Below are 72,089 nucleotides of genomic sequence, written 5' to 3' on the forward strand. Positions count from 1 at the left end.
AGCCCACTTAGCCTACCAATGCCCATGGAAATCTCACGTGGGCCCCACGAACCCTTGCTGACTGGGGTTTTTCTTATCTTTTTAAAAATGTGGCCAGTTTAAAAACGCTTAGAAAGAAAGCTTGGTAGCCTACAAAGTTTAAGTCGTCATCAGTCAAAATATATATGTTGTCCTTATTAAGTCGATCGTTTTACTGAAACTGCCACAAGAAAGTCTGTGTTAAGTTGGTAGATTTCACATTTATCTGTTGTACGGTATAATATCTGCATTTCTATGTTTCTTGTTCTGGTAGCCTATCTAGTGTGTTGTGCTCAATCTGTGCTGTGCAAGTGTGACGCTGCAAATTTAATACTAGCCTAAACTTGGTCTAATCAAATGCCATACTGTTGGGCTCATATCCGGCACATCTTCTTTAAGTTTAAGTATGTAGGTTGTGCATCCGTTACGCACCTGAATTAGCTTCGTTTGTTTATTGCAGTTATCGTCAATCTTCACCTTGGCAGTTCAGTGGTTACGTTAGGTCAGTGGCTTTGTCAGTCCGAGGATAAAGATTCAAAAACAAACCAAAACCAATTTATAATTCGAATAACAATTGTGTGGAAATTAGTTCATGGAGTCAGATAGATAAATTAGATAGATAGAACTTTCATCAGGCAGTTAGACAGCCTTAATATAAATGTGGTAACATTTATTTTATATTAAGTATAAGAATGTTTGTTTATATTTGAATTTATATTAAGGCTGTCTAACTGCCTGATGAAAGTTCTATCTATCTAATTTATCTATCTGACTCCATGAACTAATTTCCACACAATTGTTATTCGAATTATAATTTTAAGTTACCAGAAGATGTTCATATAATATTGTAGGTCTATAACACAAATTGAATTTAAACATTACAGAATCCAGAATAGTGAAATTGCAGAACAGGGAAACATTATTACGAATTATTACATTTTTAATTAAACAATCAATTTAATGCTTTTCTGAGAGCTGAACTGGTCTAACTGAGCTCTCGCCAAATGCAAACAAATCATTTTATTTTCTGTTCCCTTTTTCTTATTTCAACAGTTTAAATGGAAAAGTACAATTCTTTAGGAAATTACGCATGGGTTAAAATGGTTCAATTTAGTTAAAGAAAGGGAATTTATATGATGAAATAATGAATCGCTACACTACCAAGTAATCTATGGTTTTACTGTGCATCCAAAAAATCAAAATTTCGTTTGCATCCGAGATCCTAAGACCTAAACACCTTATATCGTTGATCAAGCCTAACCTGCCCAAAAATCTGATAACTGCGATTCACGTGCTTCAAAGGCATTATAGGTAAAATATAATAATGGCGTTAAAGATTCATTACGCTATTTATTTCCTTTCAAACGGGGACTTGCACAACTTGTCCCGCCTTCCCCTACTTGTTGTGCATCAAATAAGACGTTGCATTTGATGCTGTGATCCGTAACTTTGTGTTGCTGAAGGTTTGGACTGGATTGAATGTTTTGTTGAGCTATTTTCATTGCCTGTAGCCTATTGTGTGCTCACAATTTATTTCTCCATCTAAGTTATACTAAAATTACCAGCTACAACAATTTCTGTTTGCACCATGAGTAGAACCAATACTTGCCTGGCACGCAGACTTGTCAAAAGGAGGACCCGTTATCACAGACCAAGCAGCGGCTCTTCCAGAGCTCCACACAATCAACAGACAAGAATAGGTAACAGCTCACAGGATTATCAGCAAACACACCTGCACTGCCCAAACACTAGGCTACATAGATGGTGTACACTTGATTGGTTGACAGACATTTGGTCGACAGGACATTTGGTCGACAGGACATTTGGTCGACAGGACATTTGGGTTAGAGTTAGGGTTAGTTAACCCTGAAATGAATCGTTCTGTCGACCAAATGTCCTGTCGACCAAATGTCTTGTCGACCAAATGTCTTGTCGACCAAATGTCTGTCGACCAAACGTCCTGTCGACCAAATGTCTGTCGACCAAATGTCCTGTCGACCAAATGTCTTGTCGACCAAATGTCTGTCGACCAAACGTCCTGTCGACCAAATGACTGTCAACCAATTGACCGGGTACCACATAGATGAGGCTCTTTCAGAAGCCATGGATGCTCACATTACGAATCCAGCATTCAGGGCGTAAATCACTTGATGAAAGATTGCCCATCCACCAACATAAGTGGCGGATATGGAGCAGTAGCCTACACGCAGGGTCTGCTACTATTCGGTGAGTCCGATTCGGTTAGTCCGATTCGGTGAGTTCCTTACCCCTAACCCTTAACCTTAACTCCTAACCCCTAACCCTAAAACGCCAATGGTAATTAGGCTACGGTACCCAATAATTAAAAAAAAAATTCAAAAATTCACCGAATAGGGAATCGGACTCACCGAATTGGACTCACCGAATCGGACTCACCGAAACGGGCCATTCCGCTACACGCACGTGAATCCTCTTAATTTTCTACTTTGAACGGCATGTGTCATCCTCATTTTAACAGCACACCAATAAAAGTTTTTACACAACCTTTATATTCATAACATTGTCGATGAAGAGGGCTCAAAAATAAATTGGTGCCGGGGCCGAGAAATCCTGTCAACGGCCCTGATATATAGCAACAAGTCGATAGATAAAAGCTTTGTCATTCTTTGAAAAGGAAACGGCGTTTTGCAGTGATTCGAGTCAAAGATCAGTGAACATTCAAAGCCACATTATCCAAAGAAAGCGATTGGAGACACGCTTAAGATAATATAACTTAAAATCACTTCAACGATTCCAAGATCAATATCACAGAATACCCATCTGGTTGAAACAATGTGATGAACGATCCTTCTGGAGCTCCGGGATGTTGGTGAATCATTTACGGAACATCAAGATACAATTCTCTGCATCTTCAACGTTCCAGCTATCGATAGATTTCCAACGTTGCATAGCCGCAGGATTCGGATAGCGCAACTGAAATTGCCAAATATAGGCTACATCAAACCTAACTGCAATCTAAACACATCTGTTGACTCGAGTTGAAAGCCCAGTAAGCTACACGAACAACCTTGCTCTACCACCCAATTACGTAACCACGGAGAAGCTGAGACAGTCGTCTCCCATATTTTATCTAGCCAATGACCCAGCCAACTGTCAAATCATGTTCATTATTCAAAATAAAACCTTTCAAAGTAGCCTAATTATATTTAAGGGAGCGTTCAAATATTACGTAACGATGTTTTTCCGAATTTTTGACCCCCTCTCCCCCATGTGACGCCAACGTAACGTTTTTGTCAACCCACCCCTCTCCCACGTGACGCTTTTCCATTACGAAGCCCGTTTTGCCGGTTTATGTCAAAATTATGACGTGGAAACACGTGCTGATAAAATATCTTGGTTTGTATGCACCTAAAGCTTACGTTTGAGACATGAAATTTTAGCTATATTATTTTTTTAGATTAAAACGTTATGTAGCCTACCTACTGAAAACGTTTAGTAGCCCACCGTCCAAAATGTTTCGATCCAAACCTTTCATTGTTTGGTTATGTATTGAAAGAAACATCACAAAAGCACAAAAGAAACCGCAAGGAAAGCTAAACATCTTCGAATAGGGTCAGTAGCATAGCCAGGAATTTTGAAAGGGGGTGGTTGAGGACTCAGCGGCGGGGGTCTGGGGGGCCTCCACCAGAAAATTTTGAAAAATTACTTTGAATTTGGTGCATTCTGAGAGCATTTTCAACAAAAATGTGGGTATGAATATTCCTGTAAAATGGTGCTGTCCGGTGGCAAAGCAAAAGGATAAAATTATGTTTTCTTCGGCATTTTTTCAGAAATAAAGCTAAGTCTCTGTCTTCTTGTTGCTAATTCCTGGCTGAGATGTTTGGTATTGGCAAAACTCGCTCTTTTAATGCAATTTTGTTTAAAATTAGTCAATTTTCTTTTACTAAAAGCATCATTCTGAAGCATAAAGAGACTGAAAGCATCATTCTCAATATCGTGACGTCACACGCGTGCCAAAGGGGGGGGGGGGGGTTGTAACCCCCCAAAAAAACACCACTGAATGAGGTCATCAATGCTTCAAATTATATATTGGAGCAGTACTCTCGCTTGTGTGATTCGAACTTGATGCATAATTGTCTTCTTCAGACTTGCACGTATGAATGTCTTCTACCTGTTGGGAGGTTTGTGTCAAAGTCGTTTGGTTCTTAATGAACATGTGTAGGCCTAGGCTATGTAACAGTCATAGGTACACCTACATACCTGTTCATGTATCACCATGTGTCGCTTTTTTTCTGCTTGACTCGGAAAGTATGCACAAATAAACTACCGTACCGTAAGCGTTACGTACCGTTTTGCTTGAACCCTCTCCCCCCCGATGTGACGCTAACGTAACGCTTTTCATAACCCTCCCTTCCCCTCGATAGCGTTACGTAATATTTGAACGGTCCCTAAGCTCGAGGCTAGTTCGACTAGCATCCCACCAACAATAAAATTTCAATGCATTGCTGAATGCTAGGTAGCCTAAGGTAGGGACGGTACATTACGGGACGCGCAACTCCGTTGTTCCTTCAACATTAGAAGGGTCAATTGCCAATTTGACATTTTTTTTACGCTTTAATGCAGACTTGCTTTCAACTAAAAACCTTAAATTACTTTAAAACCAACTTAACTCTTCTTATATAACCCAAAAAAAGTAAAATATTTTGTAAATTAGAAAAAAACGTAACCCTTCTAGTGTTGCGGATAAGCCAAAAGCGGATGAAGTTTCGCATCCCTATGATCTACAATCCCTACCTAAGGTCTTGCTTCGTTCAAGTTACGTCACAGTAACCAAACGTCATTTAGAAAGGATACAGCCCATGTTTTTCATAGAAACAAGGCATTTTGCATAGTAGGCCTATGAAGTGGAAAACATGACAACCTTTATCGCCGTGGTAAAAACCATTGTTAGAGTAGCCCAAGCCAATTACTTTAGTGGTTTAGATAGAACAATAGGCTACTTTCTTAGGCTATAAGTTACAAACACAATTGAGAGGCTGTAGCTCCCTGGAGTTCTTATGGACGAGTCGTCATTGCTAATACACAAATTTGCTTCGCCCCCAAATTATAGTCCTTCGCTGGGTGACTACTTCTGCTTCATAGCCCTACTGAGGCAAACCTAGCGATTTCTACTGAAAATTTCAGAAAAATTTATGTGTCTGCATCCGGAAAGATGACTATGGTGAGAGCAGTGGACGAGCACAAACTTTCATCGAGTACTTCCGATTGCCGCCTACGCGCCAACTTTGTTTAACATTCCACCGCAGAAAGGCTAAATCAAGGAATTAAAAATACACGCTATAAGTATACTATGATATATGTCCGCCCCATTAGCTCAGTGGTTGTCCGCCCCGTTAGCTCAGTGGTTAAGCGCCCGGCTCAAGATCACGCGGCGCAAGTTCGACTCTCGGGGTGTGCGCTTGAGCAACGCATTTTCAGGACTGTTCTCCATTCAGCGACACCTAGTGAATGGAATAATTCCCCGGCAACAACACTTCAACAATTGGAAAACTTCACTCTGTCAATCTCGGTAACCGGCCCTGCGTCAAGAGCCTCAAGTATGCGAAACTACCAGGTATAACCAATCAAGGCTTTGTCAGTCCGAAGATAAAGATTCAAAACCAACCAACCATATAGCGAACATTGCATAGCTAGGCTACGATTTTGGTAGAGAGGTGATTTTCTTTAACCATAGATAGATACAACCACACGGCATTAAACATCATACATTAGGCTAGAGTGAACATAAAACTATGAACGTTTTCGGCCATACTCAAGTTAGCTCTTCTCAATTGACGAAAATAACTAGGCAATGGCTAACCAACGGATGCCCTGACATATAGCGACAACACGAGAGAAGAAAATAACTGATTTTACAATATCTAACTTACATTGAAAATAACTGATATACACAATGAATATTGAAAAACGAAAAGCACAAGAAAGAAACTGCAAAGCAGAGGAGAAAGGCACATCACATGGCGGTTAATTACGCGAGGCAAAAAAGCGCATGATACAACAAATTACGAAAAAACGTTTAGGAGATAGGAAGCACCTGAGGCAAACAACTGCGTATTGAGGCGAGGATTGCAAGATTTTATGAGCAGCTGAGTATGGCCGAAAACGTTCGTAGTTTATAGTTTATGTTCACTATAATTTATTATGTTAAATGCCGTCTGGTTGCTTGGTTTTATCTGTCTATTGCATAGGCTATCTAAGAAACGAAGCTGTCACTATCACTACAGGCGAGACCACTGAAGCGGATTCATTGTGAAACAAATGATATTGAAAAAAGATAGCACGCAAAAGCAGCAGTGGGAGGACATTCTACTGGCGACATAACTGTAACAACGCAATCACTGCTAGAACAAAACGGCGTGACCATTAAATGGTACACCATGAGCAGCCAGTTTACTGCATTCTCCAGTAGCCTAAAAGCTACAAATATAAATTTATAAAGCACATGCTAAATATACGCTTCGACAGGCCGGAAACAGATATGATATATGATGACGTGACGTACGCAAGACCCTTCCTTTTTAAATGAACATGAAATAGGTTGCTCCAAATCCACAGGTGAGGATCATTATTTGTTGTTAGAGTTTGACGTAACTCGGTCTGTGATGTATTTTGGTTTATGATGTCGAACTGCAAACCGGTCGAAGCCCTGGACGTCGGTTAAGCACGCATCTTTGCTCTACTTGGCAGTTATGACGTTGCGCCTGTGTTGGTAGTTGTGCTAGAAGTGACTTGATTTTAGTGATGTACTTTCTTTGCATCACATTCAGCAATCTGCAAGTACGATGCGAATTCGGACAAAGTTGTTGATCCCAGAAGTCACCTCTGTTCTTTTTGCTGCCATGTTATTCGTTTTCAATGCAACATATAGCACATCCGAAGCAGCCTGATTGTTTCAAATTCGAACACTGGCATTTCTAATAGACACTGAGTAGCCTACGCTATTTATAGATAGGCTTACGTTATTACCAAACAGGCGTTTTCTTTAAAAAAGGATATGAAGTGGCCACCCCTCAAGTAAATCTTGCGTACGCCACTGTATGGTGATTAGTGATTGCACTAGAAAGCAGAAAACAATCAGGCATGCAACATAATACGTTTGAATATCTTTCGTGCAAAGGATGACCGTCTAGAAGTCGTTGCGGGGTTTTGTGGGTTCGGTTCGATCTAATGGTTCATGCGGGGCGGGAATTTTCTGGTGAGGTTTGGGTTCAACTCCCCAGATTTCCCGCGCATATTGCGTAATCGTACGATCGCTAGAGAACTTTCCGGATGAGGCAATGTTTGCGATGCACATCCTGGTCCATTTGGTGGCATCCTATAACAGGAGGTTCAGCAATTCATTGAGGCAAAACACACGAAAACTGATGAATTGATTTTCCTTTTGCTGGAGCAAAGTGAAAGTAGGATGCGCGACCATCAGTTAGCCGAGCCAGACAGCCGCCTAAACTTATTTTATTTTGTATGCTATAGAATACCAATTGTATTTAATCCAACGTAATACGTTTGTTTTTAATATCTAAATGCGTTTCAAACGAACTGGTTTTTCCCTTACTACCACCAGTATTGCAGTGGCATACATATTTTCGAAATTTTGCATTGTTCCCTCATTGTCTTAAGTCACGAAACGCTACTGATGTGATAAAACAATTCATAATTCTGCTTTTACTTTGAGACGTAAATATAACCTTGATAAACATAAAAACTTTTCAGTATCTATCATCGCCTTTGTGACGACGCAACTGCACATTTAATGGTTTGTTATTTAACAAAAATCGGGGTAGCTTTTATGAAGAAAGCTGCACTAAGTTTATGTATTAAATAAAAGTCAAAATCATTCTCTAATCCTATATATACATTTTTATCACCACTTTCAGCGTTGAACTAAAGCTTTTCGAAATTAAAAGAACTAAGCAACTGGCATACCAACCAATCTACCAACAGTAGGATGTTTCATTTTCACAAGATTTTTGAAATCAGAAATGCTTGGGGTCCAATGAGATCGGATTTCGGTCACGTACATCCGATCTAAAACATTTCTTCGATCGGATGACTTTTGGAGGGTGCGCAGCCCCTCTAAAGTTTGAAAAATTGAAGCGAGGAAAATTTGCAGAAGTATGCGATATCTCGGTAAAGGAATGAGATACGAAGACGTGCAAGGTGTCAACTAGTGCGCAATGGCCAATTTTTTTTTGTTAATTATACTATGACCTAACAATGCAGGATTGCATATGGATGACTTGTAGATTATTATACTGTGCTTTTTAAGTTTTCAGAACTACATTCTTGTTCGAGTTTGTAGTAACAAGATTTGTCAGTTCTGTAGGGTTGTTTTGAGAAGCTCTCGTTGCAGAATTGATTCGACGTCACTCGCCATCTGCTGTTTTAAATTATATACTACGGATTGTTATTGCAGGTGTTAAGATTTAAGTATTGGCTATTTGTACCCATGAGTTCAATTGCTGTAATGCCAGAAACAAGACTTGATGCCAGTAAGACATTGCAGAAATATGAAAAGCTGCAAGGGAATATTTTACCCACAAACAGTGGCGTACGCAGGATTTTCTCAAGGGGGGGGCCATTGAGAGTAGCGTAGCCAAGAATTTTGAAAGGGGGGGTTTCGACGGCATTTTCTCTTAAGACGACACCCAGCGGCGGGGGGTCTGGGGGGCCTCCACCAGAAAATTTTGAAAAATTACTTTGAAGTTGGTGCATTCTGAGAGCATTTTCAACAAAAATGTGGGTATGAATATTCCTGTAAAATGGTGCTGTCAGGTGGCATGTCAAAAGGATAAGATCATGTTTTCTTCGGCATTTTTCGGAAATAAAGCTAAGTCTCTATGTTTTCTTGTTGTTAATTCCTGGCTGAGATGTTTGGTATTGGCAAAACTCGCTCTTTTAATGCAGTTTTGTTTAAAATTAGGCACGTTTTTTTTAGACTGAAACCATCATTCCCAAGCATAAAGAGACTGAAAGCATCATTCTCAATATCGTGACGTCACACGCGTGCCAAAGTGGGGTTGTAACCCCCAAGGCCCAACCCCCCCCTTGGCTATGCCACTGGCCATTGATATCCCTAGTTTAGACTTTATCCATTTCTCTCTCACTAATCACTATAATAGGCTTACAGAACACTATATGCTACATTGGCATACCTGGGGTGGGGTAGGTGGATTGGGCTATGTATTTCGTATTGGCTTAGTCTATAAAACAACATTGTTACAGTAATTGCTTTGACAGAGCAATGCAAAACATATTAAATGCCTTAATCTACGTCGTTAACTACTAAAACATTTTTAAGAGGGGGGGGGGCATGGCCCAATGGCCCCCCCCCTGCGTACGCCACTGCCCACAAACATAAGCATTCTTCAGCACTATAATTTTTTATGCAAGCAATGCAGTGAAACGAATCCCAAATTCTTTAAGAAGCCTCCATGTTGCAAGGAACAAACAGTTGATTAATGATAGTTTATGTTTGGGTTAGTGCCAGTCTTCTGGTGATAAGCATCATTCGAGTTAATACCAGGTTAAAACTACTCATAAACAAAGTTAAGGCAATCAAGAAAACAGCAGCAGACGGGAGCGACAGAAGATATATTCCATCAGTCGTTTGATATCTGCAAGTGCAAATGTGCCATTCCACCAAAGGTGAAGTTTTACAACTGTAGACTTTCTTGAATGAATGTGAATGGATACACCGTTTCCAAGAAGAAGTTGAGTTTTAGCAAGATCAAAGGTCTGCCAGAAAGATGTTTATTACTGCATCTCAGGACAGATCTTTTACTTTAAGGGTAAAACATAGATTGAGTCATCAGAGTTCTTACCAGCAAAAGTTACCAAGTGAAGATGAACCATCTTGCTCTTATTCAGCCAACTCAGAAACTTCCAGCCCGGAGTACAGGAGAGGCTAAGGCCAAGGGCTTCAGATGTTAGTACATTTGATATAGCCGTTTCCAGCAGTGAGTCTTCGAAAGATGAGACACGAGGTTTAATTCTTGATTCTGATTTTGTCAAGAAAGCAGTAACAGGTGGCAAGATGTATGCTAACAAACAAAACAAAAACGGAAACTCGCTGTAAGTTCTTCAAGCTGCATTTTAGCTGACAGACGAAACACTTCATCAACAATCTGACCAGTTGCTTGTATGTGCTGCTGACGATATTGCTGGCTTGTTGCCTTACCGATTACCGCGTATAGAGGTAGGGGAAAAACAAGAAAGCTGTCTTTAGAAAAATGTGATGACATCTCTGTTTCCGATTTTCTGCAGCTTCACTACGATGGCCGAAATGTGAATGGTATGAATCGTTATGTGTTTTTAGTTTAGACGCATGATCGAGCAAAGAACAAAACTATGGAGAGAGTTATCGGAGTAATTTTCTCAAGGAAATTTCTGTTAATAGTGAAGCTGTCTTTAATGCGATTATTGGTGCATGTGGTGAAAATCTATCCAAAGCATACTCAATCATGAGTGATACAGCGAGATTAAACACGAGTAAAAATAGTGGTGTTAATAAACGAGTGACTGATTACATCATCGAAAATATTGGACAAGAGATATAACGAGATATATTCTTTTGAATGTATGTGTGATGAAAATGAAATTTACTTGTCTCACGTAATTGCTGAGGCTGAAGGAAAAAGCAAGGGCCCGGGTGCAATGCAAGAAGGCGCACTATTCAACATAATTAAGCGTATACGACAAAATATGGCTTGGACAATTCCAGAGAAGTTTCAGAAAGATCTCCTGCAAACTTTTGAAGCAATTGATTCCACACTCGTGACTGTAGCACGGCGCTACTAACTGGATCACGCAAAAAGCTGGCTCTTTCCACAAAATGTTGCCATAAGCACATATTCAGACAATCCACCTTTCTCTAAAAATGTGCTGACAAACTTTACCTCACTTCCTCACTACCCAGACTTGATGACCAGTTTGGTCCTTCTGCCACTCCTATTATCATCAGCAAACAACTTAGCTCACTTTGTAATCTTGTATTGTTTTTTCGTTTGTTTTTTTTTTCGCATATGCTGGTGATGCAAAATGAAAGAACTTCTTCTTCAGTGAGGTAGGTAAGCATCGAAAATGTGCTGCAACAAAGACCAAACCTGAAGCATTTCTTCACTGTTCAAAGCAAACAAGCGCCATGTGTTTTGTTTGGAAACAGGCAGTTCTGGAAGAGCGTCAACAATTCAACAACCACAATAATATATCAAATGATAGGAAAATAGGGAAGCTCAAACAATTTCTACAACCAAAGAAGATTGTTGACAACTCTGACCAACGAATCAAAGTTGATATAGACTGAGGTCGTATTTGAGCAATGATGAAAAATAATAGTTAGTGTTACATGCCGGTACTTAATTTTTTTCTTTTCTTGGGTAACATGCCCGATTCCCTTTCTATATGATGCTGCTTAGTTGTTTTGTTTTCACCAGTTATGGCTGAATCCCTGTTTTTGTAGCTGCGTTTGTACTGTATACCTCTGGCATGCAAGCATTGTAGGCTATTGCTCAATTTAATGTATTGAATTTAATTTCTTGTTGAATGTACAGCATGTTTTTCTTCGCGCTCACACGGTGTATGACTCTTGATTGGCACAGACACAATGTTAACTGTTCTGTTTAATTGCTCTGTGTTAGTAGCTTATGCTGAAAAGTTTACATGTGAGACGGTATTCTAAGCCAAGCCCATCCTGAAAGGAAGTCCATTGTTGTGGAGAATTTAATGCACACTTGTACGTTGTATCCTATGTCACACTCATACGGGGGCCCGGGGGGCGGCGCCCCCCGTAAATTTATGGTTGAGGGGCAACAAAAATGGCTATTACAAGTGGTGTTTTAAAGATAAAATACTTCGCGAGAGATTTAGATCATTTATTTTAAACGGACTTAAAGAATGCCGAAAACGAAAAACAGCCTGCGTTGCTGTTGCCCGCAAACAGCAGCTGATCGCATGGCTTTCTCTGGAACGTGAAGTACTACTGAGATGCGCACGGCACGCACGCTCACAGTCACACACTGCTTACCTTCCCGCGCGTGAGACGCAACTTCAAAGTCAAAACGCGTGGTAGCGAAAAAGCGAATGCGAGGTTGAATAATTATTCTAATTTCACGAGTTATCCAAACGTCCGTTAGATTTTTTGTGACTTCAAACATGAAATCGATTTTAGCAAACTTTATCGAGTTGAAACTACGACACACCGAACAATTACGTGAATACAGCCTGGAAATCATACCGTATGGAAATTTAAAAGTAGATGATAGAGTAAGTTACGCTGCTAGAATAGTCACGTAACTATTCACTGCAATATTACGTAACCAGCTAAATTAGACGCGCTATTTTCAACAAGGTCTTCCCGCTGTGAGATCATGATTCAACAGAACGCCTTGTTTTGTTCGCAATGTGTGAGAATTAAATCGAAAACCGATTAAAGAAAAGGTGTTTAATGGTCTTGGTCGCAGATATTGCTTGCATTAACGACGTCTCTTACCGCTATTATCACCTAGCCAACCTGACATCATTGTTTTATGCGACCGCTAAGGTTTGACATCGACTTCAACGATCATGGAATGTTACGTACCGGTAATAAAAACGATTATATCTTACACGCAAAAATAAAAAAATTGATCTCTTAAAACAGCTCTTTCTGCTGCTTTGTCTAGTGAGCTTTGCATATTGCTCAACAAGTGCATAAAGTTTAGAATTGACAAGAAATCATTAAATTTGAAAATTAAGTTTGAATCACTGCAAATAAACGTATTCAAAACTTTTAATTCGACCGACGCTATTTCACACTCCGTAATCTACGTCGGCAATGATTTTGCCGCAGCAAAAATGCGTTAATTTTGAAAACTGCTGAGCTGGGGACAACAGCTTGTCCCGTGTGTAGGTTGAACCTGTCTTTTTGAGGTGAAAATTACTTGCGAAAATCTCGACCTATACTCGAGTATATACGGTATTCGATAAAAGACTATAAAGACTTTCGATAAAAAACAGAAGAGAAAACACTTCGCCGTTGGTAACGCTTTGAAGGTAAGTAATTAGCAAAACGAGCGAAACGAGGTTAATGAAACTGATAGCGGGTTTCCACTCTGCTTGAGATCATGATTTTTTGCGTTTTATTTCGATAACTTCACTGTCTTGATCGTTGTTATTCACTCGCACGAAAAGGAAATGAATACGACTAGGCGGACTGCATGTGTAAAACTAATCGTTTCAAACAGCGGTTCTAATAAGTTCGGTTTGCGACCTAGGTGTCAATGTAAACAAGACAGTAAGCTTAATCAAAGACTATTTCGATTGAGTAAAATAGCGTTATGGCTATGACGTCATCACCTTTCTCGCCCCCAAGGTTTTTTTGAAAAGTCGGCGCCTATGGCCACACTTGTACGTTGTACCCTCGTTAGCACATAAGGTTTGTTGCTCTCCATAACTTGTTATCCTTGTAGTTACTGGAAAGCGTTTCGCTTCTGCAAAACTGGGAACAAAACATCAAAAATATGAAAAAAAAAACAAATTTTTGCAATTAACTTTTTTCCGTTGCAGATAGGGTAGTAAAAAGTATTATGCGCAGATAGGATTTCCGCACAAGTTGAAACCTTACACGTCTTTGTATCTCCTTTCGCTACCGAAATATCACATACTTTCTGCAAAATTTTCCACACTTCAATTTTTACAACTTTGAAGGGGCTGCGCAGTGCGCATCCTTTAAAAGTCGTCCGATCGAAAAAATATTTTGGATCGGCTGTATGTAACCGACATCCGATCTGATTGTACCTCCAGCATTTCTGATTTCAAAAATTGTGAAAAAATGACACCCTAATACAGTCAATAAATGTCAATCTCAGAGACTGCGTCATTACGCCACAGTCATCGCTAACTTACTTTGTAGATTTCACTGACTCTGTCCTGACATTTGACGTAATCCTCAAAGTCAGCGCAGAGTTTGAACCGATCATGGTCGAGCAGATGGTCCACAAAACCGCTAAACTGGTCCGCATCGTTCGAGCAAAAGTAGCCGGATGCTATTTGGTCGAGAGCGGTGCGGAGTTCTGGCACACGATGATAGAAGTCGCGCGCGTTGTAACCTTTCCTGTAAAGAGATCGTAACTTTCGGTGAGTGGAAGATCAGCTTTTATCAATTTACGTTAGACTTACGTTTCGTGACCAATTCGTTCGATGTTCTTCGTATCTAGTGCTAGACAATGACTTTCAAGAGTATAACCATTACACCCTATCTCTGTCATAAAACAGAAGACTACTTAAAATGTAAAGGTTTAGACAACTGAACAACCCAGCTATGCTAAGTCAACAAGAAACCATTCTACAATAAAGGCAGGTGGTTCACGAGAGCACAAATCAAAGAACAACTGGAGGGTAAAACATGTCGGCGGAATAACTAATAAAAATCAGGGACGTAGGCAATGGAAAAAATATAATTATTTAATAAATTAACATCGCAAAACGTGAGAACAACGCAAAAACAAAGCAAAATATAATTACAGTCACATTAATGGCAGACAATACAGAGGTTGCTTACCTGTCCAGTTCTTCTACTTGACGAACGTTCATTCCGAAGATGAAGATGTTTTCGTTTCCCAGTTCCTCAGCCATCTCCACGTTGGCACCATCCAGCGTCCCGATGGTGAGCGCCCCATTCAGCTGAACACAGGGACATCTTAAGACAAGCATCCCACACAACAGTGGCTCAACATTATTTGATAACACACCATAAAATACGCAAAATAATAATACCTGCAATACGCTGACATAATTTGCTATAACCGGAGTTTCCTACAATGGCAGCTTTGCTGACTATGCTATATATAGTATATATGTTAAATAATACTATTAATACTACAAAAAGTGTTCAATGCCAAGCAGAAAAAACAAGCTGAGCAAATTACATCATCATCATCATTAAATTACAGATTCTACATATATGGATTTCCATTAAGGATAGGCTAGGGGATCTCCTGACTAAGAAGCAGCAGGCCAGCGATTCTCTATCAAGTATCAATTAATCATTCTTTATTACAAAAATACATGGAAAATCAGCAGAGCCCTATTGGCATATGCATTTCGCTCTAACTGTAGAGCATCATTAGTGCCTAAAAAACAAACACAAGAAAGTTTGATTTTTAAGAAAGTTATTGATTTGCACTTAACACTTAGGTCATGGACCCATTGTTTTGCCATGTTCTGTCAGTGTCACTCAGTTTTATTTTGACATGCTATCTTCACACAGTTTCATTTTGTACGTTTTGCTTTAGCCATTCGACTCTCATCAACCTTGGTTTGCTCTTGCGCATTGTCATCATTATTTTATCATAGTAGTTAGGTTCGTGTAGTTTAGTTTAAATTTGCCTATAAATATTTTACGCAGCCTGTAAATATTTACGCAGTATTCTACCAGTTAGTCTTGGCCAGTATCTTAGGCTACTGCAGATTCATTTATTTATTTAGTGACAGCTTTTAGGTAATGCTTTCTTATGTTTGTTTTTTAGGCACTAATGATGCTCTACAGTTAGAGCGAAATGCATATGCCAATAGGGCTCTGCTGATTTTCCATGTATTTTTGTAATAAAGAATGATTACAGATTCTATTAAATTACAATTACAGTATTTGAATAAGGACCTTATGATGATCCCCATTTTAGGGTGAAACAGGCTGTGAAGGTTTTGGAAAGTAATAACTATACTGTCTTTGATGTGGTATTATACCTTTTATACCTCATATCTTCGCTATATACCTACCATGAACTTCATATTCCCAGTACCGGAAGCTTCAGTGCCGGCAGTTGATATTTGTTCGGACAGATCAGCAGCAGGGATAATTTTTTCTGCTAAGGAAACACTGCAAAACAGCAATGAAATGCAGTTTCATTGATGACCCATGAACATACACATACACAGGTCTGGACGCCTCCAATTTTAGTATTTTTTTTCAAATCCAACTTTCGCCCTGGTTTTAGAATACAACAGGACATTCTAAGACCTCTGAAAATTTATTTTTGCCATTTTCGTCCAAAATTCCCCCCACCTACCCTGAAAATCACTTTTTGTTTATGGCATTTAAAATTCAAATATTATTCGCTACTGTACTAAAACACATTAACTATGTTGTAAAACCGCCGTAAACATTTTTCTGGTTTTGGTTTCAAACATAATGTTAATGCTATATCAGAATATAATGTTATATCTGTACGAAGTGTGGCAGTGCAAGCACCCCATTACCCCATAGCCAAACATCTCAGCAGATTATTTTGGATTGATAGTTTGAGATGGAGAGCTTCAACATGTTTTTGGTATATGAGTGATCGATCCAGTTTCCCTTCTATGTATGTGGGTGTTGTTTTGTGTGGATATGGGTGTCGTTGTTGGATGGATGGGTGGTCATTTTATTTTTGTTTGGATGCGAAACGTTCATAAAACAAAAACGTACAGTGTGCATCCAATGAGAGAGTGCCAAAGACCGTAGCCCTGAAGGCGTAGGAGGTCGTCGATGGATAAGCTCTTACCGTCTAAATTTTCTGTTGTTCAAGTGGAAAGGTGTTGACATAGTTTTGTCTAGGTTCTATCTGAGTTTCCACAGTCTCAGGTGCTCCGAAATTATGGCTGTAAGTAGTTTTTCCACACTATGCCATCGCGTGTTGGAGTGGTGCGAGATCGCCGGCATAAGCACACCAGTGTGACTTGGTTTTAGAGATGTCAATCATGTAAAGTCTAGAGAACTAAAGACTATAAAGTGATCATAACAATGCTGGCCTACCGATAGTTCTCGAGATAGACGACCTTGAGTTTGTCACCAACGATGGGATCGTTATTGACGACGGATGCGATGCTGTTGATGAGCTTGATGATCAGCTTGGCAGTGTGGTACCCAGGCGCAGCCTGTCACAAGAAAGTATAGTCTACATTTGAAGAGCTTGTTTCCAAAACCGCTTACATCCACTTTCGGTGATTTCGAGAAAACCACGAAAAACGTTTATGACAGTTTCGCTTGGTAAATGTAATGCGCTTTTGATTTCTAACGATGTATAACTACCTACTGAATTGAGCCATGACGTTTGTCCAGATCTAAGGAATATTAGAAGGCTTAGAATCGCCTTTTTATAAAATTACAAATGTGGATATAAGCGGTTTTGGAAATAAACTGGAGAATAAAAATTGCCAGAATGACAGAAACCAATTTTTGAAACCATTTTTCCCAGCTGACCACCACTAATTCATCACCACAATCCAAATTCACTTTAAACAAAGCAAAAAAACACAGTTATAAAGCTCAAGTAGGCTACTAAGCAGTCTGAGCACCGTTGGTAGCTGCAACAATAGGCTGCAAGCCTATAACAGTGCTTATCAGTGTTGCCAGATAGTAGATGCTTCAAACTACCAAACACATTTCAAATTTTGCCAAACTGACCAGAGACTGACTGTCAACTCACCAAAAATGTTTGCCAAAGTTCTGCCAACTCAAAATTTACTGCCAAACAACGTAAAATTCTGCCAAATCTCGAATTTGGTAGTGAAATTTGCCAAATGGTAACACTGCTGCTTATTACGAAACGATGACGAAAACGGTTTAACAATCAGCGATATGTCACGTCATACAATGGCTTAATATGATTGGTTAATTGTGGATACAAGTGGTTTTGGAAACAAAGTGTGATGGCGCGTAAGCGGTTTTGGAAGAAAACGCAATTTTTAGTGTCGAATTTGAAGCAGAAAGAGAAGGTTTTGGAAAAAAAGGAATGGATATGACACTCTAAACTCAATTTTGGTAAAAGTGGCGCCTAAGCGGTTTTGGAACTGGGCTCTTCATTGACGTCACGGAGATATTATATAAAAGACGATGTTTAAAGCGATCTTTCCGCAAAACTAGTGGCGTGCATCATAACGATTAGGTCACAAAAACAAAATCTCTCGTGCCCGTTTGGTTTGTTGGACAGATTTATTGTTCCACAATGAAACTAATAAGTTGAAAAATATGCTGCATTTAAATGGATATCCGTCGTATTTTTTCGATAAAGTATTGAAAACTTTTTTGGATAAAAAACAGAAAGATATACCCGAAGAAGACGATTTTAGCAACTTTTTTGATATACCATTCTTGGGAAAAGATTCGGTAAGATTTTCAAAAAATCTAGCTAAAATTGTTAAAAAGAAATACGATTGTGACATTTACCCTGTATATAGAACGTTCAAAGTAGGCAGATATTTCCAACTTAAGTCACCTACGCCCTTTGCTCTATGTTCTAATGTTGTGTATAAATTCAGTTGTTTGCGTGATGCAAGCCTGACATACATCGGTATGTCAACAAGACATTTATCGACTAGACCTGGGGAACACTTGAATTTGAGTTCCACACAGAAAAGTGCCATTAAAGATCACATTTTCTCGTGTACAGTATGCAAAAACAACGTTTGAATAAAACAATTTGAGATCATGTCCAGAGGAAGGTCTGAGTATCAAACTAAAATCTTAGAAGCCTTGTACATAAAATGTAACAATCCGCCTTTGAACAGACAATTGTATGCTTGCGGCTCATCTTTCTTGCTCTCTGTATTTTAAAATAAGTTTTTTCGCACCTTGCCTTTCTACCACATCATGTGATCTGTTCAACACCTTTTGATGCAGTTACCTTTGATTCTCGCAGAGCCTATATCGTTGAGTTTGAGCTAGTCAGAAGTACTGTGCAGTTTTTTGTTTTTTCCTGTTTACTGTATAGTTATAATAACCATTGTATTTTATTCAGATGTCGTAAAAATTGTATATATGTTATTCCTGAAGAGAACATCGTGTGATGTCGAAAACGTTCGATATTTAATTGTTGCGTAGTTTTGTGTTTTTTGTAAATATAATAATCTTTAATATGTTAAACTTGATAACGTTGCTCGGCTTCGTATGCCTATGGTACAACAAGACAAACTCTCTACCGAAGCTGTAAAAACAAAGTCATGCCACAAGATTTAGTTAATGCTAGACTGGGCTGTAGGTTAAAGACTCAGGGCAATATTTGGGATGTCGAATATGATTGGTTTGGTTGGGTTTCTGAATCTTTATCCTCGGACTAACAAAGCCTTGATAGGTTATTCCTGGTAGTTTCGCATACTTGTAGAGGCTCTTGACGCATGGCCGGTTACCGAGATTGGCGGAGTGAAGTTTTCCGATTGTTAAAGTGTTGTTGCCGGGAAATTATTCCATTCACTAGGCGCCGCTGAATGGAGAGCAGTCCTAAAATGCGTTGCTCAAGCGCACAACCCGAGAGTCGAACCAGCGCCGCGTCATGTTGAGCTAGGCGCGTAACCACTGAGCTAACGGGGCGGACGATCTTAAAGGTAAATTCCGGCTAACCTTTCCTCCAATCATGACAGTCCTCGGCACAAACTCCATGTTGGGGTTGGCCTTGATCCTGTTGTACATAACGACTATGTGCAGAGCGTTCATCAGCTGGCGCTTGTACTCGTGAATTCTTTTCACCTGCAAATCATTCATCAACAGTTAAGTGTGGTAACGGAAGCTAGACGCGGTCCTTTTGGATGAAAAAATTTTGAAACAAAATTGTCTTCCGAATATTTTTTGAAACACTTTTACTTTGTACAATCTCACTAGGGAGCTGACTCTCTGTAAGTTTGTCGTCGCAAAAATGTCGGTAGTTGTATCGACAATACGCTTGGTAAAAAGTAATATTCTTTTTCGACCGATTGTTGATGGTGCTTGATCAGCTGTGACCTGCCTCCATTTTGCTTTTAATAATAATTACAGTGAAAAGTAATACTGTAGTGAGATCGCTTTTAAAAAACTTAAATATTCTTTCATCTTTTTACTTTAAACCCTGAGAATACTATTAAATCATGGTCATCTACTTTTCACACATCAATCAAAGGTGTCAAATGTCGCTGGCAAAATATGCATCAAACATAAGTTTAATTTGAATACGGTTTGATAGATTATGATCAAAGAAACATGCACCAAGCAGAAAATTAAGCAAGCTCCACAGTAAGGGCGCGTTCACACTATACGAAAACATCGTGGCAGCAACGCGAAGCAAACGTTTGACGAGAAAAAAAAGTGTCTACACTACAGTTATTTCAACGCAGACAAAGCAAAGCGAATACCCATGCCTTTATGACGCAACAATGCTTTTTTCAGCTGCTGTAAAAATTGTTTGATCAGTGTCAATGGTGCCACTACTAGTGTTTTTCCACTAGAATTGTTTTTTGGATTGCATCCAGTGTTTTTTAGCGATATGTTGATGTGCATAACTTTGGACAGTGTTCAAAGTAGCCCTACCTATTGTTTTGTTTGTTTGGCTGTATCAATGTGTGTGTAGTACTTTTCAAAGTGGACTATGTTGCACCCAATGATGACCAAATTTGAGATATTTATCATAAATACTTTAAAAAATGCACGCAAGTGACGCAAATAATTATGAAAAGTGTCCAAAGTAGCCCCACCTTATGGTACGCTTAGTCGCTTACATTTCGGGTGTGGATTATAATGGTAAAAGACGAGGGGCCATTTTATTTTGCTCCTGTAACCCCCGGCTGTAACCTTTCCACTCGGGCTTTGAAAGTAAAACACCTTATCCAAACAGGTTATTTGTGCAGATTAAATTATAGCGACATAGCGATTCTACTATATTCGCTCAGTCTGAATTTGGAAACCTATTAATCAGTGGCCAGCTTGGACTTCCAGCAGATAAACCGCCACACGATACAAACCAACCATCAACTCCGTTTGTATTTGTAGATGAAGCTTTCCCCTTAGTCAAAACTTGATGTGACCCTACCCTGGTTCAGGCCTATTATCTCATGATAAAAAAATATTCAACTACAGGCTGTCTGTCGCGTGCGCAACGAATAGTAGATAATTAATGCTTTTGGCATATTAGCTTCAAAATTTAGATGTTTTCGTCGTCCTCTTCTAGTTGCTCCTACTTCTGCAATTGTTAAGGCAGTCGTTGTTCTTCACAATTTTCTCCGACGTGAGTGTGGTACACAATATCAAAGTCCGAATTCTACTGACCATGAATATAGGAGTGGGACCGTGCACCTAGGTGAATGGAGAACGGAGGGCATTTCTCAAATGCGTCAACCGCGTCGCATCGGAAGATGAAGCTCATCTGAAGCCATGAATGTACGCGAATCTTTCAAAGATTATTTCAGTGACGTTGGAGCAGTTTCATGGCAAAATGAAAAGGCTCTGAGCACCACGTAGCTTAAGATGAATTGTAGCATGAAATAACCATTTTCAAGTTTGTTTCATCACAATGTATTTCAATGAAAAATGTAGAAACATCAGAAATGGCACACTAATATAACAGGATACCAGTTATAATGTAATGATTCCACTTGTTGTGTGTACTTTTTATTCAGCTCCATCACTTCGTTTTGGAAATTCATCCTGATTAGTTTTGGCATTTGTCTGGCCTCTTTTGCTACAAAGTCAAGGAAAGAGCCGGTGGAGTCATGTTCTTGTTCTGCAAAAATGAAAACAGATAGAAATTAACTACAGAACATTTTGAAGTTTATTATGGCAAAGAAAGGTAGGCTATTGTAGGCGAGTTTCAAAACAGCACAAAGTTTGGTTACCTGTTTCCTTCTGTATGTCTTTTAACTCTTTCATGCAAAAGCTAGCAATGGATGTCGTACAATCGCTTAATTTGCGTTTGCGACCGCCAGTTTTTTTCTTTTGCTTTGTACAAGTATCTGTGAAAGACGTAAAGCAATATGAAGCCTAAGCTATGACGTGTTTGATTGGTTTTTGAATCTTTATCCTCAGACTGACAAAGCCTCAATATGCCCGTTTCGCATACTTGTAGAGGCTTTTGAAACAGGACTGGTTACCGAGATTGACAGAGTGAAGTTTCCGATAGTTGTTGGCGGAGAAATATTCCATCCACTAGGTGCCGCTGAATGGTAAGCAGTCCTGAAATGCGTCGCTCAAACGCACACCTCAAAAACCGACCGGCGCCGCTTGATCTTGAGTGGGGTGCTTAGCCACTGACATATGTTAACAGGTCCATAAACACACACAACATAACCCACAAACGATTTGCGATGAATTCAGCATTTACAGGAACAGGCGTAGCCTTCTTCAGCTTATTTACCTGAACTCAAACGCTGGTTCAATGAAATTGGCGATGATTCTACTGAAGCAAGCTCGCTGTCCTCAAGAGAAAGAGTGACATTTTCATTTTATCTAGCAATAAATTAAAACTGACTGAGCGTCAGCTTGTATATCTCCAGCAATGTGGTTATATATGTATCTCAGCTTCATTTTCTGTAAGAGGTGATTTTTCTTGAAGCTCGTCTGAGATTCCAAACGTCAGATTTGAAGTAGTTCTGTGAAAACATTTGTATACTTTCAGTGCCATGGGTATTGGGTAAGGCTATTCGAAACAAAAATATCTCGTTTCGAAGCGAAATTCCTTTTCTTGATTTCGTTTCGAAATAATTTCTGAGTAAAGAAATTCGTTTCATTTCGAAATCCAAGCCATTTCGTTTCGTTCTGTGTTCGAAACGAAAAATACAAGAATTTGGGAATATAAAAAGTGCCAAAAACTCATACATCAAAGTGAATTAGCATTAAGGCTGTTCGAAACAAAAGTATTTCGTTTCGAAGCAAAATTCCTTTTCTTGGTTTCGTTTCGGAGCAAAAATCTTTAAAAAGAATTTCGTTTCGACTTAAAAAAGTTTGTTTCGAACAGCCCTAGTATTGGGTACGCAACAAAACATTTCAGTGACATAGCAGGCTCATCCTTGAGCAATTAATTTTCAGTTATGGCAACATACGTTTGTATGAAATACATATTGATTGAGATAAATGTAGGCTACATACAGGTATAGATTGAGTTATTTTGCACCATATAGGCTAAGTAATGCCTGAAAATACTTACTTTCTATATGCCATGACTGGGTCAAGAAAACTCATAATGTTGAGCAAACTCCACGGCTTGCCAGTGGCAGCTGCATCGCCGGATCGAGGGATTTTTTTTCCTTATTTGTCTGTATTTATCCCGAAGTGATTTCCACACTTTAGAACAGTCTGAAACTAAACAAGCATATTTTCATCTAACATGGTACATATTAATGACTTATACATACACTGACTTGTTCTGCATGTTCGGTCCTGTAATAGGCTATCATGAACAGTTACATGGCTAAAAAAACAAGTATCCCATCAAGCAAAACATTGAGTAATAAGGTGAATCTTATGTCTCTTAACTAAAGTAACTGTGGTTACTCAATGTTAGGAGAAATGCAGATGATACATTTTACTTGGATCCATGTATTGCAGGATGCAACCAAACGAATGTAACTAGTAAATAAAAACAGTCAAGTTTGGTAAGTAACTAAAATTTATTTTTTGTAGAGCTTTTGCAACCTAAAAATGTCAGGGTCATTCAAAGAGAATATGTTGTATATGATATTATATATTTGAATAAGACTACTGGTGGCCTACTGATGAAGCTGTCTTGATGGAATCAAAAGTGAAAGTTCTAAATCTAGTGCAAGTTCTACATTTTAGCGAAAGTTTTAAGCAAAAGTTTCTGGTGAAAGTTCTAAATCAGTGGTTTTCAACCTTTTTTGCATTGTGCCCCCTTAAAATAAAAATATTCAATAAAAGCATATTTTATACAAAATTGAACTAAATTTGATTCATACCGACATCCAATCTATGGTGTCTCGTTTTTCTGCGTTAATGCAAATTTTTGAAATCAATACTGTGGGATAAAATATTAATGTCACCATTATCTGAGATGCAGTCTTTTTGTATATGATACGAGGTAGATGCAATCTTTTTGCAATGTAATGACTACTTTTATTACATTCCACCAAATATTTCCATTTCTTATCAAGCTAGGCTAGAGAAAAAAATACTGAATAAACTCTACATTTTCACCAGTTGAATGTATAGCAATCTTTCATGCATTTATGGAAATCAGTTTCAGTGAGATGGTTGGTGCTTCATTTTTTTACAAGCTTGTCAATGTATGAAACTGTTGCTAAAAGTATTTTATTTTCATACAAAGTACACACTGAGGTTTTTCAATATCTTTGAGAACAATACTGACAAATCCATATTTGACATAGGATTCCAAAGAACCTTGTATACAAAAAGACTGCATCTCAGATAATGGTGACATTAATATTTTATCCCACAGTAGGCTATCTAACATAATCCCCAAGCAGTGCTTAGCATTGGACTGGACACTGCAATGTGACATACATGTACCAAGGGAAACATATACCGATAGGCTACAATTTCTTAATCATTTTTGTTTATCTGCAAGGTTTCAACAACATAGGCCTAATTAAAAAAAAATTATTTTGTGGTAGTTTATAGAGGTCTGGGTTATGTTGGTTTAGATCCCACATTGTTATTACGCAAGCTTCAAATGCAATAAACTACGAAAAGCAATTATAAAACTCTAAATATAATCCACAAATACTTTTACACTAGGCCTATATTATCTTCGGGTGGTCCTTATATGTAGTTATAATTCAAAATTTGGCAAATAAGGACCACTCTAATATTATATACCGTACTATACTACAAGACTCACCATCAGGGCAATTACATTGAGCCGCAACTTGCACCCAAGCATTCTCACGACTGTTGCGGTAGGACTGTGTCTTCAAATCTCAAAGACATGAAAAGTCCTGTACGGCCAAAATTAAAGTTTCCAGTTTCTGGTCATTGTTGAAGAATGTGCTAATTTTTTGCTGAGAGTACCGTAACAACTAGTAGGCCTAGCTACAATGATTTTATGATCTAGATCAGGGGTGGGGAACCTTTTTAGTATTGCGGGCCACATAAAATGAGAAATAACACAGGCGGGCCACTAAAAATTTCGAAATTTTGTCCAATCTTTTTGGAACATTCTGCCTTCATCACCAAATCCTCTTTTCTTTCCAGAAGCCATTATACAACGTAAAATTTTTCTAATTTAAGAAGTAGGCTACTCTGCAAAACACTCTTCACGAATGGCATAACTGACCGATTAACAATAACTGGTCACATTGTAACGTACACATTGTTGTTACAAATGGCCTTCTACGATGGATTAACTAATCATAGAATTAGAAGGCCATTCGCAATATACCGAGAATGCAGAGCCTACTCTTTTTTGAGCTGTTGTTTTAATATATTTTGGATAAAGTAAGTTTGACGCGGGCCAAATGGAACAGTCACGCGGGCCACATTCGGCCCGCGGGCCGCAGGTTCCCCACCCCTGATCTAGATGATGCCCTTTCTAAGTTACTGTTCTAACTACAGTTTCTAACTAAAATAATTTGGATATATTCCTGATTCAATGGTCATGAAACTGAGCACTTTGGGTACAAGCTTGCTGTCCTAGGTAGCCTAACCATGCTCAATTTATAATAATTTTGCTTAACTACTGTTCTAGGTAAAGCCAAAATAACTTACTAAGACTCAGCAATTGCCTAATCTGCTACAGGTTAAACTTTCCCAGGCTACCCAATATCCCTGTATAACTACCAGCTTCAAACAGAGAATTGTCCAGACTCCAGCCTAAGCGAAGCAGACACCCGAGACTCAGAAAATCAACTTTCGAGCCAAAAACACGCATGACGTCACGTACAAACCAAGCGCAGCTGAGCAGAAAAAACGCTCAGGATCGATCTTTGTCACACGCTCATTTTGTGAAACTGAAGTAAAGCAACCGCAAGTGAGTGACACCAGGCGACAATAAAACAAACAAAAAATTCGCTTTGCTGCGGCGAAAATAACTGTAGTGGAACGCGCCTTAAGTCAGTTATGGAGCTTGCACAGTGGCGTGGCATGCGTAGGCTATATAGGTCGCCATGATCGTGACCCATATCTGGAAGAAAAGGATATCCAAACTTGCCAAAAGGTGCAAAAACGCATTAGTAACAAGACTTTTCTGCCGACAAAAATCATATCTGAAGTGAATATCAGATAGCAAAAATATGGGTGGAACGGCTGACCATTGTTCCGATAGTCCAACCCTACACTAAACTCAACGCAACAATTTAGGATAGGAATCTGCTACCGTATGCTGTTTTAGTCATGGCTAAAAAATCATTGGCGCAAGATATGTGCAACTTCAAGCAGTACACTCCACTCTTCTATTTCTTGCATGACATTTGCAATTTAAAAGAAAAGTTGCCATTAGAGATTTTGTTGCAAAACATAAGAATAATCTTGGAGAAAGCAGAGACATAGACGGCAATGACAAGCTGCAAATAGCAACAGCTAAAATACTCCAAAGTATTATACTTTAAGATATGCAGTCGTTTCTAGTGCAGAAAAGATTTTAGACAATGGGACGAAGGCTTCAGTTGCTTTGACAATTCTACAGACGCTTCCAATATCTGTGGCAAGCACAGAGCGAATCTTTTCTACTTTAAACTTATCACAACGTTTGCAGCTCCACAATCCTTGGGGACACTTAATAGCTTAGCTACATTATCTATTTGGCATGATTATACTTTCGAGCTCAAAATGGCGGAATTGGTATCAAAATTTGCGAATAAAAAAACAAGAAAAATGTGATTTAGACGAAATTGTATCAATGTATAAGTAGCGCACTTTTTAGTAAATTTGAATTAGCATTTAATTTTTAAATGTACACATCACTGTGCATAATTTAGTAAGAAACAATGTGAATTAAAACTTTTATTTTTCGCTTATTAAAGTGAAATGTGTGGTGCAACGGGGAGAAACGATTGAAGCTTGCCGAGGGTGCAAACTCTTGCGCAGGCCTTGCTAATGTAATAATAATTTTAACACTTCTGAGGTCAGTTTTCTGGGATATATGCAAAAACAGCAAGCACAGTAGTTTGACCTGATAAGAAGTATGAACGCTGAACTGTTAGCAACTCCATGTATTTTTTAAATATTTAAGATTACATTAAAGCATAATCCGCACTGCATCTGTCAAGATCACATTAACCTGTACGTTGATAAATACTGCGCCTATTAAAAACTTCATCATTTAACTCTGCCCTTGCCTCATTACCTTTCAATTTGCCGGTTTCAAATGATACTCAGACATCCAAAAGAAGACGTTCATTGCTTGCACGCAAATACTTTGAGCAATGACGTAATTATGCAGTTACAATGCATTTTATGTTGATATCAATGACATCATAGTTTAATGTGGCAGCAAAAACGTTTTCAAAAATCTTTACTACCACCTTCTTAACCCGAGTTAAACCTCTGGAAAATCTTGCTTGCAAAGTCATTAGATTCTGACAGCGGCCGCTCCGCACGAAGACGGTCAAGTTACTAACCTGTACATCAAACATAGATGATGGCAACACATTAACTCCCCATTCCTTCTTTATAAATTCGGTCAACTTCAACTTGTTGTCCTGTTCAAATGTGATCGGCGTTAACGATACGTTCTCAACAATTTAGCAAACAGTCACAAAGCTTCTCTTCAACGCATCTCCTACTGGCTATTGCCTATTGGTTGCGCAAACCATCGAATTTCACGACAAAAGAAATAAAGTAAGTCACGGTGAAAAACCTGCTTGACTTGTTGCACGTTTCTGATAAAAGTCGGGTCGTCCATCAAAGCTTCGAGTCGGCGCAATTGCTCCAGTTCTTTGGGCCACGACTCGCCTATGTGCTAAAAATAACAAATACGATGAATAAAAAGCAGTCGCGTGGTAACGCAATAAGGTAGAAGCTTGGCATGTCAGTTGGAAAAACAGATGAATAAAAAATAGACGCGCATGTGCGATTTTTTAGATCTTTTTCATTTGGTAAAGTCTGCCATAACCATCTAGCAATAATTTACAGATTTTAACATCACCATTTTTTTAGACCCAGATGGATTTTACTTTTAGGAAATTAGGCTAATGGTTAAAATTTAAAAAAAACCTTACTGACTTATCCAAAGCAGCTTGCGTTCTTAAGGATTATTATGCAAATATGCAACAGTAGTTCTTAACCTCTGGCAGCCTATGCGTACCACTAATTATTGACTAGTGGAACGCGAACGCCTTCCAGGTCATAGGTCGAATACCTTCCGTTTTTTACCACAACAACTGTTTTCAACAAAGTTATAAACTTCATCAAAACGCTAGCTTAAAATCGGCCTCTTCAGTTGTTTAAGCTCTTTTGTGAGCGTATTGGCTTTAATTTCACAGGTGCGCTGAATCCCTTTATGTAGAACAAGACTTAGCATCACTGCTAATTGAAAGACAGAGGCTTGTATTTTCAGAGAGAAAAACTGCAATTCTTAACATTTGGAGGGCGAGAATTTCGTTGCCAGATTGACTTTCCTGCCAGAAAATTTTGTCAACCGAATTCGCTTACATCAGGTATTTCAAAGACAAAACTGTGCTACATTGGAGAGAAAATCTGTAAACATATCTCTGGATGTTGAATCTCTGTTGAAGGCCATGGGGAGCAAGCGCGCTACAGAATTTTAAAAACTCCTGACTATCCTTAACAGCTATAATTTTTTCCTGAAAGTAGTCCATTATGCCCCACTGCTCAAAGCTGAGTTAATGAATTTCTTTCCAGATAGAAAATCCCGTGGTTTAAACATCTGCAATCCATACAACTTTGTTCCAGCCGACCTGTTTGTCGAAACAAGGGAAAGATTAGATACCCAAGCTAGCCAAAAATGGCCAAATGTACGAAGATTGTCATGATTTTCTAGCATTGTATGCATTCTTGTACTCAAGGACTATTTACTTATTGTCCTGCTGACCAACGCAGCGGTCCTCGGAAGGCCGTGTCGATTCAAAGTCGCAATTGCTAGGCAAACACCACTCACATTGGCGATGAGACCGGCCAGTCCAGGATTGCACAGGAGGAGCCACCTCCGAGGAGTAATCCCGTTTGTCTTGTTCTGAAACTTGTTCTTCTCTCCCATCTTCTCGGATAATTCCACAAAATCCAGAAAGCTAAATGCAAAAATAGTGAGAAACAAACGCATGAGTACATCAAAAATTGATGAAAACCGAGCTTGGAGGTGGCGGGGTTTGACTTAGGTTTCCTGCACTAGATGATAGTTGATTCCATTGACACAACGTAAGTCGGATCATAAGCAAGCAACCAACTATTAGGTAGACAAAGAGAATTTTCATAAACATGCTTTTGGTGGATAAAAATGAAAGCGGCTAAAATTATACAAACTCATTTATTCATGGCATCTTACACAATGATCTTCAATGGATTTTTCTTAATTGGTAAAAGATTTTCTTAACGTTTAAACAAGAAAAATGGACAGCGACAGATATCTCGGTCTGGGACTATTCGGAGATATCCTAATTCGGAGACAACCGATTCGGTGATTTCTTGAAAAGCCAGCGACGGCTTCTGTTATTTAGAGAATTTGGAGGGACCAGTTAGGTAGGCGGTTTTATGTTTACCTTCCCATACCCATGCATACGAAACGGTTTATGTTGTATTTGTTGCCACACAAGTGTGAGGGCGAGCCTTGCATTTCGCATCATGCCTAGAACAACGCTAGTATTTCCTCAGACTGTCTGCACTATATTTCTCTAGCTGAAACATTTAGCCATCATGTAGAAAAACCTCACCTTTACGTTGCGTACTAATCGATTCCTCTGCCATGATAAAGTAACATCAACTGACAGTCTAACGGAGAAAGTAATCGTAGGAGTTCCAGCTCATGTGACGCCAAAACCCAGGTTTATTCTAAACTGCCACTAGATTTTAACTTAGTGGATTATAATCATGAAACGCTGTTTATAACTGTTTTTTTCCCTGAAACTTCAGTTGATTAATTCCTATTATTATCAAATTTCTTTGAATAAACAGATACCGCTGTGGGATTTTAGAAAACTTCCATCTCCGTGCAGACAATTGTAACGCTGTTATTTATTAATAATGTTATTTTATTAATAATATTAATGCTGTGTGGCAGCTGTTTTTTTCGCCTAAGCTTTCCGATCATTTGTCCAAAATCTCCGAACTGGAGTTTCCGAATTGGGCCATTCCGTAGATATCTAGGGTACTTTTTTCAGCAACTTCACATAAATTATCAACAAATTAAATCACCAAAATCGACAAGAGTAGGAAAAAATAACAGAGAAAAAATCTTGGAGAACAGGAATTCAGGAAGATTGGACGAATATAAATCATCATCTGGAAATTTTGTCCTGCAGTAAAAATTGGATGTTGGAAACTGCAGCAATGCAAAGGGACTCACATCGAATCTTTGATGATCTGAGAGTGAATAACAGCCACTCCATTGACCGCATGCGACCCCACAATGCAAAGATGAGCCATGTTGATCTTTTTCTCCCCATCCTCTTCTACCAGAGACATTCTCCGAAGTCGGTCAACATCCCCAGGAAAGTGCTTCTCCACATTCTGGAAATTCAAAATGGAGTACCCGACATGACTACATGCTTCTCTTGATCAAGAAAACAGCGAAATGCAGAAGCAGTAGTTGTAGGGTCAAAATAGGAGATAAATGGGCTAACCTGGAAACAATTGCAAGAAAACATTTTATTGGTTTTTCCTTTGGCTTAACCTCAACAGAACAACATATTAAAAGTTTACCAAGATTTGAGCATCACAAAGTTTGAAATCTGACGTCACAAAAAGTGGTTTATTTTCGGTAAAAAATCTTTCTAGACTGCCAAATTTGTGAACTAACATAGCTGTTTTAGCCATAATTTGTCGATAACGAATTCATAAAATAAGTGTCTAGTGTTGTTATTTTTCCATTATATAAATAGACTTTGCTTGTGCTGCAATTGATATTATGACGTCATTATTATGTCATCATGCCTGTAAGATATAACCGCCTCTGAGCAAACAGCTTCACTTGGCGATTGTTACGACATAGAGCGTTGCACAATATCTTCTCCGCTGTGACTGGTTGCCGTATCTGAAGTCCAAATTGCTTTCGCATTATGGAGATTCTGTATTTGTGGCTGAGAGTGAATGGTTACAAAACATTGTAACTTTTCGGGAAAAAACTAGCAAAATTCTACGTGCCAATTTCAAAATGCCAAACAAGGATGACGAAGTTTCCCAAAAAACAGCAATAATCGCGACGGCTGCCCAATTAATCAAAAGTGATATTAAGACTCTAGTCACACCCATCTTGTACGAGTATCCGAAGATCACAGACTTACAAATCAAGTCAACTCTCGAATAGGTTTCCCAAGGCTTGCAATATATACTCCAGAAACTTCTATTGGGAAAAAAACATGCGCTAGAAGCAGACAAGTATTGGCCACTCAATAATTCAAAAAGTTCGCCCAAGAACAGTCGTAGCTCCTTTAGTTTACAGCTGGGACTTTCTGTACAGATGCACCAGCATTATCACTCCAGGTTCCTCATTGACAGCCTATCTGCCATAGGTTATTGCTCTTATCTTATTCTGAAGTCCAACGCTTTGAGAAAAATGCAGCATCCGCAGTTGCTCCGGCTGTCCTTGGTGGACAGGCGACCATAGGAGATACAATGCTTCTGTTTGGTGCTGACAATGTTGACCACAACATAGTGACTTTAGAGGGGAAGGGAAAGTTCCATGGTAGGGAAATGATTGCTGCTGTTACCCCTGGCAGGCAGGTCTGCTACACGATTGGTAGACAAAAATTGTGTGATCTCAAAGTCATATATGAGATAAAAGTCCCAATTAAAGACTACCATTTCGCCAAGTAGCCTACCCAAGTACGCACGCAGTAACATCAAGTTCAGAACGTTACCAAATCTGCATGATGCTGACCGCAGAAGTGATTTGCTTTGGGAGTTGTCACTCAAATTTAAAGTAAGGGTTCCGAACTGGCAAGGAATGATGAACATCCAGATCAAACGTATGTTCTCTTCCTACCAATGATCGATATGTAGCCTAACCGTCGACAAATGTATTCTATCCACACGTGACTTCATCTGCTAGCTCGCAACAAGGCATAACATTCCACCTGTTATAACTTTTGATAAGCCATTGTTTTGGAAGGCTTCTGAAATTTTTAATGAAGTTAAAGACTCTAGTCTACTAAAAGATATTGTCTTGTTACTTTGTACTTATGACAACAGAATGGTAGTATTCTGGAGTACTAGCAGCTCAAAGTTGCAAGTTTACTGCTTAAGTAGTATTCAGAAGGAAGGTAGCGTAAAATGGCTGCTGGAGGCTGTGAAGAAGGAATGAGAAATGTTTTGCCCTTGAATAAGGAAGTTATTTGGCATTTTGAATATCTGAGAGCCAAATTGACTGTAATTAATATGAAATTTGAAAAGAAACTCCCAGGATTTAAAGACATAAAAGAGCAGTTACTACTTACTAGAAGACATCGTAGGCGTGTTGATTAAGTCTGGTCTGCCAATTTTGAGTAAGAACCGAATACAAACCAAATTAAAAGATCTGCTAGGAAAATGGAAATTATCTTTAAAGAGGGGAAAATAGAAAACTAGCAGTCATGAGGAAGAATGGCTAAGCAAGTTATTCGATATTTGCAAATGTAAATGCAGTCATGAGCAGGAGTTGAAATTTTTTAAAAGGCAAAGTTCTGTGCGCATATGCATTTGAAGATCGTATTCCAGCGACAGAGGTTGATTTTTTGTTAGATCAGAGAAGTGATAGAAAGAAGATGATAGGATGAAGTCTGGATAATAAATTTTCAAAACGAGCGACGGAAAAAGCTAAAAAAATGAGGAAAAAAGTGGATACTGATTCACCCTCTACCTCTGCTTCCGCCAGTAGAGCTGTCGCTGCAAATTTACCATGCATTACTGCTACAAAGCTAAGAGAGCGAAAAATAATGGAAGTTGAGAATGAGACCCATTTGGCTAACTTGGAAAGTTCCGACGAAGACGAAACTGATTCAACTTTTTTGCTAAAACCGATCACAGGTGGGAGCCAGTCCGCAAAACTCAAGACCCTGAAAGTGAGTAGTGAAAGGTTGCATACTGGCAGACCGCCGAATGATAAGCATCCGTCAGCAATCCGATCAACTCTTGTGCTGTAGAGGTGCTGAAATCGCTGCTTCACCATCGACGATATTCCGTCAACGTGAAAAGGTTCGCATGATGGCATTGCAGAAAGTTGAAGTGCAGCTATATGTGTATGCAAATTTTTGCAACTTTGCTACGATGGTCGTGTGGTTAACCGCTCGGATCGATATGTTTCCTTGGCCAGCTTGTCGATGAGAAGCGTAGCAAGGCGGAAGCATTGATCACAGTTAAACCTTTTTCCTCCGGTACATCTGTCACAAGTGAAATTTTGTACAATACCATCACACAAGATGCTTGCGAAAGTATTTTGCCTAATATTTATTCAGTGATGGCAGACACTACGGCGGTCAATACTGGTAAAAACTCGGGCGTTAACAAACGGTTAAAAGATTTCTTTGATGAAAACAAGGAACACTCCGTCCACACTTTAGAATGCTTGTTTCATGTAAATGAAATTTACCTCACCCATGTGATATCATTGATTGAAGGAAGGACGAAAGCTCCGGCAATGATGCAGGACGGTGCCTTGCTCAACAAAATCAGAAGTATTAAAAAACCAACACTCAGCGATATCCTTTCACATCATATGCTGAGAACGGTTCCTATCACGAATATCGTTGCAGTGCATCTCAAAGGTACAATCGAATGGTTTGCTGAACAAAAGGAAGTTACCACAGAACAAAACGACAATTTTAGGAGCAATCAGATGTGCATGCTGGTGTTGGTTTGTTCCACATTTATGACATTTATGGATGTACCACACAATTTGAAGCATCTTTTGATTTATAAACAAGAAACCATATGCAACTCCAGATGGATAACGACTGCCAATGGCTATTTTCGCTTGTTTCTTTTTCAATTTGACAAGCTTTCTACAGAAGACAAGTCAAAACTGATCAAGTTATCGTCCTACATCGTGTCTGTTTACGTTCCTTCATTTATAATGATTCATTTAAAACCAAAGGCAGGTGATGGACCATTCATTACTTTGTTTCAGCGAGATTTGCGTCTAGCACACCGGGACATTGAAGAAGAGGTGGTTGATGTAGTTTACAGATATTTCGTGGAACATGGTTCTCAGTAGCTGTATCCAGAAAACGTAATTTTGAGTCGTTTTTCGGAATCTCCACCGCTTCCCCTGGAAATTGTGTAAATCCCTACTTCGCTTACAGCAACTGTTGATATTCGAAATCTGTTGAAGAGCCGAGCAGCGAGATTGAAGAATTTTTTCACGGTTCAAAGTCAATTTGCAACATGCGTCATGTGCGCCCATGTACTTCCATCTTTCTGGAGGTCGATTGATAATAATAATCGTTCCACTGAGCGACGAATCGGAGCTCAAAAATGTTATAAGAGAGCGAATTAGTGATGAAAGCAACCGCCTTGCGGATTTGCGACTTTGTGTGCAACATGGAATGATAGTGCTTATTATAGTAGCTTTGTTTGCTGTTAAAGAGTTATTTTGTTATTAGAACGATCAGTTAATATAAGCAATCAGCATGAGAAAAATGGGAACGTCGAGAAATGTAAGCCGGTTTTGCAAAACCTCGTTCAGATATATTGCAAGATTAACTGTAGACATCATTAGCAAGTTTAACAGTATTGATTTCGTAACAATATTAATTTATTTTTGCAATTTCTCAGCTTTGCATTACGTATACAATTGCTAAGTTTGCAACTGAACAGTTACCTTGAGACCATTAAAGAAGGTTTTGCGACCGTGCCATATTTTAAACTTGTTGTTCTGCTTTGGTATCATGCAGGTTATAACATCCGCGTTTTGTCGCTTCTACCTTTTTCTAGACCTCTGCTATGTTTGGCATATATTTTTTTTTCGTTGTGATGGTCGGAAATTAATACAAATTAAACTGAAAGAAATATTACGAAAAAGTACTTATTTAGGAGCAAAACAAGTAGGCTACAGTGCATCATTAGTTGTAAAAAACGTTTTTTCGATATAATTCGTTTTGCGGGGAAGATACAGCAATGAAGTCTCTTCGGAAGGTTTAGGAAAGCGACCCTTCTGCACATTTTGACACCAATTTCGTCTCTCTACAATGTTCCGTTACCGAATTACCGGAAACCCCCTATTTTTAGCCCCACACGAGCTTCGACCACGCGGTGCCACATCTAAATGACGTCATAATGGAATAAAAATTACATTTTTCAAATCAGTGTCCAAAATCCCATCATACGCAAACCCGAATGTTTTTAATTTCGAAAGTGTGGAAAAAATGGAACACCCTAGTACAGTGCTTCCAAAACGGTGGGTCGCGACCCATTGGTGGGTCGCGAAGCTATTTCAGGTGGGTCGCGAAGCATTTCTAAATGTTACTGAGTGTTAAAATTTTGTAAAAAATGCCGACATTACTATGGATCTCACAAGCCGTAGTTTGGTCTTGAACAGTACTGTGCCTCGGCCATCGCTACTCTTATCTTCACTTCGTTTGTTGACTTTCCATTTTCATGAATTGTGCACCCTGTTTTCTATTAGATCGGGAAATTATTGCATTATTATTACGTAACAATTATGCAACAATGTAACAAAAATGTAGCAATTAGATGTGTTGTGTCGCATTAACTATTTCAGTACGTACGCCAGTAGTAAAGATGCCATAATAAAGATGTCATATCTCATTGTGGGTCGCACAATAAAACTTACATTAAAAGTGGGTCGCAAACTGAAAAAGGTTGGGAAGCACTGCCCTTGTATACAGTATATACGAGTATTTCGGTAAAATGGCGGCCATCTTGAAGTATGCAATAATTAGACCCTTTGCGACGCTCGAACTTTGGTAAACTTTTAATATGTTGTTCTCAGAACCGAAAAGTATTGGAAAACACCATAAAACGTTTTCTTGCAATTTTTTCCGGGTTGGTCAGCAGAATGACCCTACTATAGCTGAGGCGTATACATATTAGATGGCTCCATCACCAAGGATAATCTCCTGAAGACGCACACAATCACTTACGGTAAACCCTCAGCGCAGTGTTCATTGCATGCCTTTGGAGTGGCACTAAAAACACCCAATCGCATAACTTTTAAGGACTAAGTTAAACTACTTACGAAGCAACTGCGGTACGTGCCCCACACAACTGAAGGCATCATTGAATCCAAACGTCATACCTGCAGGTGCTTATGATTGATGATGTATATGATTTCAAGATGACGTGGCAGCATTGTCGCGAGTAGCTGAACTGGCCATCTCTCCAGTGCCTCTGGGAGCACGGTGTGGTTGGTGTAAGCGCATGTGTTTGTGACAATCTTCCAAGCGCAATCCCATGACATCTCTTCCACGTCTACAAGCAGTCGCATCAGTTCGGGGATCGCTAGGGCAGGATGAGTGTCATTCAACTGGATAGCCACCTGCCATTCAAACAGTTACATATTGATCACAACGAAGATCGTTGTGGATTACACACAACAATTTTCAAAGTCCTAAAATTATGACCATTGGCAACATACTAAACAGTGGAAATAATCTCTCAAACACTGCTGCATGACTTTATACTTTGCAGAAGTAAGTCATTAATTTCAGAAGCAACTTCACGCAAAAACACTGACCTTTTCGGGAAAAGAATCAAATGAGGTCCGAATGGGATCGCGGCATCCAAACGTGGAAGATTTGAACCTCCTAATTATGTCTTGAAGAGTGGCACACACAACGAAGTACTCCTGCTTCAGACGCAGTTCCTTTCCGTCGAAGAACTGCAAAATTGATGACATTTCATCCGCAATTGCTGCTATCCTAGCGTGAGCCACAAACCGTGGATGACGTCACGTCCGATCGGCAGCCATTTTCAAATAAACATAATAGAGCTTTTGTGGAGAGTTTGTCTTATTGAACCACAGGCATATGAAGCCAAGCAAATTAATCGGAGTGATGTCGAAAACGTTCGAAATTTGTTCAATGTAGTTTTTTTGTTTTCTGTAAATGTTGTAATAAACTAAAATATGTTAATTCTGATTAAGTTACTTGGCTTCGTATGCCTGTGGTTCAACAAAGAAACATAAGTTGCAACTTCCCTTGAAACATTGCTCTTTAGTAAATCATTCTTTTATGACGTCATATAATCCAGATTGCAGCGATCGCTACATCTATAAGCTAAGATTGTGTAAGCTCTACTGAGTCTACCCACGAATTAGGGGATATCCGAAACTTCTATATATCTCAATACTCTTTTCTTGGTGAGTAATAGAATTGTAATTCTACAGAATCTACACAGTATTATCAGTTCTTTAAAAAATACTTTATTGCTGGTCACTGGTCAGCCAACCGCCAGCAACTTATTTAGTTATGGGAATAAATTGTGAACCATTACCTCTTCGATGGATCACCATGGACCCTTAGGGGGTTCATTGGCTCTTAGGGGTCCTTACATTCTCAGTTGAGAACACCTGCTCTAACACATGGTTGACTTTGGAAAGATAGATGACGCCGTTACAGAAATACCAAATGCCAATCAATCAAATCATTTATTGAATAATTCTACTTTGGAGACTGTTTGCAGAAATCTTTGAAGAACTGAAGAGTGGTGTAGCATTTCAAGCAAATAAACAATTAATCACATCAAATTCTGAACAACAGCCAATTTCTTCGACTTCACAAAAAATACAATTCACGACTTCCTGCAACTCAACTTCACAATTTTACAACTTTTTTCACGATTTCTATAACTCGGACTACTTCGACAACTAACAACAACTCATAGAGATTAAGTGAAAAATACGCGGCTACTTATAACAGTTTCATTTGACTAGAATCACACAATTCACAAATGTTACGTTTTTTTGCAAGTTTATGTTTTTTTTTCTAAGTTTTTCTTTTCTAAGGGAAATATTTTCAGACTTGGTCCACCATTTTTGCAATGACATCCGGCTTTTGAAATTATGTCAAATTTGCTTGAAAAACTGAACAAATTTAATATGTCCCTCCTACGAGAAAGCGTTAATGTTTTACATTGAAATCTAAAATTGATGCGTTTATCAAACAATTAAACATCTGTAAACAAAAGGTTCTAAATGATTTATTAAAAAAGCATTCATTTACTGAAGAGTTTTTGGCTAACAATGATGAGAAATCAAGCGTAATTAACCCTCTGGTCATCGACCTTTTGTAAAATCTGTTGAATCAGTTTCAGAAGTATTTACCTCGAGAATTCGACGTCACCAAATTAGATTGGATTCAAAACCTATTTGCAATGCAAAAACAAAGTAAGGTAGGCTTAACAAGCACCTCTCTCTTAAATCTCTGAAGGAATTTGCTGATCTGTCTTTTGACTCTAAGTTGGGGCTTGAATTTTCTAACAAAAAGCTTCACAGTTTTGGGGTGAACATTAGAGTGGAATATTCATTATTACTTCACTCAGTAGTAACTGCACTCTTGCCGTTTGTATCAATGTATCTGTGTGAGTCATTGTTTTTAACGTTTACGCGTGGTTGACGTCAATCATAAGAAAATAGGCCTATCGTTCCAGCTTAAGCAACATTGAAAACGCCTTGAGATTAGCATTAATAAACATTGAGCTACGGCTGGACTTGCTTTGTGGCAGAAAGAAGTCGCACCCATGACCCATCACAGTTTTGTTTCCAGTAGGCTACGTGAAAAGTAGTAGGCTTCGAGTAGTAGACTTCGAGTACCGCTAATTGTTTTTAGTTTTTGTTCGAAGTTAGCTTTTCTGCAAGTATCACAAATGTAGCCTATATTTCACACTGTTTATCATTTTAATCGTGAGAGGTAGCAAAAAATTTTAGATTAAAAGGGGTCGCGAGCAAATAAGCTTGGGAAGCCCTGATGTAGTCAGTCGATTTTCTGTTTTTGTTGTCTGCGATAGTCAAGGGTTACTACGTGACAGGAGCTAAATAGAAAAACCCTTTCAAATCACAGGACCAAAAAAACAGAGCGATACGTACCAAACGTACGTTTCAAACCTCTCATTTCATAAAGTGGCAACAAACACTACCAAAAATAATTGTAATTCAACGTAAAAAGCAACCAATCGATGTAAATCAGTAAAAATACCACACCAAGGTTAGCTAGGTCAACTAGCCACTTATCGCAACAGCATACGGTTATCAGAACAAGCTACGACCCTCTCACTGATAAGCGACCCAACCAAGGTCAATAGCTACCATAAATCACGACGTGATTGCATCCGTGTATTGAATATGAAGTACTATAGAAAAAACGTAGCAAGAAGGTAAAACGGCTTTTCAATGTTAAGCAGCAAAAATATATTGTGTGAATATGTGAATTCTGGTTTCATCACTAGAACTTAGTACGCTGACAAATGTTGCAACAATTTTTTTTATTCCAGGCACGTTGCGTTTCTTTTTATGCTTGTCAACTTTAGTGTAATTTCTCTTGTGCACTGCACCCATCAACCACTTACGTGTTACATACAACGATGCCTTTCGTGTGTTGCATGGCTTACCCCGCTATGCTAGTGCTTGCACTATTTAAATTGAACAAAATATTTTGAGCTCTGATGTAGTACTTCACAAATCTCTTAACAATTTTTTATGTAGATGCTAATCTTTAAAAATTGTTACATGAACGTTTTCTGCAATTCTGACGCTCTTGTAAAATCGTCGTATTTCAATGGTGCCATTCGCAGTTGACTCGTTGACAATTCTCCGCAACATGATTAATCCTCTGTTAACTGGGATATTGTGATTTTTACTGGTATTGTTTGTTTTTGCATGTTTGGTAGTATACAAATATGGACCTATTGGTTTGATGCACATAAATAATAACAATCAATTAATCATATAGGCTATTAATATCCAAGGCAGCGGGCACTGCGCGCAATGCCGACGATCCAAACGGACTAGCGCGATTTGTCATCCACAACCAAAACCAAAAATTTTCTTACTCTTAACAAAACTGTGCAATATGACGAACTGACAAGGGACATAACGAAGTAAACTTTGAAAAAAAAAATGATTGTCAACTAAGTTATAAGAAACTATCATGTCACTGGATGAATACACGCAACATTATACCTGTATCCAAGAAAAAACAGGAGTTTAGTAGCAGTAATTTGCAAAGCGGAAAATAGTTGAGATTCTAACATACTTTTTACCTAGCTCCATCAGCCAATAGCGCATTGTAGCACGCCAGCGGACCATAGCAAATTGGTTGAGAAACACTGCCCTTTGATATAAAGTATGGAGCCAGCATAAAAATGCGTAAATTAACACTGTGTGTCTTGAAAGAGTTTAGGGCTGACTGTTGACACTGCGATGCCACAACAGGTAAACTAAGTATAGGCAATAGGCATGTCAAAATCGATTTTAGACGTAAAAATCGTTCCAGGAAAAAACATCAACTTTGCAAAATCACTCAAAACTGAAATGAAAGAAATCATGATCAAAATATCAATTTCACAAGATCTGAGCCAACGCAAATAATACTCACAACCAGGTTTTTTTTTAAGGTTTGGTTTGGGTGACCGCTAAGTAGTTTTAAGAGACCGCAAGTGTTTCATTTAAATACCAAAAAATAGCCATAACTACATACAATCAACGCAACATAAATGAATTATTCGACAAGGCACAGCATAAATGATTGTGACAGCGACCAAACAGCCTGCCCAACACGGCCGCCAAACAAGTTTTCTGCACAATCAAACAAAGTGTGCTTGTTGGCTTCTGCTTGTTATGTTTCCACACGTAAAAACTGATCATTATGCGCCATAAATCAGAAATAAACATTGACGAGTATCGAAGGTGCACTTCTTTTGTGAATAACTCTTTGATTTAGCTGTACCTCCACTTAGGCATATTCTTTTTTCCGGACGTGAACTATTGATCGCAGGATATATTCGTATTATCGACAAGACATAGCGAGAAACAACCATTACTTTTCTACTGTAGTTGCAAGTCCAAATTTTGGGAAACCGCTGGAGAAATTTAGGGGACCGTTTCGGTCCCCCAAAACACCTTAAAAAAAACACTGCTCACAACCATCACAAAATTCGACCTGATCACTTGCTCACGAATCTGCTAAAAAAGGTACTACGCAACGAAACATGGCTTTTTGTTTTTGGAATGACTAAACAATACGGTACCATTTGTTTGTTTTTGATGTACAGCAATTAAACGCGTTCCAATGGAGATGTAAAAGTCGTTTTACAATGGGACACTTTATCTTATCGGACACTTATCCGCCCCAATAGCTCAGTTGGTGAAGTGCCTGACTTTGCTCCGAAAAAAAAACAAAAAACAGCAAGGTCAAGCAGCCCTGGATCGACTCTCGGGGTGTGCTCTTGAGCAACGTATTTGATGACTGCCATTCATTCAGCAGCAACTAGTGCAAGGAATAATCCCCCGGCAATAACACTTCAACCAGTAGCGTAGCCAGGAATTTTGAAAGTTTTGTTTTGATGATCGACAGGCGAAGCCCGACGGCGTGTTTGACAAGGCGACAGCCAGCGGCGGGGGGTCTGGGGGCCTCCCCAAGAAAATTTTAAAAAATTACTTTGAATTTGGTGCATTCTGAGAGCATTTTCAACAAAAATGTCCGATGGCATAGCAAAAGGATAAGATGATGTTTTCTTAGGCATTTTTTGGTAATAGAGCTAAGTCGCTATGTTTTGTTATTGCTAATTCCTGGCAGAGATATTTGAATGTTTGGTATTGGCAAAACTCGCTCTTTTAATGCAGTTTCGTTTAAAATTACGCAAACTTTGTTTCAGAGACATAAAGACTGAAAGCATCATTTTCAATATCGTGACGTCACACGCGTGCCACACACTACGCCACTGACTTCAACAATCGGAAACTTCCTTACTGTCAATCTCGGTGACCGACCCTGCGAAACCGGTGCGTTCAAAGCCTGCGACAAGTCTGCGAAACCGCCAAGTTTAACTTCTAAAAAACCTTTCTCAGTCTTTCTCAGAATAAATATTCAATTTAATAACAAGTTCCTAAATAGAACATAACGAGAATGCACTGTGCAGCATCAATTTACCACACATGAATGCAATAAGTAAACTGGATATATTGCAAGCACCTTCCTGACGCGGTGCGGCTGGAAGATCTGAAATTCGAACTTGGCATATCTATTGGCTTGAAGAATACAGCCATTTAACATTCATGGAGATCGGAGACAGCACTCAAGAACGCATTGGCTTGACAGACGTTGCCTAGACAGTATCCGGGAAGATTTGCGGTCGGTACATCTTATCTTTATCGACCTAAGAACTGGGTGACATGGAAAAATGTCATAAAACTAAATCAATATCAGCTGACATTCAACCGTATACGAGAAACCTCAAACGGTAATTCATGGAAAGAAAGGGGAAATGCGTGTCCACCCGAAACAGTCGGCTGTTGGTTATCAGCTTAGGAGGTTAACAAAACAAACATCCATCTTCCTTGTGTCAAGCACAGATAGTGCGCAACGAATTGAACACACATGACATACGGGAGACAGCTAGTGCCACAAACGCGGAGTCTATACGACCAAACATCAACAACACAATGAGTGAATATAAAAACATGAGTAAACCAAACATACAATATGCACAATTGTAAAGTTTCCTGTATAGAGCTGACAATACATCTCACACCGCGGAATGGCCCGTTTTGGTGAGTCCGATTCGGTGAGTCCTATTCGGTGAGTTCCCTATTCGGTGAGTTCCCTATTCGGTGAGAGCCTTTTTCGGTGAGAGCCCTACTCGGTGATGATTTTTTTTTAGTACCGTAGCCTAATTATCATTGCCGTTTTAGGGTTAGGGGTTAAGGGTTACGAGTCAGGGTCTTATTTCAGCGTTTAGCGACGTTAAAATGATGTAAAAGCGGCAATGATAATTAGGCTAGGGTACCCGATAATTTTCAAAAAAAATTCAAAAATTCACCGAATTGGGAACTCTCCGAAAAAGCTCTCACCGAATAGCAGCAGACCCCTCACACCGTACCTAAACTGGTCAATAAATGCGATGCAATATTATGTGATTGTTGGGACGAAGCAATACAATGACTGATACTCATTAGTATTACTCACGTTATCATTCGGGTAGAGCACTCGGGATATGTTCTCGGCTAAGTTTCTGTCGCACACAGCTTGAATGTAATCACCGGTGTTGACTGAATTACAAAATGACAGTTAGTTTAGTTAATCATGCGCTCGGCTGGTACAATGCCACAGAATGATCTTGTGAGTTGGTTACAAATGGTTAGGCGCCCGACTTTGTGCGGAAAGAAGCCGCAAGATTTGCCAATTTCAGTATATATTTGTACAATTTTCTGGTAGAATTGCGGTTTAGAAGTTGCTAAAATAAGTAGGCGTAGCGTGCAAGTATTGGTAGGTTTCGTCTCTGTTAGCTGAAGGTAGTTCAATGAGCAGTTTGTAGCGTTTATTTCCTGTAACTTTGTATTTTTTTAGCTTTCTTAATATTCAAATTTAAAGAGCAGCTGAAAATCATGCTCGACATTCTCAAAGATGTGAAGAACTACACTTGCACATTTTTAGCAACGTGATTCTATCAAATTAAAGAAATTCAGCAAAAACTAGCAAATTGGAATTTATTTTTAATCCATTGAATTTCAAAGTTCGCTCAAATAAAAGTGATATTTGTTCTGCGTCACACACTTTGCTCAGGCTTTTCAAGATGCGTGAGACATAATCAAAATAAATCAATTTCAAGCTTTCAAGCCAAATTTATTCGAAAAAAAAAATGCACTGTGTTAAGACTCAAGAGCAATTACAGAAAAGCTTCTTTGAAGTGGTAACAACAAACTTTATCTTGTCAAAACAAAATGCTTAGTAATTTGTAACCAAAAAAGTAATTTAACAAAAGTAAGTTGTTTGGATTTCGAATCTATGACGACATTTTAAGTCAAGTTTTGTTAATAGCCTATTTGGTTTGAACAGGCTTCACATAAAAACTGCTTTCGCTTCTGAAAATATTTAAGGGGACCGTAAGAAAAGAAGTAACATTAGCCCACACATGTGTTAACCTATGATAAAATTATTAACACTTTCCTCTAAATTCTTAAAGTTCGTAGTCATGAAATGCATTGGTCTGTCTGGGCAATAGCACGGCACCCAACTGCGCGACAGCCATTGACGTGACAATCAATTGGTTCACTAATACATCAATATGAAAAGTAATCCGCTTTTCTCTTGCGTGGCACCATGATTGATCAACGCTCAACAGTCTCTCCATGCCTATTTTCGTACTATCCTGTTGCTTTGTTTAAAGTTTTGTTGAACTTGGAAATAAAAACGGGAACAAAATAAATCTCGCCAGTGGATGTCTCGCTATTGATCATCGCGGTATTGGAACAGCCACTGTATTGCATAAGTCTACACATGGCTAGCTGGTAATAGTTAGGTTATGGTTCTCTCCTACACAATATCAGTTTCCAATGTCAAAGAGCCAAAACGCCATCAACTTGTGATGACGTTTAGTACTTAGTAGGCAAACATCTGGAAAGCCTTAATCATTGCGCTGCAATAATTTTACGCTTTCATGGGCTTAGTTTGTTGCCATAAACAAAACCCCTGAAGTTTATTTTGCCTTTGCTTCATTTTCCTTTGGCTAAAATATATCGAATCAGATTCGATACTCTGGATTAGATATAATTATTCTAGAATAGATTTGAATCCTGAACTACTGTATTCGAAAATGCCAATCACTTAATACCTGCAAAGCAAAATTAATCAACATTCAAGTGGCAGGAAACAAATCTAGCAGTTGTCATTATAACATGTATAGCTTTGCACAAACGTTTAATAATGACTAGTTGACTACACATTGGATTTTATTTGTAAAATGCAACCAAAGTTAAGGAGCAGCAACAGTATTACCTTTAAAGCTACCAACTAATAATTACCCATTAACTACGGCTTCATTGAGAATATTTTCTAAACTTTGATGATATTAACCAAATAGATAGCTGCATCAATATATACACTACTTTACTAACCATCTGTGACTTTCTGATGATGTTAAATCATTATTAACGTAACTTGGTGATTATAACTTAGAGGATCAGTTCCATACTCACATACACCAAGATTGAACGAATTGGGTGACTTTGCTGAGTATAATCTGAGGGTGTTCACTGTGTTGTTGCCGTATCCAGGTGTAGGTGTGTCATATGGCATGGCGTATATAACCTATGTTGCATAAGACAAATGACAACAAAGAGTGTGACCTACAACAAACCCTTTCTCCTCCCCATAGCTGACATGCCACAAATAGCCTATTGTCGCAGAATTGTATGTTAAATTAATGTCTAAACAATGCAAGTCCATATGAAAAATACACACAATTTAGATTGTAGGCAATTACCTGGGTATTGACCCATGCGCAAGGCTTTGATGAGTCGCCATTATGTTTGGCATCATGCTTCACATTCCCATAGAAGTGCACAGGAACAGTATACTCAGGCCGGGCCTTCTCCCAGGCGTTACCGTATCGGAGCCAGTCGTCTGCTTCTTCAACCTGTTGGTACACTGACAATAAAGATAAAACCAAGCAACCACACGGCATTTATTTATGTTCACTTTAATGTATTATGTTAAATGCCGTGTGGTTGCTTGGTTTTATCTGTCTATGGTTGCAGAAAGTCACCTCTTTACCAAAATTGTATGACATCAGGAAGGAAACACAGAGAGAAATGGTAAGAAAGAAATGAGATATGCCAATAAAAATCTATTACTTTGACCCATGATACAAAAGAAGGCTCCGCAAGGGATACAAGCTGACGTACACACGTTAACGAAAAAAAGCAACTTCAAGACATGTAGCTCACAGATACTGAAAATAACGTAGCTTCTCCAATAATTTTGATAAGTAGTGAATCTTCCAGGAAAAATAAAGGCTATTATTTTTCTATGTGTGAAACACAGAATAGTCCAGTTTTTCATGATTTCATCAATACTGAAAACCTACATATAGGCCTACTCAAAGGTTTAGATGTTAATCAAGGTTGTTATCTTTTCTAGCAATAGTTGCAACGTTTATCTGATGAGTGCGAAAGTAAAAGCAGAAACATACGAGTTGTTTTATTGCTTCACTGACGTTTCGCGTATCATGACAATGAGCATGCTTAGAGCGAATAACATACAAAAAATTTTCGAAATGATATACAGTACTACAGTGCGATTAAAGGCAACAGAAAAAAGTGAAACATTATTTCAAACACTAGTGACCATGAGATGTGACCAGTCACTTTCTAGTTTCTACGTTGTATAACATAAAACTTTCACACAGTCAAGCACAAAGTTGAAAAGGTTGAAGCAAACCAAATGTTCGGGACGAAATTGAATTACGAGGATGCTTCCAACTGTTCCAAAATATGCATGAACCTTGTCCATGCACATAATAATGATTTAAATCAAATATAGTTACCACTATTTAAACCCTTGACAGCCTGTTTCACCTAAAAGGAGGATCAACAGAAGGTCCTTATTCAAATAGAATATATTTTTAATAATTCTATTTGAATTTGAATTATTTGACTGAATTCTATTTGAATAAGGACCTTCTGATCGGAATGGCCCGTTTCGGTGAGTCCGATCCCTTAACGGGGGATTTTTTCATTTTTTTTTAAATTATCGGGTACCGTAGCCTAATTATCATTGCCGTTTTAGGGTTAGGGGTTAGAGGTTAGGAACTCACCGAATCGGACTCACCGAATAGTAGCAGACCCCCTTCTGATGATCCTCCTTTCAGGTGAAACAGGCTGTCAAGGGTTTTTTAGATAGTGGTAACTATATTTGATTTAATTCGCTCTGCTTTGCTTTTTGCTTGGCATTGAGCACTTTCTGTAGTATTAATAGCTTTCATTGTTTAATAATGATTTATATTTCATTGTGTGATTTCCGTAGGACATTTAAATCGTTCCGGTTGAGTAATGAGAACATTGCTTGTTTTCACTCAATGTTAATGTAGCAACTTTCTGCTGTGGTGCGTTCTGAGTAATTTGATTCATTTTTGTTTTTGGCCCGTTTATTCTGTGATCTTCTTTGACCAATGACCATGTGCAAACAGAGAGCTGACTTTTCATTTTTCATATTTTTGACCATTCGGCGGTGTTTCCTAACCGAGAATTTACGCTACGTTTAGTCTGGCCAATACGTAATCCATCACCATCGCTGCACAAAATTTTGTTAACACCACATTTATTGTAAAATAGGGTTGGAATTTTGGGTAGTAACAAATTATCAGCGATGGTTCGAAACGACTTCATTGCGACTTTAACTCCGGCACGGTTCAGTGCTCCCCTTGTCGACTCAGAAACCCCCAGTACGAATGGAATGGTGGCGAGATGAAACTGCTATAAGTTATGCTTAAAGAAAATCGTTAGAGCAAAAGCAATTGGACTTGTGGTCCAATTACGCAGGGTTGACTGCAAAAATTGTAAAGTCACTTTGAATCAATCCCTCAACATTAACATGCACATTACCTGCCACCCTTCCCTGATCTTTTGGCTAAATATCCCGTATTCATAACGAATTCCATATCCGTAAGCCGCCAACCCTAGCGTCGCCATGGAGTCCAAAAAACAAGCTGCAAGTCTGCCCAGCCCACCATTACCCAGGCCTGAAATAATACCAGTATAAGCACGTACAGTCGTAAACGACAAACAAATCAATCACAACACTCCATGCAATGAATGGTTCCCAGAACTGGCACCATCAAAGATCGTTTAAAAAGTGAATGTGACTCAACTACCGGTAACTCAATGATTCTAAAACTGTGCGTCGTGGCGCCCTGGTGCGTTCTTTAGAATTCCGTACGCACGGAACACAGTTCTCTAGTCATGTGCTATTCGTCTAACTAGGGAACTGTGTTCCAAAAGCTAGTGCACTTCGCTATTACCACAGCGAACTCTCAGCATCAGGCTAAAACAGGTCGTTAATATCTACATTGTGAAGTAAGCAACGATCATGTTGCTAAAACGGAAACTCAAACTATTGCATAGGCGTCGAAATAGGGTGGGTCGGGTGGACGACGCCCACCCGGCCGTGAAACGAGGGTGGGCAAAATATGTTTCGCCCACCCTGTTTTCACGACACTTATGAAGTGTTCGTTACAATTAGGCTATTTCCGTTTTTGTTAAATGCTGAACTATCCAACCAACTGCAGCGCAACTTCTTGTTTTACGGTATGTCTCTCGCTAGGTATCCGAGAGAACAAAGCAATTCCGCAACAACGCTGCGTTGAAAAAAGGCGGTACTCACTGCATTGTTGTTGCTACGGCAACTGCCACACGCTGGCAATTCCTGGTGAGAGAAAGCTACGTTTGATCTTTTCTCCGAATGGTCTCACTTTCGTTACGTCACAGTCAAACTTCAAATGCGGGTCAGCGTAAGAGAATATGAATATGATCATCATAATGAACATGACAATAAAATAACCGATACAAACTAAAGACGTACTGAAACAATCGCTTTTTACAAATCTTTGCTTTTTACCAGTGTTGTACGTTGACGACGGCAACTTTTTGTTGACGCTGAGGTTAACGTTGTCAGTTTATTTTTTAGTTGCCGGAAGTGATAGCGCCGTCAAATATTTTGCCGATTTTAAGCGTCACGCGCTATGCATCATTTTTTGTTTTCATGGAAAATCTCGTTTTACAATGAGTGTTTCACAATGTATTCCGGCCAGCGCGACTCATCCGAATTACCCGCTTTCGCGTTGGTTGGAATGGTTACCCGGAATACAAGCGGATAAGTTCGCCAAATGTTGATCACTCATATCGTGAGCAGTAGGCTATCGAGAACGAGGGATCAGGGAGAGAAAGCGAAAAATCAATGAATGTCATCGCGGAGGTTGAAGATACTTTATTTGTTCTATGCCCCTGAAAAGAGCGATGCTGGTGCAGTGGACCTCGTTAAAAAATGTATATATGCTAAGCCATCACAGCAAGCTTGGAACAGTGATAGGCTACCTTTCCAAGTAAACGTTTTCAAGACTTGTTTTTGAAATACAATACCATCCAGCGCTGCTGTGGAACGCATGTTTTCACTTGGAAAGGACAATATGCGTCCCAAACGCAGCAGATTGTCAGACAAACTTTTTTAAATGCTTGTGTTTCTACAAGGAAATAACTAATAAGCCAAGCAACTAATTACAATACAGTATCAAAACATAATACCTGCTCTTTATTTATAGCTATTGTTAGCCTAAACTTGGTTGAAATGCTTCCGTTTTGTGAGACCCTGGCTAAAATAGCGCTAGAAATTAGCGCTGACGCCGTCAATTTCTTTGAGAGCTGACGCAGCACTTTACGCCGTAAAGCTTTTAGGCAATTCGGGCTGACGCTGACGCCGTCAATTTATTTCATTGACGCGTACAACACTGCTTTTTACAAATCAAAATGCAGCAAATCCGAAGGCGCCACTTTAAAGATAACAGGTCACGAGACGCGCTTTTTAGGTCGCAAAGGAAAACATAAAAGAAGTTTGTTTAGTTTAGCAGCGCTAATAAGATCGCAAGGAGCATGAAAGCAAACATCAAACCTATTATTATAGCTTAATTGCTGCAGCGACGCTAAATGCAGTCTTTGTGAGAAACATTAACCATTGCGAATTTGAGAACATACACATTCAATGAAATCTGTTTGAAAACTCTCACCCACCCAGAATTTCCCTCTTCTAAGAAAAAATCGACGCCCATGATCTATTGTATAGCAAAGAATACTTGAACTTCAAAAGCCGTAAACAAAGTGACAAAAATACCCGAGACAATTTTTACTCGACGTAAATATACTGTAGTCCTTCAAAAAGTAATTTTTGGGGTGAAAAAGGTTTTATATATAAAACGTTCAAAAAAAGTGAGCTAGAAGTCTTAAATATCTTGTTGTAACCTAAAATCAGGTGTTAAAGTTGAAATTAAATTTAACAGCCCCCTACCATTGGCCTAACTATCACTATGCTTCATCTTCCTATCGGAAACAAAACTTCCTAGACAGCCCCACTCTACACTGGCACCTCATTGATTATAAGCAGAGCCAAACACAGGCATGATGTACGATTGTACGTGTAAATAAACCAATGCGTGGTGTTGATTGTAGGACTGATTACCAACCTATCGCTTCACATCAAACCCAAGAGAAGGCCTCCAAACTACACCGCCCTTTTAACATTGATGGATCAACTCTCATTACTAACTCTAACGCTTCCATGACGTTCTCAACAGAGATAACAACAGCCATCAGAGATAAATGATTGATGAAGCCTCCATAAATGAACATGGATTTGGATTCAACTCCTGCTGGAATTGAAGTCAGCAACCGGATTTAGATTTAAGTTATTTCAACTAGAGATGTACCGATATATCGGTATCGGTATCGGTGATATCGGCCACTTTTTGAGTATCGGTATCGGTATCGGCAAAATTTGGCCGATACTGTGGCCGATACTAAACATGTAAAAAAGGCGCTTGCTGCGGATTTTCCACAGAGTAAAGATACAGATTTTTTATAGTTGTAACTAACGTCACATTGATATAGAAAAATAACAACCTGTTCAAATTGCTGATATCTCACACTCCCATGACTTCTTGCGCGTGCCTTTTGGCATTGGTTGCTTGCAGTGATTTTTTCACTCAAACAAAACGTTTTGTTTCAGCAGTTTTGCGTTGTTCGATTCTTAAGTTGTGAAAGAGACTCAATTTCTCCAATATGTGTTTCTTTTTTACTCTCAGCAGAGTGTAAAACTTGTAAAAGTTTTTCATCCACACGACGTCATGAATGAAATTATATCTCAAATCGGCGTAATGACGTGACATCATCTAAATATTTTATCGAATAATAAATTAACAAATTCGATTGTCACAAGTGGTTTGGTTGTGGTAAACAAATACGTTTTAACTTTGAAGTGCATTGAAACAAAATATCCATTACCGGTAATCGATATGTAATATAGGCTATGTACGGTAGTCAAATTCCATATCAAGAATAAGTCCATATTTTTAAGGTTTACGTCAGCTCCAGAGATCAGTAGGCACAACAAGACCTTTTACTGATTGGTTCAGTGAGGATTCGTGGTCCCATTGCTCTCCTTTTTAGTGAATAGACTCGTTTTCAATTCATTCTTATAAGACATTACGTAATGAAAAAATATGTGATAAGGTTGGAAGACATTACGTCATGTCTTTTCAATACAAATTGAAGTTTAACATTTATTCTTTTGTTCATAGTCGTCCACCTTCAAAGCGGTATTACAAAGAACAATTTTCGTTATGGGGGGCATCAAGAATATGTCGACATGACTTTTAAAGTTTACGTCAGCTCCGGAGATCAGTAACATAAAATAGGCCTAAGGTTGTTCTCTTTGATGCAACAAGACCATTGATTGATTGGTTTAGTGAGGATTCGTAGTTCCATTGCTTTCATTTTGAATGATTATACTGATTTTCAATTTATTCCTACAAGACATTACGTAATGAAAAAATATGTGATAACTAAGAATGGAAGACATTACGTCATGTCTTTTCAAATCAAAATGAAGTTTAAAAATTATTCTTTTGTTCATAGTCGCAATCCACCTTCAAAGCGGTATTACAAAGAACAATTTTCGTTAAGGGGGGCATCAAGAATAAGTCGACATGACTTTTAAGGCTTACGTCAGCTCCGGAGATCAGTAACATATAAGGTTGTCCTCTTAGATGCAACAAGACTATTGATTGATTGGTTTAGTGAGGATTCGTAGTCCCATTGCTTTCATTTTGAATGATTATACTGATTTTCAATTTCTTCCTACAAGACATTACGTAATGAAAAAATATGTGATAACTAAAAATGGAAGACATTACGTCATGTCTTTTCAATTCAAAATGAAGTTTATTCATAGTCGTAATCCTCTTTCAAAGCGGTATTACAAAGAACAATGTTATGGCGCAACATGCAGCATTTCAATAAAGTTCGGGAACTGTTTTTTTTTCTTGTTCATCTGCGCTTTAAATACCAGTCATTCTCCGTTGTTCATCCACTAAGCAGTTTAGATCAACTGTGGTTAGCCTGCTTGCAACAGGAGTTATACTGTACAGACAGTGGTGTAGCGTAACTATGGCGTGACTTATTTAATTATGGGGCACTCCAGAAGCAAAAATATTTAACTTGACATGAAAATTTAGCCTCGGGCGATTTTTGTTCTGTAGCCTAACATTCAAAATTTTACTTATTACGCTATTTATTATAGCCTACTCGAGTATAGTTCGAGATTTTCACAAGTGATTTTCACCGCAAAAAGCCAGGTTCGACTTATACATTGGACAAGCTGTTTCCAGCTCGGCAGCCTTCAAAATTAACGCATTTTTGCTGTGACAAAACTGTTGCTGACCTAGAAAACTGAGTGTGAAACAGCGTCGGCCGAAGTAAAAGTTTTGAATACGTTTATTTGCCGTGATTCAAACTTCATTTTCAAATGTAATGAGTTTTTGTCAATTCTAAACTTTATACACTTGTTGAACAATACGCAAAGCTCACGAGACAAAACAGCAAAAAGAGCTGATTTAAGCAATCGATATTTTTTATTTTTGCGTGTAGGATATAATCGTTCTTATTACGTAACATTCCATGATCGTTAAAGTCGATTAGCGGCCGCATAAAACAATGATGTCAGGTTGGCTAGTAGGGTGGCTCGTTTTTGAACTTTTCTTTTAAATCTCTCGGTGTAGTGGGGAAATGGTGCCAATGAGTGAGAAAAAACTCATGACAAAATTTGAGATTCGTAACAAATTGTCTTCAGCCTCCTCCTGGGGCTCAAAAATCAAAAAATGAGGTCAAAAACGCAATTTTTCCAAAAATGTTTTTAGTTTGGGTAGACACAATATTGTTTAGACTTTAGATATAGCTAATTAACCTAAGAAAAAAAATTGGAGTCATTTAAAGTTTTAAACTATTCCTTCAGCTCCCTCACAGCTTCGGAAAATTTCCATTTTGCTGAAACAGCTTACTATAAAAACAACCAAGTTACATGGGTTTTTTAAACGTTTAGTAACATAAAAAAGTTGCAAAATTATACGTTTTTGCTATCTGGGTAGTCTTGGCCCGGCAAAAGCTTCTCAACCAAACAACATTGCACATTACTTGTCTAATAGTTTTTGTTCGACTACACAAATGACTTGGTTTACATCTTATTATGAATTATGATAGCCTATTTGGAGAGTTTACGCAAACCCTAAAATATTAATTTTTCAGAAACCCCAATTATGATGTAATGTTTCTTCCCTTATACCCCAGTCCTCAATTACGGTGGCCTTTCATTACCAAAACCTACTATTATGACACAACAATGCGGTTGAGATTGAATTTTTGAATCTTTAATAAACTATGCCAATTCAAAGCTTTTTTTAATAGTTCTATATGCAAATAAGGTCAAACTTGGCGGTGGGATGGTGCAACGGATAAGGCGTTGGCTTTCCAATTATGCAAACCTGGTTCGACTCCCGGCTTCAGCTGGTTGTTGATAAACACCGCTCACCTATACCCAGGGTGTAATAAATTGGATGGGCATAGTTGCTGAAGTAAAGGCGGCCGAGAGAGAGGAACTGGCCACCCTACTCTCCTTAGTGTCGAAGGCTTAGTATAATGAGAACCTTATATCTTCTCATTCCCCAAAGCTCAGTATCTGAGTATGGGACCTTTAAAAAAAAGGTCAAACTTAGCATTTGATACAATTCCTTGCAAATACCAAAATTGCTTCTATTTGTAACACTAAACTAAAGTATCGGCCAAAATATCGGTATCGGCCTAAAAAAGTGATATCGGTATCGGTATCGGCCAAAATATTGGTATCGGTACATCTCTAATTTCAACAATCAGGTTTGGACTTGGTACTGCTATTTCGCATTCATCAAATGCTGGCATTTGCACAACGATCTAACCTCTTAGTGTAATTTATTAAGAATCGATTTCGCTATAGTAATAGCATCTTCAACTTATTCAAATAGAATAGGTTTGGACTTGCTATTTATTTCACAGACTGTTTAACATTCAATTTTTGAATAAATACATGTACCCTGCCTTCCCTTGATCTTTTCACAAATCAGTGCAGAAAAAAGTTCAGAGATAAAAGTATATCGAAATGCACAAACTGTTCATGGGAATGTAGCTCCTAAGACCTAAGCAATAACAGTTGTTTAAAAACTTAACTACAAATATAACATAAAGATTTTACAATGCCATAAACTCATATTAAACATATCCTGAGAGTTTCAACAATTTATCTAAAGCAACACTCTCATATCCTACCAGCGTCTTCTTCAAGCTCTTCGAGCTCTTCAATGTCAAGTCCAAGTTGGTACATTGCCTCATCACAGGATGTCTGTATCCCAAGATTTAGCATGGAGTTTTGTAGCGAGCGCCCCATATAAAACTCCAAGGATAAGTAGTAAACTCTCTGAATATGCAAGTAAACAACAAACTTCAAATACTGGTATCACTACTTTATAAGGCACTAATGATGCTCTACAGTTGTAGAGCAAAATGCACATGCCATACATACTACATAGGGGTCTGCTGATTCTCCATCATTTTTGATAATAAAATACTTCATTCAGTATTCAATCAAATTCGTTTTGGATTTTCACAGAAAGCAGAATATTCTAATCTTTTCTATAAATTCATCTTGCACATGTTTGTGCAAATTAGAATAATAAATGAGAATAGCTTCAAATTAAAAATTGGGGTGCTGCAGGCACCCAATGAAATTCAACTTTCAATCCAAACACACTAGACTTTTTTGGTTCTGTATTAATGCACGTAAACCAAAGCAAAAAAGAAAAACTGAAATAGCTTCACATGCTTGTGGTGGCTTTAAACCACTGATTCAGGCTCAGTTACCAAGATTAACAGGGTAAAGTTTCTGCTTGAAGTTTTGTTATGTTGTCTGTGAACTATTCTATCCACTGGGTGATGTTGAATGGAAAACAGTATTTGAAATGTTTGCTTAACCGCACACCTTGAGAGTGAAACCAGCACTTTCAAGGTGAGCTGAGGTTCTACCATATCTCGAATATAGATATCATGGACTAGCCAAGTAAGATAACACAAAAAGCGATAAGTTACAAGCCTATTAAAGCCAGCTTTTCTATGTTGTTCAAAAGCCGACAAAAGAAAAAAGTAAAGCCATGCTCAAATGACTGGGGAATATAGCCATGCCCTCACAACTCATGACTATCATAATAATCATTCGCTATCTCCGCTTGCAGCAGATTGCGCATCAACAATGGGTTACTTGACAGGGTTCCATGTGATTTTATGAGCCGTACTGCTTCCATGCTGGCTCAAGGCAGATTGGAAGAGGGTGATAACTGATATGTCACCAGATTATCACCAGAGGGTGTCACCAGGATATGTCACCAGAGGGTGATATGTCACCATGACTATCATATATGGTATCATAACCATAATAATAACATGAATTCATTTTATACCAGTTGGGTGTAAAATAGTATAGAAAAGCTGTCATGGTATCTACTACGGTAACCACTACGGTACATTTTAAATTTGTAAATAGCACGTATGTTGTACGGACAATATTTATTAATTTGTTTTACATTGAAGATTTGATATTTACTGTGTGCAGTTCCAATTGGAAACAGATTTATCATATTTATTTTGAGTATAAGACACAGAATTTTATACCAAATCTTTACTCACAAGTCGAGGTGCAAATTTTATACTAGTAATTTCAAAGTTGTGTCTGTAAGTAACTAAGTTGCATCTCTTTAAAGTAGCCACATTATGCAACAAAAGCAACAGTAATGGAATGCACAGCGCAACAAACAATCTTATTTACTCTACACATGTTCACTTGCTTGCAGAGTGTGCTACGAGGTGATCCGCAATCACTACAAAGGCAACAGCGACATGTGTAGCATGCCATTTGCGAGTAAAATTTTAGTTATCATTTTAACAAGCCTGATTTGGGGGTGTAACAATTGTAACATATGTATACACAAGTGCGACTTATACAATACATCAATAAATATGTCATACGTTTAAACAAGGCTGTAACATTGTGATTGCTGAAATTTTTCTTACCTTGGGGTCCTTTTCATAGTAGTACTGTTGTGTACGAATCCATCTACCTACCATTTGATCTCGAACAGTGTTGGCCAAGGCAAAATAGTAATCTCGAGTTGTTGCTACGTTTCTGTCTTTGAGCAGTGTGAAGTGGAGGTGTCGTTTAAATGACTGTAAAAGTTAAATTTTTTTTATAGAAATAGAATGATTAAATCAAGAAAATCTTTATTTAGCAAAAAATTAACATATGCACCGGGCTATATAATACTTCAACTAAGTCACGCAAAAGTAAGGAAGGCATAACCAAGTAACAAAGCACCTTTTTAATGTCTGCTACTCCTTCCAAAGAAGCAATCCCACGAACTGATATTTGTTTTTGTTTTTCTTTGTCAATCACTGAATTAGAAGCCATCAGGTGTTCGTTCTTTTCAAGAGCCAAATCGTTTATTTGATTATTATTGCAATTTAAGCAATCAATAAGCTGCCCTATCAAAATGTCAAATTCTGTCAATACTTGATTAGGGGGGATTTAGACCAAAAGGTTTAGTCTAACTCCCTCAAAATGTAGAAACACATGTAAATAATTCTACTTTAGCTCTTAAAAATAATGTTTACCGGTATATAATGTACATACCTCTTTGAACACGGTGTCACAAATTACCCAAAATACCATAAGTCATGCCGATTCGACATGACTTATGGGTAATTCAACCGAACTTATATATAGATAATTCGGCCGGACTTATAGATGATTTGGTGAACTTATAGGTAGTTTGATGCGACATTTACCATACAATTCAATACTGTTAATTTCAAATCATACAGTACCCTTTCGATCATGATTGTCAATTGAGCTACTTTACTCTGGTCATGTGCAGTTATTCTCATAGCTACTAACATTATCTCGTTATTGCCTGTGACAGCACAGACACTTCAGGTATTTATTCTATCTTTTTACATTGTTTCATGCAGGCTTCTCTCCGGAGCAGCTTTTTTCACTCTATTGAGATCATTATCAATCCACTTTGTTCTTCTTCCAGGTCTACCTTTGCCACAAACCACTTCTTTGATAGTAGCCAAAACCAAACTATCTCCCCTTCTTTTTCCAATGGCCACATTAGACAAGCTGTAGCCTATAAATAATAATGTCTACTGCCAAGACAACCAAATAGCATTTCAAGCATGCAAATTCAAACAGAGATTTGCAACCTAATATAGAGAAGGAAGAGCAGTAATATATTTATTTATCATTTTAAAAAATCGCAATAAATTTTTGACCGATTGGCTTGATTTAAACCAAACATACCGTCCTGATCTCTAATAGCGTATCTTCGAATTAAATTTTAAAAAATAATCAAAATTTTTTTTTATGTCATTGTGTTTTGGTTAAATCAAGAATCAATATTTTGGGAACTTAAAAACTCGGAATTGAATTCGAATTACCAAATAGTAACAACGTGCACCTTTGTTTTTATGTTGTAGGCCTAAATTACATACCATCTCTGAACAGCTTTTTTTTAAATAACTTTGGAATGGTGCCAAATTGCTCTTTTATTGACAAACGTTGCCGAGCCGACTCCTGGTTTGGTTCTAAGGTGCAAATTTTTGTTTTTTGTTAAGGCTTTTTTCTGCAAAACTTCTTGGGTTTTTTCTACTCCAGCTTTAAATCAAAAGCAAAGATTCTTCTTTTGGTTAGGCATACCATATTGTCATAGCCCAGAAAGAGGACAAGTTTCGTCAGCAAGTAGGCTAAAATGCAAGTAGAGTTTTATGTTGAAGAATTTTTTACGTCTTTTTGGATAAAATTATATCAACTGATTATACATATATAGGCCCATGCAGCAAAAGTTGCAGTTCACAAACTAAACAAGTTTACTTGTCAGGTGCAGCCAATAAATAGTTTGAGGCGGCAACGGACTTAATCAAAGTCTGTCTATGTTTATTGTTCACGATTTTTCCAACTGCAAAAGCGAGTAAGGTCACCGTCTTCAAATTTTTATAGGCTGTAATTTTTATGTAGGCTACGTAGTCTCAGTGACAAATTGTTATTTGAAGTGTTAATCTTTGACTTGATAGCAAGATATACGCTGAAGTTTTTCAATGCCATTAGAAATGATACTGAAAGATCCATATTTGACATAGGATTTAAAACAACCTTGTGTTTTTGCCATAGCGTGGTTGCTGGTTATCTGCAGTCTGTTGCCTACAAAGTAGAGTTGAGCATGGAGTGGAGCCGGAATTTGCCCGATTTTCAGAAAATGGAGTGGATTCGGAGTTTCATTTTTCACAAAAGTTTCGGGGTAAAGAGGATTCGGCGTTTGGTTCAAGAACTTTGCATTTTAGTTAAATCAAATGTCCCGCAGTAGGCTATAGTTTTGTTTGTAGAGAAAAAAAACTGTCCCACGATTTTCGACCCAGCCGTGAATCCGGTGTCCGGTGATGCTTATAGGTTGTAGCCTAAATCATCATCACCATCAATCGCCATCTCTGCTCGCAGCAGATTGCGTATCAACATGCGTTATATCAAAGGTGGGCAAACTACGGTCCGCGGGCTGCATGCGGCCGGCGAAAGCCTGAAGCAGTTATATAAAAAAATAAAAATAAAGTTGCTTGAAAATTTTAATTATTACAATGACTTTATTAAACTTTTTATCCATATATTTCATGTTGATAAAGATAAATTATAGTCTTTTTATTGTATTGTAGTGGTTTGTTCCCCTTTAGTGGTGTGCAGCTTTAGCAATATATATCGTGTCATTTGTGTACTCAGCCATCTTGCATGGCTTTAGTGTCAAAACAGCCGATTACGTCACAATGGAAATTTCTGACTTCGGCCTGTCGCATCGCGAGAGTCTCGAGACCAGGGTTACCAGATTGGCCTTTTTAAGGCCAAATTTCTCGAATTTGGCTTTTTTTAAAGCCGTTTGGCCTTAGAAATTATACGTTTGGCCTTTTTCTAGATTTGGCCTTAAATTTGGCCTTTTTTAAATTTAATCTTTAAAATGCATAATAATAATTTATTTGCATCAGACAAAGCTGTCCATATCCAAAACAAAACAACAAAATAATACACAAACTGCAAATGCACAAATAACGAAAAACAACAACGAAATAACATCAAAAAATAACAAAATAATACACAAACTGCAAATGCACAAAATCTCAATAAATAGGCTATCTACTGTTACAAGTTTACAGACAATGGTACGGTAGCGTTACAAGTTAGAAGAACTGAAAGTATTGAGAACGATAAAAACAATCAGATGACATGGCAGCCATCAAAACTAGTTAATAGCATACATAGAATTATTATAATGAAGACGGTAGTTTGATATACGATGGCAATCAGACCTCATCAGGGAGGCAACAATAGAGTTAGACGATACTTCGCATCTTCCAACAAAAGAAAAAACATATTTACGAAGTAATGCATCAAATGTTATGATGTTACACAAGACTTGATGTTCACGTACGCTATAGTGTTTAGGCAAATTATGTATAATTCTAAACGCATTATTGAAGGCAACACGCAGACGATTAATGTCACGTTGATGATAATTTTCCCACAGATGACATGCATACATTGGAGTACAATAAGAACGGAATAGAACATTTTTAATATCACTGGAGCACTTATAAAATTTTGATTTTAATTTGTTGGCAGAACAGTAGATTGATCGCACTTGTCGATTTATATCCTTGTCGTCACACATTGCCGTGTCAAGAAAAACACCCAAATATTTGACACTGTCTACGAATTTGATCTCACTTCCATTGAGCCGTACAATTGGATTCATATTTAACTTTAAGTGTTTTGTTTGGAAGTACATAGCAAATGACTTTTTGCAGTTAAAAATGACATCGTTAGAAAGCGCATAATCTTCACACACATTCAAGATACTCTGCAGACCATGAACACTTGGAGAAATACAACAAATATCATCAGCAAACATGAGATGATTAACATGCATAATAATCAATATTTCTCGTATATCGTAACTTTACCAGATGAAAACCGTATTCACCATTGTTTAATACATGTTCTATACTTGTTAAATACTTGTAATGTGATGCCGAGTCAGACTGCGCTCCCCTCTAAGCCAGCCAGTGGTGCCAGATGTCACCACTGTAGCGGATTAAAACTCATCTGCTACAGTCCTTTTATTATACTGTATATATATACTTGCTACTTTCAGAATTATTTTTGCTATAATTTATTAAAATCCGCTACAAGTCATAAGATATCGATAAATATGAATGCTATAGACATTATTTTGGAATTATAATGTTAACGCTCAAAAGTAGGTAGCGTATACAGAAATGTAACGACTAACGTGTTCACTTTTCAGTTCAATTTATTTTTGTTTTGTTGGCGAAAAAGAAAGAAAAAAAACAAAAATATACAAAAACACAATAAACACAAATAATTCGCACAACAAGGATGGCAGCGAAAGACCAAAAGGTCACTAAAGTCAGCTGCATTTTCGATCGATCGGTAGTCCAACACAACCGTTGGCTTGCCAGCAGAACATGCTTTCAGAAATTCAGTTGTTGAGCAATACAAGTGATTCGTGGTTGTGCAATTGAGTGCGTTTCAAATTACCATTATTGTGATGCTTTGTGACAGGCCCGCAACCAGCAACTATTTTCGGGGGAGGCATTTAATTTTTATCAAAGAACCAGCATTAAAATGATGCATTGTGACATTTTTATGTTAATGTCCACGCCCATTGATAAGGGACAAGAGAGTGTGGCACTACCATGTTACGGTTCAGTGGTCATAACTTATGTCAATCACGTTTTTGTTTAGTACAGCATTAAAGGAAACTAGCCTTTGTAACCTTTTCTCATTTAGCTATGACTACCCAAGGAAGAAAATTACGATAATACAAATATTTACAAATGCCTAAGCCCAACTGAGTAGCTTATTCACCACGCTGTCGTAGCTGCTTTTGATCTCGAATTATTTAGTTGTTTTCAAACGCTTTTTATGGTGATGATGGATGCTGACATTATGTATAGCCTACGCTAACGAAACAGATTATGAGGATGCCAGCCTAATTTATCGAACAAAATTGTTAGCATGGCTTCCAACCAGCGTAGCCTACTTTCGGTTTCGATAGTCTACACTCTACAGAAGGGTTTCCCAAACTTTTTTGGGCCACGGACCACTATTTGTGAATCTGTTTATTCGCGGACCCCCAATTCCAATACAATGGTAAAAATGAATAAAACCGAATTTTGTTTATTTAAAAAACTGACAACATCAATGGGATGGATGGGATTGCTTCTTATTGCATAAGTCATCAATTCTGGGAGTTATTTGTGAAAGGCAAACTCTTAAGTCAGGGTCCACTGAAAGTCTGAACCTGTATATTGTCTTCATGTTGGTAAGAGCTGAAAATGCTGTCTCACACATGTAGGTCGTGGCAAAAGGCAATACAATTTTAGTTTCCTTTTGCGATAGCAATGGATATTCCTCCACAACACTCAACCAGAAAGATGCAATAGCTGTTTCTGTTTGATTGAAACTAAGCATTAAAGTTCGATCAGATGATAATTCGGCTAATTCTTCTTCTTCGCGTCCTGACAGATCAGTCTTTGTAACAACAAAAGGGTTTAAAATCCAGTCGAAATTCTCATATGTCTCTTTTAAAAATTACTTCTTGAAATGTGCAGAAAGCAATTCCAAATGTTGTGTAACGTCAGAGAAAATCAACTCTGTATTAATTAAGAACTGCGGCAATTATCTTTGACTGGGTCGGCTACGTACTGTACAACGCATATGTGTGACTTTTTAATTTCTTGTCATATCGCCACGGACCACTTGTGCAGTCGTCGCGGACCACCAATGGTCCGCGGAACACAGTTTGGGAAACCCTGCTCTACAGTATGGCTGTACGACTGTACGTGTACGACGCACGTCTATTCATAATACATTTCATACTGCATAGAACACTTAAAAATTTTTCAAAAAATTTCGGGGGGGGCAAATGCCCCCAATGCCCCCCCCTGGTTGCGGGCTTGCTTTGTGATGTTATAAATAAATTTGTGATGAGAAATAAATTATTGATCATAGACTTGTTACAAAAGAAGCTCTTTTTAATAATTACTGTAATAATGTTCACTTAAATGATATAGCCTACATAGGCTACATCAGGAGTGTGCAACCTTTATTACAGGAGGGCCAGATTTTAATAACTGGATGAAACTGCGGACCGCACGTTTATTTAACATAATTATGATTTCTAGTAGCCTAGTTGCAGGAACAAAAAAGTAGTTTTTTTGTTATTCATGTTATTCTTATGGTATTATTAGGGTTTCCTTGCAGAAATAATAAGTTAAGATGCATAAATTTCTGAAGAAAACTGCTATTCAAATTTATTGTCACATTCTTGAAGATCAATAAGTTCGAGTTGGATATCAGCTGGTGCTTTGTCAATGTCTGTGTCGAATGGCGAATAGAATATACCAAACAAATATTCATGAGATTTGAAGTCCTTGAAAGGAGCCAAAAGTTCATACAACAATTTTTTTAATTTAGTTTTCTTCTCAGGATGCATTCCATAGTCTCTCAAAGTTGAAAAGTGAAAAAAGTTCCCTATCTGTATGTGACCTTTCCAAAGTCGTAATTTGTTCATCAAGCCTTTTATGTGACCATACATTTTTACGTTCCAAATAATTAAACACAATGGAATAGCGGTGGCCGGTGGGAGATTTCCAAACTGGTTAACAGAAGATGCGAAATCTATAATAATCTAGGCTACTCCACAATGAATTGTTCACACGTACCAGACTAAACTAAATTATAAACACGTTTCGCGGGCTGCACACAATTCAAAATTGGCACATCTTTGCGGGCCGCACAATTTTTCTTCGCGGGCCTCATTTGGCCCGCGGGCCGCACGTTGCACACCCCTGGGCTACATCATTCATTCAGTTATTTTTAGTCATTAACGCGTCCGGGACGAAAAAGATACTGACTAAGTATAGTAACTACAATAGTCGATATAGGCCTACCAGGACGTTAATGAACGGGAAATGGTGGCAAAACCTTGAAAGGTTTAAAACGTGCCTGAATAGTAAATCATGTAGTAGCCTGTATGTCTGTAGTTAGCACGGCCACAAAACCCAAAAAACAAACAGAAGCACACATGTAGCAATAAATGATAGCCTAATGAAAAGTGTTGTGGTTCGCATTTGCCAGTTCCAATATTGATGTGGACAGTGATGGGCATTATCGGCGATAATTATCGGCGATAAATTTTTATCGCTTATCGTTATCGCTCAATTATTTTTTCAGTTATCGTTTATCGTTATCGCCAAAGGCAATATTTGATTATCGCCGATAATTAATCGCCGATAAATTTTATTTCGTATCAACACACAAGTGGAAAGATCATAAAAAGTAATATTTTTACTAGCCACTTAGTTAATGAAACTAAAATTAAAACCAGTTCTTCTTCAGTGCCTGAAGTGTGTGTGCACAGGTCGTTGTCAGGGGAGGGGGCATGCCCCCCTGCAGCGGCGGCCCTGACAACACAATAATTTTTAGAGTTGCAAATTGCAATGCAATGAAATGCATGCAACAAGTCTCTTGTTGTTTTGCTGCAATGGGCAATCGCGAGTGAACTTTACAATTAAAATGTAAGCGCACAGGTGGTACAACTTCCTTTGAAGCAAAGCGAAAGAAATTGGCAAGTGGTTTGTGAAAGTGTCGCAATACGAGGCTGCTTTTACATCGGAAACATGGTCTTTCGCGCCACCTCACGATCAACTATTTTATTCTTGTGTTTTCTTTTTTCGTTGGAAGTGTTAGTTTTTAGTAATTGTCGTAAAAAAGTAAAATCTCTTTTGTCAAAACATGAAACTTACTGTTTTAAGCGCATTAAGGCTACGTTTACATGATAGGCGAAATGAAAATGACCGAAATGAAATCTCAAAGCGGCGTGAAAAAGGTTTTGTTTACATGCCATATCATTGCGGCTGCTTTTGGTTTCGGGCGAAAGGAATACAGCCTCTACGCATGAGTGATTTTCACGCCTGTAACTAGGCTACTGAGTACGCTGAAAATAAAGTTGGTTCTCCTACCCAAAAAAACATAGATTCTACAATAAAACATGCAATTCCAAAGGGTACATTAACCAGTACTGAAACAGCACAAGTGTTTTCAAAATTCTTTTGGGTCAATAGACTGACATCACAAGTTCAGAGCAACTTTACTTGTGTTCTTCAAGAATGGTCTAGCTTAATTTTAATTATTTGCTCTTTACTAGTGCACTAGTCCAATTCATGTCTTAAATGATTACAGATGACATTGACAATAAGTTTTTGTGCTCAGTCTAAAAAAACAGCCAACATTCTAGACTAGTCCCAATTGAAAACGTAGGCTATATCATCATGACTTTACAAATATAAAGCTATGCCTATTGCACTGATGTAATGCTCAAGTTCTCCTTTCCTAATACACTTTGCAGCATATCTGGCTGGTTCTAAAGCACAACCATTATCACTTCAAAAACAAAACTATATTATTTATTTTATGTTCAAGTTCTTTTAACGTGCTACACTACAAATTACTACACTATCAGTTAACTGACTGTAATCAAACTACTAGGGCTAATCTCATTGCTAGGATCTCATTGCGGCGTGTTTACATAGCCGAAACCAGTTGACATCGGTTTCATTTCTGTCAAAACTACCGATGTGAAATCCAGACCGCCATGAATCTCACTTCGGTCGCCGCGTGTAAACAGATTACGCGTCCGCCAAACGAACCGAAATGGAAATCTTTCATTTCGGGCGCAATGAAACGTCATGTAAACGTAGCCTAAATCTTTAGATGAGTAGATTAACTAAAATTGCAAGAACTTGCCTTGAGACGTGCGGTTACGTCACAAACTCAGTTTAAAAGACAAAACTCACACACAATAACAACACAAGATCGGTTATAGATTGTAAGATCGATTTTTTTCTAGCTTGGCGATATAACTTTAATCCAAAAATAATAACCGAATGCATAAGTGCCATTTAACTTCAAAAGTTAACCCATTTGTGCCGAAAGTGAAAGTACTTAAAAAAAATTTCGGAAAATTTAAATATTGCATAATTATGACCTAAAAAACATATCACAATTATTTTTTTCCTAATTGTGTTTGTACTTTTTGAAAAAAGCCGTCCTATATATAAGACGATAGGCAAATCCGTTATCAAATTTCGCAAGTTTCTTATGCGTAATGCGCGTTATTACATTTTACTTATCGCTCAAAGTGATAATGAGAAATGTCTTGTTCATGATTGTCATTATTGTCATCGAGCATTTTATTGAAATGAAAGTTCAAAAAATATGAAGATGAAAATTAGCAAAGTAACACAACATCACTGAAACAAGTCATTGCGGAATATGATATTGCTTGAAGCATTTGACATGCAGACCGACATCACATTTTTTGCATTTTGTAGTAGTTTTTGCATGACAATAGGCGGATCGAGTTGCGTGGTAAAATTATGCTAAATACAGTATAACCTTTCTCATTTACTGTAGCCTACCTTTGCGACATAGCCTACCAGTAGTACCTCAATCAAATAATTTTATTCCCACTAACACAGTGCCTACATTGTAATTCTTATCTCAACAACTCAGCGTTCTGCCATTGTTTTAATGATGGTGTTCACAAAGAAAACAAAAAAATTATCTGAAATTATCAGTAAATTACGATAAAATTATGTTATTGTTCTTAAACAAACATGACTAATTTCACAAGCTTGATGGATTTCACAGTATGCACATTTTTACTACCAATAACGCTTAAGGTTACTGATAAATTTTCAAGCATTTTGCGTTTTTGCGAATTTTTTCAATTATTGCTGACTTTGCTGTAAACACTAAACAGCAGAAAGCAAAATACAAAGTTTGGAATTTTTTATGGTATTTTCATTTGATTTAATTATTTTTCCTACTGCACGTAAGCGGCAGTGTAACTCAATTGATAAAAGCATCCAATTGGTATCTGAAGGTAAAATTATAAGCAGGGCGGTTACTTCAGTGGTTTGATTCTGGATCAAGAGGTTGAAGATTCGATACCCACTGCCGCCATTGCGATTCTATTTATGCATAACTTACAAAAAGTTTTGTCCCTTTACAGTATATTATGTTCGATTTTTCGTCATGTTGATGAAAACAGTTCGTGCTGCATGGGATGGGGCAGCGCTAATCAAGAAAAAAAAAATTGTCGTTATCGGACATTATCGGCGATAATTTATCGTTTATCGTTATCGCTTAACTTTTTTTTGATTTATCGTTTATCGTTATCGCTTTAGGCATTTTTCGTTTATCGATTATCGTTATCGCTTAACTGAAAAATGAGTTATCGCGCCCAACACTGGATGTGGATGAGCAGTCATCATAATAAAAATACAGTAGGATGGAGAAAGAAAACCGGACATAAAAGAAACCCATCCTTAGGCAAAAGCCCGTTTCGATGAGGCCCAGGAGAGCAAAGTGTTGAGCTCTTCCCATGGTCAGACTGCACATCACGCAGTAGCCTACTACGATTGAGGATTTTAAACGACATGAATTTGACGACATGAACATAAATTATTCAATTATGACGATATGAATTTAGCTTTATTTACTGACGACATTTTAATATTGATTGCCTTCATATTTGACTTTCTTATGAAAAGTGTTCAGCTCTGTTCGACATTACAGTAAGACTCTTTCCCGTTGGACCATTCCTTTCAGACCTTGCTAAGGTATTGCCTTTGTAGCGGACGTCGAGTGGTCTGAACATCCGTGATCCGCCCATACCTAGCTGTAGCTGCTACAGCAACATCCCGGGTACTAGCGTGTAGTGGGGATGATCTTGAGAACAATACCTTGCTTCTTTTGCGAGTAGGAGTTTATTACAAAGAAATAAATGAACTTCCACGTCGGAACGTTGTAGCCAAATAATGCCTTGAATTCAAATAGAACGAGCTAAACTAATTCAGAACATAAAAAACTACACTACAACCATAATTAAACTAATACCGTGACTTCCGAGAAAGGCATGCCGTGACAAACTGACTGAGAAAATAAGGCACCACACCACTGGCCGACAGAAACCATACTGGAAACTCACAAACTGACTGTGTTTAACGCTGAACGATTGATTTAAGGGGCTTATTGCTTCAAGCAATGCAGCATGCAGGGCCGTAGCCACACTGCAGAGCAAGGGGGTCCAACTATTTTTAGGGAGGGCCGAAAAAATTTAAATGGGCAAAATCATTATAATTGTGGCTGTTGCTCGAGAATGTTGGGATTTTGCCAGGGGGGCGAAATTTTTTTTAGGGGGGCTAGGCCCCCCTGGCCCCGGCTGGCTACGGGCCTGGCAGCATGTGTCAAATGCGCAACCAACACCTACAACAACGTAAAACTACGTACGGTATGTAAAATCAAACCCTGATAAGTGGTGAAAATTCCGATGAAACACCCTAATTTTCAGCCAGCGTTTTCAAATTCCTACCAAGCACAAATTTCACAACGGCAGTTACACTGTCTAAACTCTAAAGCAAACATGAAAAAAGACCGCAGGCGCTAGGCCTACACATCCTAAGAAAATTTTCCACCGGATTTTTCTTGTATTATTTTGGCATTTAGACCTTTTCACAGTCTGACAACCCTGGTTACAATGCTTATTTTATCTTGTTTAAGTTTGGCTTATTTATGGCCTTTTTTCTACCTATTTGGCCTCAATTTGGCCTTTTTTCTTGTTGAGTTTGGCCTTTTTTTCAAATTTCAGTCTGGCAACCTTGCTCGAGACTTTTTTTTCGTTTTAGCATTAGCAAGACTCATAGTAGAGAGCGTAGCGACGATTGCGACAGTTTTTCTGATTATGTTAATTTGCTCAAAGTCTGGCAACGTGTGATCTTGATGTGGGTTGTATTTAAACAAATAATTGAGACAAACGTTTTGTATATCTTTCATGTAGCCTACCGCTACCGGTAATATACAAAATCTCCATTTTTTGGTCACTTGTTTAAAATTAAATAAAAGCTTTTGTTTTCACCATTTTAAATTTTATGTTTTGGCTTTTAATCTTAATTATACCATTGTGCGGCCCTCGAACAAATTCAGATTCTGAATGCGGCTCTCGAGATAAAAAGTTTGCCCACCCCTGCGGTCTGCGTTAGATTTTTTTAAATTGAGTGGCGATTTCGAGCTAACTCTCCCAGTGTCGCTTTAATTAAGACCGGGCCATGCTTGGATGTTGTCTTGCCATCGATTTGGTTATCTGCCGCGTTTTCTTTTTCCTTCCATTTTACCTTCTGTGAACATTGCTGATTCCGAATTTTGATGTGGGCGAACACATCAAAACTTTTGATTTTATTGTTGCTGCAATTGGATGTAGTCTAGCTTGTCATTAAGAGGTCCATTTTGATGTGGTCAAGTAGCCTTTTGTTGGTCATGCTCAGTGTTGTACAACAAAAATTTGACGGCGTCATTTGACGGCGTCAACTTTTTGTTGACGCTGAGGCTAGCGTTGTCAGTTGATTTTTTAGTTGACGGAAGTGATAGCGCCGTCAACTATTTTGCCGATTTTAAAGTGTCACGCGCTATGCGTCATTTTTTGTTTTCATGGAAAATCTCGTTTGACAATGTATTCTGGCCAGCGCGATTCATCCGAATTACAGGCTTTCGCGTTGGTTGGAATGGTTACCTGGAATACAAGCGGAAGAAGTTCGTTAAATGGTGATCACTCATATCGTGAGCAGTATCGAAAACGAGGGATCAGTGAGAGAAAGCGAAAAATCAATGAATGCCATCGCGGAGGTTGAAGATACTTTATTTCAAGAGCTCTATGCCCCTGAAAAGAGCAATGCTGGTGCAGTGGACCTTGTTAAAAAACCTTTCCGAATAAACGTTTTCAAGGCTTGGCTTTGAAATACAACACACCAATACCATCCAGCGCTGCTGTGGAACGCATGTTTTCACTTGAAAAGGACATTATGCGTCCCAAACGCATTAGGCTATGTGTCCCAAACTTTTCTCTTGCGAAAGCCTTTGTTCTTTGGCTTAAAAGATAGAGTAACCTCATGTCAAGGAATGGTCGATTGAGCATAAGTACAGTTAATATTTTTTTCTTACAAAGTAATTCAAAAAGATGCACAGAATTTTTGGGCATCTTTCGACTCCCAGAAAAACGACTCCCGGCTCCCACAGAGTCCTAACGCTAGCATTAGTTTTGCCAACAATAGCTCTGATAAATATTGTTATTCACCCAATTACAATAATTTGTTTGCGTTATGTTTGTTCCAAATGTTTTAAAAAAAATTGTGTAAACAACTCTCATGATTTCTTCCATGGTTATGAGATCGAGTCATTCATTGTTCATTTGGCAACTCTGTAATCGTGAGTCAAACCTTTCTGCTTACTCAACCATGATGATTTACTTAACTTTTTCTTGAATTAAAGATTTCGTCGAAGAGTTAACTGCATTTCTGCAAGTTTGTTTGTCTTCAGGTAGTAACCTGAGCATGGTGTCAAGCTGTGGACAGTAATTTTCTGCTTAGAGTCATATCCTACGCTTTGTTGGTATGGCTTTGATATGTTTTTGTTTATTTTTCATTAACAGGAGAGTTAGGTACGCAATGGCACATTGCTGCAAAGAAGGAAATGACAATCAAGGTTAAGTGTGTCAGTGTGTGTGCCCGCTCGCCTTTTGGAAGCGCACAAACAATCAGAACTATGTCATGCTAGGGTCTTACAGCAATTTCGGAAATGAAAGTGAGCTTTGCTATGGCCTGCAAAGAGATAAAACTTTCATTCATCTGTTACGAGAATAGTACGATGCAATTGGGCCTACACAGATAATACGAATAAAATAGCATCATAATTAACTAGATTCCACAACATACAGGAAGCAGTTTTAGAGTTTAGACAGAGTTGGAAAGTCATGACAGGCTTTACGAGGATAAGGTTAGTAGGTTACCCTTCTATTCTCACTTGGCTATCTGCAAAGGAAGCAATGTGCAGTTGGCGAGACTGTACAAACAATTACAATCACTTGAGAAGGTTAGCGAATGGTCACTCAAAAGGAAATACATACGGTATCAAGCAACTTACCAATAGGCCTAGTACCAAATCAGGTGGTAAATTTTCCGTGTTAGATTTGTAAAATCGGTAAATAAATGAATACGGTATTTTATTTGTTTGGCTGCATCCTTAAACATGAATCCTAATGAAATTTAAATTTTCAGTTCTCCCAACAACGAGAAGCCAGAACGGAGGTTTAAGAGACGCCAGAAACACTTTATTAGGCTACTCGTAGATTTGTAAGTTCGGAGATTTACGTTGTTCTAACTTACATTCAACTTTGGCTATGTTCTGTAGTATCTTGTTTATAACGGACGGCCAGTGACGTACGCAAGGGGGGGGGGGGGGGATTAAGCCATGCCTCCCCTTCCCCTTAAAAAAATGTTTATTTATTAGCGTTGTTATGATTGTGTAGTGCAAACATGTTATAGTTCAAGAGTTGTCTTTGGTAGCAGGGCCGCATTAACCGCCCCTCGTACTCCCGGGACCGAAATTTTTTTCCACGAACTTTCTATTACTTCGCATAGAGTTTGTATTAATACCGTGTGAATGCAAACTTTTTCGTTGGTGTGTTTGGTTCAGTGGTTTCATTTTTTGCCTTATGTTCGTGAGGACAACGGTTCGACGCCCAAGAAGTCAATTTTTTTTCTCTAAATTAATTTTTGCGGTGCACAAAAGCTTTTCAAAAAAAGTAGGGTTAGGGTTAGTTCTTAATCAATTCGGAAAATCTTCCTATTAGAGCAGTGGTTCTTAACCTTTACTCCCCTGTCGAACCCTTGCGCTAATTTGCAAGCTTTCGTTGAACCCCAAATTTTCGCTGAGTCACAAAAACAAAAATCTACCACATTTAACATTAATACATTACTGTATCAATGAGACTTCTATTGTTGTTTTTCCGAGACCAATAGTGAGCTTCGAGTCTTTGTCTCGGAAACAGCAATTCTCATGTCATTTTCGCATGCAAGCCGGTTTGGTTTTTTTGCTTTAACGTCCACCAGAATAGAAAAGGCATGCTGGCATAAATAAGTGGTTACGAATGGCGTGAGAACTTCAAGGGCAATTTTTTGTAATAAGAGGATAACGTTCCGTTTGTTGGCACCAAAACGTTTGAAGATTTGTTGTGTTGAAGTTTCTTTTTTTTGCATCTCGCTTTCTTGAAGCTCGATAATGTTATTCAAGCATGAACTGTTTATATCTGCTGTTGTAGTATCATAAGCAAATGGGTGGCGTATCCATTCTGGATATTGCGTTTGTTCAGGAAAGTAGTTTTGAAATGAATTTTGCAACTTGTGTAGGCTAAATGCTCAGTAAATACTGGTTTAAGCTTCTGAACTTCTGCAACTTCGCCATTAATTGCTGTATCGGAACTTCTTACTACCTCATCCAGACGTGGAAAGTTAGCGAAGTTGTTATTTTCCAATCGCTGCCACCACATAATTATGCAATTTCCTCTGAAAAGCACTCATGTGCTCTTCAGCTTCTATTACATTTTTACCACCTCCTTGCATTTTGTAATTCAGCTGATTGAGAGCACCAAAGATGCCAGCCAAATAAGCCAAAGTAAGCATAAAACTTGTCCTCAAAGTGTTTTGAATGCCGATGGTTGAGACTTTTCAAGAATTCCAATAATTCTGTGCGTAAATCAAAAACGCGATTCATCACTTTCCCTTCGATAGCCATCGTACTTTAGTGTGGTTTAAAAACGTTTCCAAAAATTTCGGCGTTCGCGCCGAACCCCTGAAACAGCTTCGTCGAACCCTGGTTAAGAACCACTGTTTTAGAGTGACCAGAATCAATTTCTTTTGTCAACTTTTTTAAACTTGACTAGACTAGGTGTGTCTACAGGCTACGTTTTTTTTTTCAAGTTCAATGTTTATATTAGCACCTGGAGGGCGAAAATTGGCTGCAGACTTTGAAAACCGCGCGAAAAAAATGAATCGATAAAAACAGTTACGCGCCGCGCGGTAACCAGTAGGAATGGCTACACACACTTACAGAAATATGCAAATGAGACG

The 72,089-nt window shown here is 38.3% G+C and overlaps 1 protein-coding gene across 1 annotated transcript; it reads right to left on the bottom strand.

The window, feature by feature from the left end:
- Positions 1–6,300: 6,300 nt before the first annotated feature.
- Positions 6,301–56,476, bottom strand: LOC145768259 (glycogen phosphorylase, muscle form-like). The gene is made up of 19 exons (XM_082579741.1): positions 56,317–56,476; positions 56,016–56,168; positions 54,222–54,369; positions 47,427–47,563; positions 45,308–45,460; positions 45,021–45,132; positions 43,012–43,094; positions 36,567–36,710; positions 36,129–36,368; positions 30,243–30,406; positions 28,842–28,971; positions 27,582–27,683; positions 27,343–27,423; positions 19,409–19,534; positions 16,826–16,947; positions 15,811–15,910; positions 14,594–14,715; positions 13,939–14,146; positions 6,301–7,372 (listed from the first exon to the last, which is right to left on the bottom strand). The coding sequence occupies exons 1-19, from the start codon at positions 56,407–56,409 to the stop codon at positions 7,184–7,186; spliced, it is 2,607 nt and encodes an 868-aa protein (XP_082435867.1). The 5' UTR covers positions 56,410–56,476; the 3' UTR covers positions 6,301–7,183.
- Between the last annotated feature and the right edge of the window lie 15,613 nt (positions 56,477–72,089).

This window comes from Aplidium turbinatum, chromosome 4 (assembly GCF_918807975.1).
Source record: "Aplidium turbinatum chromosome 4, kaAplTurb1.1, whole genome shotgun sequence".
In the NCBI taxonomy this organism is placed as follows: domain Eukaryota; kingdom Metazoa; phylum Chordata; class Ascidiacea; order Aplousobranchia; family Polyclinidae; genus Aplidium; species Aplidium turbinatum.

Coding starts and splice junctions, on each gene's coding strand:
- LOC145768259 (XM_082579741.1), bottom strand. CDS start 56,409: ATGGCTTCTAATTCAGTGATTGACAAAGAAAAACAAAAACAAATATCA. Junction 45,133..45,307: donor GCGCATGGGTCAATACCCAG/GTAATTGCCTAC, acceptor TATGCAACATAG/GTTATATACGCCATGCCATA. Junction 36,369..36,566: donor TTGATTCTTTTCCCGAAAAG/GTCAGTGTTTTT, acceptor TTTGAATGGCAG/GTGGCTATCCAGTTGAATGA.